At 52.7% G+C, this 69,892-nt stretch overlaps 2 protein-coding genes across 8 annotated transcripts; both read right to left on the reverse strand.

The window, feature by feature from the left end:
* Positions 1 to 9,218: 9,218 nt before the first annotated feature.
* Positions 9,219 to 33,488, reverse strand: TMEM201 (transmembrane protein 201). 6 transcript variants are annotated; one of them, XM_081145768.1, is made up of 12 exons: positions 33,248 to 33,488; positions 26,476 to 26,596; positions 25,632 to 25,826; positions 24,206 to 24,382; positions 21,838 to 22,190; positions 20,941 to 21,144; positions 15,480 to 15,712; positions 13,865 to 13,936; positions 12,982 to 13,281; positions 12,131 to 12,268; positions 9,822 to 11,070; positions 9,219 to 9,728 (listed from the first exon to the last, which is right to left on the reverse strand). In XM_081145768.1, exons 1-11 carry the CDS (start codon positions 33,358 to 33,360, stop codon positions 10,973 to 10,975), a joined length of 2,004 nt encoding a protein of 667 aa, XP_081001894.1. In that variant the 5' UTR covers positions 33,361 to 33,488; the 3' UTR covers positions 9,219 to 9,728; positions 9,822 to 10,972. The 6 variants fall into 6 exon arrangements, with proteins under 6 accessions (XP_081001894.1, XP_081001895.1, XP_081001891.1 ...); XM_081145769.1 differs by having other exon boundaries at positions 9,219 to 9,736; XM_081145765.1 differs by having other exon boundaries at positions 9,816 to 11,070.
* A 1,806-nt stretch (positions 33,489 to 35,294) lies between these two features.
* Positions 35,295 to 57,811, reverse strand: SLC25A33 (solute carrier family 25 member 33). 2 transcript variants are annotated; one of them, XM_081143985.1, is made up of 7 exons: positions 57,529 to 57,811; positions 47,481 to 47,660; positions 43,059 to 43,136; positions 42,281 to 42,381; positions 40,606 to 40,672; positions 38,147 to 38,427; positions 35,295 to 36,951 (listed from the first exon to the last, which is right to left on the reverse strand). In XM_081143985.1, exons 1-7 carry the CDS (start codon positions 57,582 to 57,584, stop codon positions 36,749 to 36,751), a joined length of 966 nt encoding a protein of 321 aa, XP_081000111.1. In that variant the 5' UTR covers positions 57,585 to 57,811; the 3' UTR covers positions 35,295 to 36,748. The 2 variants fall into 2 exon arrangements, with proteins under 2 accessions (XP_081000111.1, XP_081000112.1); XM_081143986.1 differs by lacking the exons at positions 40,606 to 40,672; positions 42,281 to 42,381 and having other exon boundaries at positions 57,529 to 57,763.
* Between the last annotated feature and the right edge of the window lie 12,081 nt (positions 57,812 to 69,892).

Genomic DNA, 69,892 nt, shown 5'->3' on the forward strand with positions numbered 1-69,892 from the left:
GCTTGCCTGCCATGCGGCAAAGGGGGAGGCATTTGCGGTTGACTTGGTGGTATCAAGGTTTAAGCAAGAACCAGGGGGATGGAGCTACCTGGGAAAAGCCAAAGGAGTTACGCAAGGGCGTGTGCCGGGCAGGAAGGGACAGAGCGGGTTATAGTGGGTGCTGTTGTTTTCCAGGCTAAGCTGTCCACTGGCCCCCTTTCCTGGTAACGCTCCCGCCTGTGGCCGTGAGGACACTCAGGACACAGACCTGGCCGCTGGTCACAGCTGACTGAGCCGGAACGGAGGCCCCGATGCAAGACAGGACGGTCAGCTCCTTCCCAGTAAGGGGACTTGGGGCCTGGAAATAGTTCAAGAGGGTGCAAGGATCCAGGATACAGCTGCTTGGCAGGTGAGCTGGGCTGCACCTCTGGGTCCCACAGGCACACCCTGTACTCTTGCTATAGGGGCCCCATTCCTGCCTGAGCTACCAGGGCTGACTTCCCATCCTCAGACCCACTTGTACACGGGACCGGAGACCTAGACTGGGTACGGGGTAAGGCTGTGGCTTGAGAACAAGGCGGACATTTGATTATCAAGGGAGCCGAGCCAGCTAGCCCCCCAGGGTTCCTCCCACCACTTCCCCACCCCACCCTCCACGCTGCAGCATGAGCCCCGACTTGCAGCTCCAGACACCCCAGGCTCGCTCTCTGACTCTGGGCCTTTGTTTATGCTGTTCCTTTGCCTGGAGTGCCCTTCCCAGCTCTTCCTTCTGCCCCCCCCCCCCACTTTATTTGCCTGAATACCCCTCAGCACAGATATTATCCTCCTGGCTCCCTTGTGAGAGGGGTCTTTACTCCAGGCTGTGCCACCCCCCCCACTCCGCGCGACCAGGACTGTCCCTGTGCCCGGCTGCCCTGGGAGCAGGGACGCTGCAGGATCTGGGCTGGCTGCCTGGCCCGGAGCTCTGTGTAGGCTCCCAGAGTGTTACAAGCGAGTCTGTAGAAATGCGGAATGAGTGAATGAATGAATGAATGAATAAATAGCATAGTTATGGCCGGACAAGTGCACTTTGCCCAGGGAAGGGTCAGAGGTCTATAGCCAAGGGAGAAGACGGACAGAGGTCCTGGGCCCAGCCGGTGTGGGAACAGCGCCTTCACTTCCTTCCAGGAGGAGACTGACACCCAGCCACTCAGGGATGCTGGGAGGCTGGACTCCCCTTTCAGAGGGGCCCCCCCCACCGCTCGCATCACCAGATAGGAGCCTGGCTCAGTCCATCCCTAAGTCCCACCCCAAGTCTAGGAAAAAAATACTGTTTCCAGACTGAGGATGGGAACAAGGACCCGTCTCTCCCCCCGTCAGTCAGGCAGCCTCCCAGCCTCCCCCCAGCCTCCCCTCCACCAGCCCCCCAGCCTCCTAGCCTCCCCCACCAGCCTCTCCACTAGCAGCATCTCCTGCTCCGAGCTGGAGACCACAGGGCCCAGAGCCTGGCAGCTGGTCCAACACACTCCTCTCCAAGCTTCCTGATGCCCCCGGGTTCCCTGACCCCCAGGTTCCCTTCCCAGGCAGCCCCCGCCTTCACCTCACCACCCCCAGCTCTCGGTGATGAAAGCAAGCGCCTGGTGCAAAATTCTGGTGCAAAATTCGTTGGGGAGAAAAACAGGAAGTGGCCCTGACAGCCTGCCTGCCGAGGCTGCCGGGCAGCAGACGGTGGCAGCCTTACAGGAAAGTGGTGAGGGGGCAGCCCCAGCCCGAGCTGCGGGGGCGTCGGGGGCGGCCGGGGAGAGTCCAGCATGGGACCCTTTGGCCATGTGGGCTTTATTTTTAAACCAAACATCACACCTGCATCCTGCATTTTACATCTTCTCTCACCTTCTCACAGCAACGCCTCGAGGTTAGAACCCTGGCCCATTGTACAGATGAGCAAATAGACGCCGCAAGTTAGTGACTAGGCTGAGGCCACACAGCCTTTCCCACGGCGGGGCCGGGGCTCCTCCACTGGGTCGTGGCTCCTCGATTCTTTCTCAGGCTTTGATTTCTATTTGTGGTGTGTTTTTGTTCTGGGCCTGTGAGCGCACAGTGGGTGAGGGTGGCGGGAGGGGAGTGCTGTTTCTGGCTCCTTCATCTCTGCACATCTGAGCCGGCGGGGAGAGGGGAGAGGGGAGAGGGTGGCAGCTGAGGGCCTATCCCCTGAGGCTCCTGGAATCAGTGACCTGGAAGGACCACGTGCCTGGCCCCTTTGTTAGAGAAGTGGAGAGGGGGACCAGGGAGGGGGGATGCCGGCCCCCAATACAAGTCAGGCATTTACAACCTCACCTGGCTGACGGGCCAAAGGCCTCAGAACTTCAGGGTAAGTTCAGGACCCTCCTTCCCTCTCAGGCCTGGAACTCGGGGTAACCTCAACCCCATAGCCTCGTGCCCGAGAGGCATCCTAGAATGAGAACCCAAGACGAGGTAGGGCTCCAGGTGCCCTGACCACAGTGAGGCACCTGGCCACTCCCTGCAGGCCCGAGCCCTCACCTGGACCCAGCTCCCCCCACCCGTGCCCCTTGCCCCAGGACCCATCATAACGCAAAACCAGGGCTCCTGGTGATTCTCCTTACAGGGGTCCACCCGAGCCTCTCCCTGCCAGGCTCCGGGAGACCTGAGGCCTTTTGTGGGGCAGGAGGAAGGGGTGTCACCTTTATTGTCCAGGTTTCTCTCAGGCCTTGACCTCCCCCTGTGCTCCAGCTCCCCTTAGCCACCCACATCAACTTCCTGACCAGACCTCTTGACCTCGTGACCTCTGGGCATCCCCCCAACTTTCCACGGAGCTCTCCCAGGCCCGCCAGTCCTGACCACCCTCTCGGAAGGCAGCTGCCCGCACGGTCCCCGAGGCTGAGACCGCGGTGTTATGCTGTGGCCTTCCTCACCCACCATCCTCCGGCCACGACAGGGCACCTTTCCTAGAAACCTCTGGGAACCGTCAGACCACAGCAGAGGCCACGTGTGGACAGGACAGGAGGCGCCGGCTGCCTCACTGGTCCCTCTGCGGCTCTCAGTGGCAAGTGGACTCTGCCTCCACGCTCTCTGGTGGGCGCTGGGCTGCAGAACCAGAAACAAGAGGCGTCCCTCCTCCCTCTGCCCTGAGTAGCACCCAGGGGCCAGCAGGACGCGATGGGGGGCCTGGCCTTCTTCTGTGGAGGGGACTCAGCCTCTGGTCCCAGCCACTCCTATGAAATCAAACTGTAAATATGAGTTGATACAGGTAAAGTGCTTAGAACAAGGCCTGACCCCTAGTGAGGGCTCAGGATGTGTTTATCATCATCATCTAACTGAACGCTTACAACAACCCTGTGATGGCAGTAATAGGCGCCCATTTCACAGGTGAGAAAACTGAGGCAGAGAGAGGCGGAGCCTCATGCTTAGTTTACACAGCATTGGTGGCTGCACAGGGATTTGAACCTGTCTGTTGGAAGCTTGTGCTGTCCATGATTTTCACACACACACCGTACTGGACACACACATACCCCCCCACCCCCCCTGTACTGGATACACACACACACACACACACACACACACACACCCTGTACTGGACACACACACACACACACACACACACACACACACACACACCCTGTACTGGACACACACACACACACACACACACACACACACACACACACACACACACACACACACACACACACCCCCCCGTACTGGATACACACACACACACACACATACACAGCCCCACACCCCCTGTACTGGATACACACACACACACTGCACCGGAGAGGCGGCACCCCGACAAAGAGGCGGAGTCCGGAGGGGCGGAGCCTTTCCTCTTCCCGGCCCCCCTTTCCCCCCCCCCCCCCCGCTGGGCTCCCTCAACCCCAACTTCAGGGGCCTCCTAGTTTGGCTCCAGGGAGGCACGGGCGCCACCTGGTGGCGACGGGTGTAAACGGCGCTACTGTCCAAGCCGCGCGCCGGGCGCTCAGAGCGCGCTCCCTGCCGCCCGCTCGGCCAAGATGCGCGGTGATTCCGCCGCACCAGGGACGCGCGGAGCCCGAACGCACTTTCCGTCCTGCCAGCTTCCTCCCGGGGTGGGGAAACGAGCGTACACCCTGGTGTAGCTGCGCTTGGGCTGCTGGCGACTTGGGGCAGGTATTGCAGCAAGCTCCTTTTGCTGAGAATATGTTGTACGTCCCCCCAAATTCCCATTCCTTTCATTCCTGCGCGCAAGGGGAATTCCCCGCTTAGCGCCCCTCCGCCTCTTCCCGCAGGTGAGCCCCGCGGGGCGCCTCCCTCGGGCTCGTCCCCAGGCTCCCCTCCCGCGGCACCTGCCTCCAGCCCAGCGTCCCGCCCACCTTCCTGCCCGAGTGAAAGTGGTTCCTCTTCGCCTGCGGCCAAAGCGGGAACCCGCCTCACGGTTCACTTCTCTCTTCGGGCGACCGCGCAGGTGCTGCCAGGCCTCACTGTCTGGGCGCCGCCAAGGGGGGCGCGGGGAGGCGACGGGTGTCACGCATTCATTCAGCAGGTGCTGTCAAACGCCACAAATCCCTGAGGCTGCAGCAGCGGCCCAAATCCCTGCCTCCAGAATAGTCTAGTGGGGGGCGGGGTGGGGGGCACATGATACAGAAATAAACAAGAAACAAGCAAGTCCATTCATCAGGCCGCGCACGGCGCTCGGCGCTGCGAGGGGAGCGGGCTGGACGCGCGGGCCCCAGACCCCCGGGGCCGCCTCACCTTCCTTGCGCTCCACCCCGCGTCCTGTGGCTCTGCCCGCACCCCGCCTCTACAGGCCCCGGGCAAGGCTGCCCCCTCGCCCCCCCCTCTGATACCGCCCACGGCTCCCTCCTTACCTGGCTCCGGGTGCAGGACCCACACCTGGCCGCCCGGGCAGCCGCTGCCCCCCCCCCCGGACTGAGGAGTTAAGGGAGGAGGCGAAGGGCGGGGAAGCGGAGCGGGGGAGGCGGCGGGGCCTCAACGCGGTGTTTCCAGGTTCGAGCCCTCGGAAAAGCCGGGAGAGCTGTTCAGCGGACGCCACAGGCCCCGAAGGTATCTTCAGGTGGGAGGCCACGGCCCGGCGGAAAGCGGGGGGCGGCGAGGGAGGGGCCCGGAGGGGGCGCGGGGGCCGGAGGGGGCGCGGGGCGGCCTCGGGGCGGGCGGGCCGAGCGGAGCGCGGGAGCCGGCGACGTCCCTCCCGAGGTTTGTGTTACCCGCCTGATAATTAGGGCGCAAGCTCGTCGGCCCAGAGGCGGGAGGCGCTGTGGCGGTTCCCGGGGCCCCCGGGAGAGGCGCTGCTCCGCGGCGGAGGCCCCCGGGCGTTCGGCGGCCGCGCAGCCCGAGGGAGGCGGGGGGCCGAGCTGTGTTCCCTGCCCGCGCCCCTCCCCTCCCCTCCCTCTCCCCTCTCTCCTCCCTCTCTCCTCCCTCTCTCCGCCCCGCCCCTCCCCTCCCCGTCCCCTCACCCCTCCCTTTCCTCCCCTCCCTCCTCCCCTCCCTTCCCCTCCCCTCCCCTGCCCCTCCCCTCCCCGCCCCTCCCTTCCCCTCCTCTCCCCTCCCCTCCCCTCCCCTCCCTCTCCCCTCCCCTCCCCTCCCTCTCCCTCCCCTCCCCTCCCCTCCCCTCCCCTCCCCGCCCCTCCCTTCCCCTCCTCTCCCCTCCCCTCCCCTCCCCTCCCCTCCCCTCCCTCTCCCCTCCCCTCCCCTCCCTCTCCCTCCCCTCCCCTCCCCTCCCTTCCCCTCCCTCTCCCCTCCCCTCCCCTCCCCTCCCCTCCCCTCCCCTCCCCTCCTCTCCCCTCCCCTCCCCTTCCCTTGCTGGGATCGCAGGGAGCTCCAGTGGCCCAGCTCCGGGCCCAGGCCATCCGGGGGCAGCAAGCGGCCGCTGCAGATGTTGGACGCCAGCACCTCTGCACTAGCCACAGGTTGACTCTTACAGCAGCCCTAAGAGGTTAGAAAACAGGTCTGGTTTTTTCCCAGGGGAAACTGAGTCTCAGCGGAGTCATTAATCCATCCAGGGGGAGCGGGTCAGTAACTCCCTTGTAGAGACAGAATTCCACCCAGTCCTGCCCAGTCCAAGTTCACACGCTTTCCACCGGGCAGCTCGCTTTTCTCGGCCCCGAGTCCCTTTACCTGGTAACAGACCTGAGCACCACACCCTAATTACATACATTCTAATAATTCTGTGTGTGTGTGTGTGTGTGTGTGTGTGTACGCGCGCGCGCAAGCGGGGGGGGGGAGGGGATAAGTTTAATAAAATGTGCTTAAAAGCAGCTTCAGGTTGCTTACTGTATACGCAGCCCAGAAGGGAAAAAAGGGACCTGCTAACTTGGTCTCTTCCTACCCGCCCGGTTGTGCCAGGGGTCACTTGGGGACATTAATACAGGCCCTTTTGTAAAGTCAGCAGCAGGGAATGCAGTGGATAGTTGGGCAGGTTTGAGTGAAGGGGCCAAATGACATATTGAAGCCAACTCCCCCCTTTACTGTTTATAAGGTCAAAATAGAGAACCCTTGTCCCCATGGCAGATGACAATGCATTTGGAAGCTGCAAGTTCATGACAAGCTGTGTTTCTGAAAAATAAAAAAAATCTCCAGACAAAATCCCAGCTCAGCAGACCTCTCAGCAGCTGCTGGGAAGGCTCAAGCCATAGAAAGCCCTGCCCCGGATGGCTGCTCTATACCAGACTTTGCCATAAAGTCCACTTGGGGAAACCACGCGCTTTACCGCAGCCCGGTGATTCTTCCTGCGCCAGGTCACAGCCAGGGCGAAGGCCCTGCGGCAGCTCCCGGGGATGTCCTGGCAGCGAGGCCTGCAGGCCAGGGCTGTGCAGCCTGGAGCTGTGCTAACTCGTATCATCCAGATGAGTAATTTGGAAAAACCCACTAGTATTAGAAGGAAGAGTTAAATTCACTTAGAGAAATTATTTCTCTAAAAGGCACTGAGCCCTGGCTGGGTGGCTAAGTTGGTTGGAGCGTCGTCCCAATACCAAAAGGTTGTGGGTTTGACCCCCCGGTCAGGGCACATAGGAGGGGCAACCAATGTTTCTCACATTGATGTTTTTCTCTCCCTCCCTCTCTTTAAAAATCAATAAAAACATATCCTCAGGTGAGGATTTAAAGAATTTTTTAAAAAAAGGCACTGAGTGGCCCCAGCAGCATGCCCACCTGTCACACAGGCTGCCAGATTCTGGCCAAGACGCCGCAGGTCCTGCCTCTCATTGCGCGGAGGGGCCCAGGTGGCACTGGGCTAGCTGGTAAGGTGGGTGGTATGCTAGCAGTGGCCCTCAAGCCTTTTTTTTTTTTTTTTTTTTTAATGTATCTTTATTGATTTCAGAGAGAGGAAAGGAGAGGGAGAGATAGAAACATCAATGAGGAGAGAGTCATTGATCGGCTAGCCTACAACCCAGGCATGTGCCCTGACCGGGAATCGAACCCTGATTGCCTGGATCCTAGGTCAATGCGCAACCGCTGAGCCACTCCTGGCCGGGCAGGCCTTTTTCTTTTTTAATCAATAGACCTTTTTCTGACCTGGAGACCGGGTGAAAACCATCTCTTTACAAATGCCTAGAGCTTGGACCTTCTGACTGTCCTCTCCCTGCCCTCCCCCTTCCCATAAGCTGTCTGGTAACCAGGGGCAGGTATCCCAAGCAGATCAGCTCAGGATTTTTTTTTAAAAGCTAGGTAATTTTCTGTACCTTCCTAGAATGTAAGCAGGTAGTACATATAGAAAGCTTCAGATTCTTGATAAACCTTTGATGGGAGATTCAACTCTCAAGAATTACCCTAAAAGCCTTCAATGCGGAACACGTGGCTACCTACAAAGATGTCGCTGCTGCCCCAACGGTGAGCGCAGGACTGACAGTTCTAGGGGTTCAGCAGTGAGCGAAGGTGGCCTTTACGAGGGATGAGAGAATGTAGGGACATGGAAATAGGCTCATGATCAAGTGACAAGATGTGTGTACAGAAAGGTCCCATGTTTGTAAAAACCAACCAAAAAAACCATGTACCTACATACATAGAAGACGCCAATATTTTAGTTGTAGGACTATGGGGCATTTTCTTTTTTGCTCACTTGCCAGACAATATAGACACACCTAAGAAGGAAAAAAAAAAATCCCTCCCAGAAACTACACGTGGGGATTAGGAGTTTCCCAGGGCCCCCCAACCTGGGTCCCTCTTCACAGCGCAGGGCCAGGTGGGAGCCCTGGACAAGGAGACGGGCGCTAGACTTTGCCAGGCACCCACTTTGCAGTCATTGGAAGAGGGCTTCCAAGAAGTAGGCTTGATGTCATGGCCTCAGGGGACATCACAAGGACCTGAGGTCAGTGAACTCAAGGTGTTTGTGGCACCATCTGCAGGCAGCTTGGCCCTGTGGCCCCAGAGGGCCAGCTTCTGGGTGGTGACTAGCCCTGCCCCTTATAGTCTAACTCAGGGTCTGGCTTAGATGACCTGCCGCCAGGCCCCAAGGAGCAGCCACCCACCACCCCTCTTCCCCATGGGTGTTGGGCTCACGTTTACTGGGGCTCCTCCTGCCTCATGCTGTGGTTTAATCACCCCCACCTCAAGCCTGGAGGAAGGTCCTGTTACTTCAGTTAAACCAAAGCCCAGAGAAATGCAGACCCATGCTCACCAGGCAGCCACGGCACGGAACTTGTGACACTGGAGAGGCCGCCCTTGCCCAGCCCAGTGAGGAACTGGTGCAGCATCTCCAAGGGCTTTCTCAGTGCCCACCCTGCGCCTGCCTGCGGGGACAGCTACTTCAGCCCAGCCACAAGGCCTGGAGGGCCACCTCCTTGCCCAGGCTGGGCTGGGGGTCTGCCACGGATGGGCTGGTGCCGAGCCCAGCTGCTGGATCACCAGGCCATTCGAGTGGGCTCAGGAGAAAACAAGGCCTCTGACCGTGGATGACCCTTGTCCCTGCAGCCCGAGGGCGAGGCCAGGGGTGCTGGCTGGGCCAGGATTTTCTGGAGACAGCTGAGCACTTCCTGCCTGAGCCCTTCCCACGGGCCCAGCTGAGCAGAGGCCAGACAGACTGGAGCAGAGTTCAAAGACTGGTGTCTTTTTTGGTTTTCTTTTGTAAAGAAAAATAAGGTGGTGGTTCTTGTCTGAAAGAAAATGTTAAGTAAACCCCTCCCTGCCCAGCCTCTCCCCTGCCTCTGTGGGTGCTCGGACCCTGGTCCTGGGAGAAAGGGCCAGGCCTGGGGGGCGGTGTGGGCTCTGTGTTGGGGCTGCCTCAGAGCCAGAAAGGAAGCACATTTGAGAATGGAGTTTGGCTTTATTAGACAAAAAATAAAATTAAAAAGTTGACACACATGCCCACTGTACAAATGGGGCCCAGAGACACCATCTCCGAGTTGGAACCATCTCAGGAAGTTGGACGCAGCTCCTGGTGTGGCCCCCAGCGCCCATTCCCCGTGCTCCGGGGAGGACCGGGCAGGAAACAGCTCTCGAGACAGGAGCGGGGAGGGAGAGAAGTCAGAGCAACCTCCTTCCCCGCCTGGTAAAAAAAACTACTAAAAAAGCACCCAAAGCTTAAAAAAACTAGCCCTCCCTGGCCGGGAGGGTTGGGGACATCCTGCTTACCAGCAAAATGCCTCACCTGGCAGAAATGTGTAGAAAAATAAAATTAAACTTTATCCCTGAATGACAGAGTGAAGACCCTTCCTCCTGCCCTCATGACCCCCACCCCCAGTCAGTCTCAGAATTCATCGAGGCAGCCACCCCTCCCCAGGTGGCACAAATGTGCGCACTGTCACACACACACACACACACTGCTCCACATCTCTGTCCAAAGCCCAGGGCAGCAGGGACTGGGCACAAATGTGTGCACTGTCCCCCCCACCCCACACACATGCACGCACGCACACACTGTCACACACACACACTGCTCCACATTTCTGTCCAAGGCCCAGGGCAGCAGGGACCGGGGGTCTGACATCCACAGGTACACACAGTCTTTCAGCATCGTGAGGGTCCCTGTGCCACACTGAGGTCCCTCCTTCCCCCTTTAGGGGCAGGACAGGACCCCAGCACCAGGGCAAGGGTGGGGGCAAACCTGCAGCAGCAGCTGGAAGGGCAACGGCAGGGACAGAGGGGAGCTGGGGAGGAAAGAAAGCCAGTCAAGGTGGCCTGAAGGCAAGAGGTCACACTTGGCCCGTGGTGACAGCAGAGTGAGAGGGAGGACAGTGTGGTCTCAGCAGCTGAAAGGAGCCAGGTTCACAGGGGGTGGGGTCCAGTCTCATCTGTGACCTGCAGGCCACCCTGGGCAGTCCCATGGCACAACCAGGGTGAGAGTTGAGCAAGGCCCCGGTGGGCAGCACATGTGGAGCCCTGGGTAGTGTTCTCAGGGTAACAGGGCTGTTGCCTGAGGTCGCCAGAGGTAATAAAACAGGGGCACTTGGGCAGAAGGGTGTCTGGGGGCGAGATGTATACACCAGTCCTGAAGGCCCAGCTGGGCCTCTGAGACCCCTGCCCACCAGGAGAGCCAGAAGCAGACCTGGCCCAGGGCCAGCAGGAAGGGGTAAGGTGGGCAGAGGATGCTCGTCCTCAAGGGGGCCTGCCCAAGGAAACGTTTCCCCTGGGCAGGGTCAAGGGCGGGTGACACAGGGACCATCCCTTCCACCTCCCCGGGGAGCCTGAGGCACCCGGTGGGACAGGGGAGTACAGTACTGAGGTGATCGTGGCCCAAGGCGTGTGGTCAGGGACAGCCAGCTCCTGCTGCGGTCACAGTGGTGGGCGTCCCTGCAGGCGGGGCTGGGCCATGCGGCCCCTGGGGGAACCCCTGGCTTCGGGGCAGCACCAAACACAACTGATGTCAGCAAGATGAGCGGGAGGAGCGTGACCTCGAAGACCTGCTCAGCCCCGCAGTCTGCTGGGTGAGGAGGGGAAGGCGGTCCGAGGACAGGACTCAGTCCAGCAGGCCGAGGGCCCTGGAGAGAGGGCGCAGGCGGCAGGGGCAGCAGCAGGCACCTGGGCACGCCCTCCGGGGCTCCCCGTGCCGGGAGGCTACGGCAGCAGCTCAGCGCAGGCTCTGGTACAGGTAGGCGGAGGTGAAGAGCGCGTTGGCGGTCAAGCTCACGGCCAGGAGGCCCTGGACCAGGGAGGGGACGAAACGACCTTCGAGAGAGTAGAGACCCAGTCAAAGGCACAAATGTCAGAAGATGAACCCAGGGTGGAGGTCTCTGTGCAGCTGAAGGCCCCGGCCCACCAGAGATGCTGCGGAGCCCTGGGGCCCCATCCCAGCTCTTCCCGTGCCCAGAGGCCTCCCCACCTGGAAAGACACTCCAGCCCGGGGTCACCTGGTCAAGTCCTGGTCCCTAAAGGCGCCTCCTTTCTGAGCCCGTGCCACCCGACAGGCACTGGCTAGGGTGCCCTGTGCTTGCACCTTGGTGATGGGAGTAGGGATGCGACATCACTTTACAGATGGGGAACAGGGCTTTAGGGGTACAAGAACCCTGCCCAGGTTCAGAGGTAAGCAGCCAACGGGTTCCCCACCTGTTTGGGCTCTGGGGATGACCTCAGTGCTGCCAGGTCACACCCTAGACCCCACCTGTTTTGGAGGCAGCACCTAATCTTTCCAGGAAACCTACCTCTGTCCGTCTTCAACACACGTGCCCCCCCCCCACCCGCTCCCCAGGGGAAAGTACCAGGTGCTGACAGCTGAACGCCCACCAGGGGCCCAGCGCCTTACACAGAACCAGGATTTGATCTCACAGCCGCCCCGCAGCCCACAACCGAGTGCCCAGCGCAGGCCTGCAGCCCCTGTGCTGGCCCCCAGCGGGCTCAGGCTCCTTGGCCAGCGCCCTCCCAGGGAACCGTCTGCGAAGGTGAGGCCTAGGCCTAACAGAGCAGCCACGGGCCACATGTGGCAATGGAGGCTTGCAATGTGGCTGGGCAGCTGAGGAATTAAACGTTTATTACTAAATTTTAACTTTCTTAAAATTTACATAGCACCTGTGGCCAGAGGCTGCTGTGACAGAGCAGATTGGGACCCAATCGGGGTGGGAATGGTCTGCTGCGCGCAGGCTGCACCCAGAGGGCGCTGGGCGGGTTACCTAACCGTCCTCCGCCACTAGAGGGCCCCCTTGAGGGGTCTTTCGGTACAGAGAGAACAGGTGATGCAGACCCCAGGCCCCCAGGCTGCCACCCTCCTCCCGCGATAACCCGGGGTGCAGACCTCTCCAGGCGGCGGCCTCCTCGGAGCAGCCCCGGGTGGTGGTGTCCACCACACAGGTGGATGACTGCGACGAGTCGTCCTCCTTCTTGATGGAGCGGCTGCTGCAGGCGCTGCGTCTCTCCGGCACTAACCTCACGTCTGCAGAGAAGGGGTGTCTCAGCGGGTGCTCACAGTTCACTCCCAGGGACAGGACAGTCCTTGTCCTTCCCAACCTGCTGGCCCCACCTTGGGCAGTGGGAGGCCAGATCCCCATTCAGATCCCAGCTGCTGCCAGGAAGGGAGCTGGGTTTAGATCAGGAGCAGCAAACGCCAAAGCCAGCAGCTGCGGCCACAGCTGAGACTGGACAGGGGACCTCAGCCTGCCTTCTACAGTCTGGCCAGTATTCAGACCAAGTGTGGCCAAGTCTTCTGACATCATAAGAGACCCAAGAAATCCATACATTCATGTGAAAATTCTAGATTTTCAAGGCCGTGGCCTAATTAAAAAATTTTTTAAATGCTTTATCAACCAACATTATTTGAGCAAAACAAAAATAGTGTTACCAGACGCAGCCTGGCAGGGCATAATACGTTTCTGATCCATCCCAAGAACAGACAACCCTCAAGGTCAATTGCAAAACAAGAAAATAACATCAGCCAAGATATGGCAGTGTCCTAGAGGATTCAAGGTCATGAGGAGCCAGGCCAGGGGCTACTGGAGCTTGGGAGAGTGGCGGCACACACAAAGATAAGATCAAGGACAGGCCCTGTGCAGCCTCCTGATGGGTGTCCCCACCCCTGCACTGACCCCAGAGGCGCTCCCACCCCTGCTGGGCTCTCCTGCCTCCAGGGAGGCGGTCAGAGGGTCATACCCACAGTGTGCTTTGTGTCCTGTGCCAGTTGCCTCTGTGGGACCTGGGGTGGCTCAATGTTGAAGTGGCTGCCGTTGTGGGGCAAGTGTTCGTCTGAGCTGCTGGGGGTGCTGGGGGCCTCTCCAGGGGGTGATGGGAACAGCAGCAGCTTCTGCCCCTTCAGGTTGAGCCGGGCAGGGCTGATGAGGGGCCTCCGGTGGCGCAGAGAGCCAGAGCTGGAGGCCACCGAGCCGGCCACGGAAGGCGCCGGGGAAGGGAATGGAGAGGAGGGGCAGCTCCCCGACAGCAGAGAGAAGTAATCTGGAGGCGGGAGGATGAAAGTACAATGCCGGTAACGCATGAACGTCTGGATTGTCACAGTAAGCCTGCCACGGCTACTCTGTTCCTGTCAACCCAGGAAGGAAGGCAAGGCTGTGCAGAGGGAGCAGCCAGTACCGCCAGGCACCTGAGGGAGGGGAGAGGACCTCAGGACCTCAGCAATGTCCCCTCTGCCTCCTGATTTCTATCCAAGGCTCTGGTCCCTCCCTCAGCTGAGAGCAAGGCTGGGACAGAAACCAACTTAAGACTTAAGGTCAGCTCACCTAAGCCCTGCTGATGCAGAACCCCAAGTGTGCCACCTCCACCAGTGGTCACTGATAAGGACGACAGCATTGTATCTAATCCTAGAAACTATCATGCCCATTTCACAGATGAGGAAACTGAGGGACAGGGCAATGAGTCACTTGCTGCACAGCTGGGAGGTGTAAGGCTGGGATCTGAACACAGGCCCTGTCTGATCCCCGAGCTCATGCTTAACCTCTGCTGCCCCCTCCCCCCCATGCTCTGGAAACCTCTCCCACATGCTCCCCACCGGAGGCAGCTTCCCCGCCGTCACTTCTCTTACCTGAGACAGGAACCTCCACAGATCGAGACATCTGAGACGGTGGGCGGCTCCCACTGAACAGATACCCTGAGTCTAGGGGGGAAAGAAGGGAGACACAGGTCAGGCCTGCAGACGACAGGTGCCCACCCCGCCATCCCCCATGGCCTGCTCTGCTGAATCCCATTGGTCATGAAATTGGTCATTTACATCCCTGCCTTTCACCCTGGGGGCTGATTAACCTGAGTCATTTCATTTTTTAAAGAATAAACCAAGAAGCAGAGTGCCCAGCGCCTAGCAGTCTGCAACACTCCCTCCCTCCACGATGGTCATCAAGAGGCTCCAGCAGGGTCTGCACCCACCGTGGGCCCAAACCCGCCGCATGCCCACCCTGAAGCCCTGAGCCCCCCTGGCTCCTGGTGGGCAGCTCCAGACAAGTCTTTTGGGGAAGGGCCAGGTGCTGGGCCTCCCAGGTCCCCATGTCCAGGGCATTCTATGGTCCCCCTGCTCCAGCTGCTGCTCAGGAGGAGCACAGGAGCCCCAGGGCCTGAGCTGGGCCAGGTCTCAGCTGTGACCCGAGTGCGGGGACTCAGGAACTCTGCTCATCAATGGTTTCCTGGCAGGAGCACAGGCAGCAGCCCCTCTCCCATCAGCCTGCCACATCTGCTTCACAGAAACGTCCAGAGTCGAGGTCCCCTACTGGGTGCAGTCCCACCCCAAAGGCCTCAAACTCCATCCACCACTCAGTCCAAACACTGTGCCCTGAGCGCTGTCCCTCCTGCAGTGTGACCCACCCTCTACCTACACGGTCCCCGGCCTGCACACAACAGGGCTGGAAGCCGAAGCCAGGTTCAACCCCACACCCTAGCAGCTGCAGGACCCCGGGCAAGTCGCAGAAGGAAACTGAGGTTCAGAGGGGTGTCTGACTGAGCAGGAAGCCCCACCTGGCAGAGCTGCTGAGGGGCTGAAATGAGACAGTGACCGCACGTTAGCAAGCCCTGTGCAACTGAAGCGCCCACATTCTTAGAGGTTGGGGTACTCCTCCAGGGCTCCCCCAAGGGTGAGGCAAACCCAGCCTGCGCCAGGCAGCTTCCCCAGGGTTGAGGGTTATCACAGAACATGAGGAGAGCTGAGAAGGCAAAACTGGGTTGAATTTCCCATCGCTTTCCAGGAAGATCCAGCGGGGACAGGTGAAGAATGACAGTCTCTCATGACAAGGACCACGTCTCGGTCATGCCAGAGTCCACGTGCAGCAAGCGCTCAGCAGATGCGACTGACCGGAACTGAATCCTGCCCTCTGGACCACACGAAGGCCAGGGGCAAAATTCTCAGGCCCCAGGTCGAAAAACAACAGCGGAAAAAATAAGGGCAAGGATGGTGGTGAAAGAACACCCCAAAGGACGCGAACATTTCCCGAGCACCCGCAGGATGCCACTGCCCTCGTGCTTAACCCTCACAGCCACCGTGAGATGGGTTCTACTGCTAGTCTTATTTTTCTTGAGGGAAACTGAGTCCCTTGGCGAAGGGCAGCTACTTTGTGGACGCAGCAGGGTTTGAACCCAGTTCCTCCAGCTTGCACACAGCTGGCGTCCCTGTGCCCAGCTGCCCCCAGGCCCGCTGATGCCCGAGCGCCCCTTACCTGCTCGGGTCAGAGAGGGTATGGTTCCCAGCGAGAGCGCCCGGCTGAGGCGGCCTGGCAGCGAGGAGGGCGAGGCCCGTCGGGGCGACCGGAACAGCTGCTGATTGGTGAGGGGCAGGAAGCCCGGCGAGGCGGAGAGGAAGAGAGATGGCGAAGAGCCCGCGCTGCTCGGGCAGGGGACACCCAGGCTGGGGCACGTGGGGAAAAGGCCGGCAGAGTCTCCGGGGAGGTACCTGCAAGAGCCCGCGGGCAAGGCGGAGAGGAGGGTCAGCCTGGAGGGCTCCGGGGGCGGCCTCCGCCTAGCTGTCCCCTCTCCCTCGGTACAGGTGGGGCCTGAGTCAGGGTCCCAGAGGCGGCGTGCGTTAGTTGAAGCGGGAAGCAGTCTGACCACATTCACACCATTAGGATCAGGTGGCTGGGAGGTGCCAGCATGACCCACCCCTCTCCGCATGCCCCCTCAGATCCCCTCAGCGTCACAGCAAACTAGTTCCACTACAAGTCTCGGTATTAAAGTGACACTGTCACCCTTGCCAACCTCACGCCAACCCTTCACCTTGAAGCAAAAGTGCCCAGCCCCGTGCCAGGCTCTCAGTAAAGGCCAGTGGCCTTGGGCTTCTGCTTGTCCTTCCTGCTTGTGCCCAGAGCCTCCTGACAGTGGCTGAGCTCAGGGGGCCCTGCTCCCTGGAGTCCGCCTGCTGCTCTCCGGCCTCAGACATGGGACACTAATCTAAAGCCCCTTGTAGAGCAGAGAGGGGCGGCCAGGCTTAGGATCCCCAGGAAGAGACACAGGACAAAAGCCAAACTTGAACTTGGAAAAGACCGATCCATAAGCGACCGCAAGGCTGCCGAAAAGACAGGTGACAGTGTCTCTTTAAGTCGAGAATGGTACAAATCACACAACAGGACCCGGTGGCCCCAAGCCAGAATGTCAACCATGCTTCTGATTAAGGCAACCGATTACAGAGGGGGAAGGACAGCAACAGTTAATACATTAGTCTGCCCACTGTCTGGATGGAGTCTCGGGAGGCCCAGCCTTACCTCGGTCCCAAGGGACAAAGGAGACCATGGACAATGTGCCGACGGACTGGCAGGCTGGCTCAGGCCCTGCAGCAGAGCCAGGCGGCTAAGGGACCCACCTGGGCCATCACAACCGAACGCACGGGGCCCCATTAGCCAAGCTGCACTCCGCTGAGTTCCTCGCTATTTTCACCCCTCCCTTTCAACAAGCTTTGAGGAAAGCACAGGGTCAGTGTTGCCCTCCTAGAGATCACGTGACATCTTTAAGGCCTTCCAAAGGGCCAGCAAGCCACTTGGACTTCACAACCAAAGGCAGGCCTGTGTTTGGGGAACGTGGGGAAATCAAGGCAGGAGCTCATCAAGCCAAGCTGCAGAGGTTTGGTTGGCCTGACTGGCCCCAGGCTGCACATGCCTGCACTCCACCTGCTGACCTGTCCCGAAGCCCCCAAGACACCTGGGGAATGCTTCCCCCCTAAACAAAAGGTACAATTTTGTACCCTCGTTTTAGAATCGCGAAACCATTCGCAGGGGGGGGAGGGGGGAGCTTTGGGCACCCTGGGACCTTAGGCCAACTTGCTCTGATCATGCATAACGCTGTTCCCTGCTGGGGCCCGCGCCTCCTAGAGACCCAGGTCTGTCCTGTCGAGCTGCAGCCGAGGCCCTTCCAGCAGATGGCAGCAGGACTCTGTGGTGGGGCTTCCTGTGCCACGCCCACCAGGCAGCCCTCCTGGGGCCACCCCAGCAAGCAGCAAGTAGAGGAGAGGGTCCGAGCCAGGCTGCAGGTTTCAGAAGTGGCCAGCTGGCCCAGGATAAGCTAGGTCTTGCCAGCACTTTCCCCAGTCGTGCTCACACCTGCGGCCACCCCGTGCTGAAAACCTGTCTTGCATCATCTGGCACAGGGGCTGTCGTGTCTCTGATGCCACTAAAAACGTTGGCATTGAGGGGGAAACGGTTCTTCTTCGGTCTGACCCCTCTCGCTGTGACAGCCAGTGACATCACTCAACTAGCAGATCCTTATAAGGTGCCAAGTGTGAGCTCTTGTCACTGCTGCAGAGACCAGTTTCCTGGGAGCCTCCTGTTCGGGGGCCCATCTCCGCGGGCTCCTGAGCTTCCAATGAACCGACCCTTCCTTTGGCCAGGTGCCCAGACTGCCCTGCGGTCCAGATTCATGTCTCAATAGGCACCCAGCCCGAATCCCAGCCTGTACGTCACCGGAACAAAGGGTCTGAGGAAGGGATAGGTGCTTGTACCACGTCCCATCTGACACTGAGAGGGGCGTTTGGCCTTCTTCAACCCAATCCCAGTCCAACCCAGGAGTGGAAGGAGCAAGGATGTTTTAAACAGCAGTTATTGAGAAGGGAAAATCCCACCCAGCAGGGCACATGACAGCTGGGAGCTGGGTCGCTAGATGCCCACACTGCTAGCTCCCAAACCTGACTCCTTGGGCATGCCTGTACCCCAAAATTCCCACCCCGGCACAGAAGCCAAAGAAAGAACGTGAAAGAAAAAACAAAAAAGACGCGGTACCTGACGCCCACCGGTCAGAGCAGGGCCCCGGAGGCATTTATTTAAAATACAGCATCAAACACACAACGTCTATGGCCAGGAGCTGCGGTTACAGTGATTAGAGGGTCACTAGACAATCATCTGCAGTTCTACTACACGACCAGAGATAAGAGACACAGCGAGAGTCATAGACAGAAGGGACACAGGTCCTCCCCAGGCCAGGGCTTCAAGGCAGTTTGCTTCTGGGCAACTGTTACTGGAAGAGCATGCTCAGCCCGGGATGGGGACCCCAGACCAGAGGGAGAAGATAGCCATGTGACGTCCCTCACATCCTGGGGACAGAGGTCCCTGGCAGGGGTGACACATTCCCAGTTAATAAACCACGATCCCAGTGGTGCCTGCACTCCCTCGGCTTTTACCAGTAACATCAGAAGGTGCTAGAATATGCTCCAAGTAATGAAACTTTAAGGGATAGACGGGTAATTCAAAAAGTCACACAAAACCCTAAAAAGGCCAGGAAGCCTTCCTCTGATGAGGCTCATTTCATGAGGGTATCTTCCCATCCCCACCAGGGGTAAGGACAGACATCTGCTCAGCAGGGGCTCCTGGCCAGCTAGAGAGCTGGTTCTGATTATAAATAATTTAACTTAAATACACACATACACACAGATGTCCTGTTCCTACTCAACGCCAAGAAAAGCAGTAATTAGCAACAGGCTGTCAGCTGCCTTGAGAACAGAAGACCCCAGAGACAAGGGCACGCGCAGCCCGCTGACCCCCGGCTCTGCACCTGGGAACGCTGCCCCTCGCCCTCAGGCAGGCTGGCCGGGGGGACAGGCAGACAGACTAGGTGCTGGCTCAGTCACCCCACTCGTCCTCCACTTCCCTTCCACGCAGAGTAAGCAGGCAGGGGCTTGTCTGAGGCCACACAGCTAATGGGGGGCAGCTCCTGACGCTCCAGGCTCTTCACACATGGATACGGAGCAGGGCATGGGATCGGTAGGGTGGGGTGGCCTCTTAGGACGCCATGAACATGAAGATTAGTGACAGTGGGGCTCAGGTGCAACTCTTGTGCTCCCTGGGACCTCACCTGGGGTCTGGCCAGGGCCTGTCCCACATTCCCCGCAGGCTCAGTCAGTGCCCCCTTGCTGAGTGTGGCCCTGATACACGTGTCATCTGGCCTTGCGGAGTAGAGGGAGGAGGCTTGAGGGTGTGTGATCCACTCTATGGTCACAGAGAGTACAAAACACAAGGTAAGGGACAGCCTTGGTCCACTCTCTTGCCCTGACCCTGAGGCAGCACTCATTTCTAGAGCAGGTCCACACCGAGGTCGGCACTCACGGGTCCTGGAAAGGGGTCTATCGCTCATTTCACAGATGGTAAACTGAGGCTGGGAACAGCAGGGACCTGCAGGACCACAAAGCTAGTGAGCAGCAGGTCTGTGCCACGCACCAGCTCCTTCCCCTGGAGCACCGACTCTGGGAGGAGGCAGCCCTTCATGGGGCTCTGGGTCAGCATTGGCCGTCCCCTTCCAGGGAGTGCCGCTGAGGCCCCTGTGGGCTTCATGGTGTCCTCTAGGGGCAGAACAGTAGTGACTGACACACCAGAGTGACAAGGTGACAAAAGATCTGGTGTCTTCATGGACCTGCATGTCTCTTGGGCCGCTTACCCTGTGCTAACCTTGGGCAACTAGATCTTTTCCCAGGCATCATATGAAGGGGTGAGTAGAGAACTGGGGGCATCCCACACATCAGGGCAGTGGCAGGGCCAATGAAAGCTATTCAGGCCCCGCACTGCTGGCCAATCAGGGCAGCCTTGGCTCAGGAAGCCTGAACCCCAGTCCCTGCAGGGGCACGTGGAGGACCCAGCCATGAGGGCTGGGGTCCTGACTTTACAGGGCAGAGCTGGGGGCTTCCAGGAGAGTGGGCAGGGCGTGTGTGCCCTGGTTCTGTCTGACCCAGAGTCATGTCAAATAAATAGATGAATATAGGACGCTTCAGAGCCCCGCAACCTGGGCCAACTCCCACCGCGGCCTAGCTGTTAAGAAACCTGCTGACCACAGCAGAAAGCAGGATCTTCTACTGTTCACCTTGAGAAGAGCCTTGCCCTACACACTCATGGTCAAGGGCAGCCTAGGCCTAAGAACTGCACCCTCCACTCCCAGGGAAGGAGGCTAAGGGGTAACGGGGTTCTCAGGAAGCTCTTGGAGTGGGAATGGAGCAGTGGATCTAGGGGGACAGCCCAGGCTCCCTCTGGTCCCACCAGCTTCCAGAAGGACTGGCAGGCACAGGGCAGGACAAAAGGGACAGACCAGAGAAGTGATGTGGGGGTGAGGTGCAGGGCTCTTCTGGGCCCCGCTCAGCAGCACCTGCCCGTATCAAGTTACCCAAGTGGTCAGGCCATGCGGCAAGGGCCCAGCCTGCAGCCAGCTGTCACCAGCCCGTGCCAGGAGCTCAGAGACAGGGCTTGTGAAAGGGGATGCAGACAGCAGGCCCACAGCCCTCATCCCATGGTGTCAAGAGCCAGAAAAAGGGCCATGGCCAGGATGGGGATGCCTGGAGCTGCCAGGAGGAAGCTACAGGTCAAAGGCAGGCTGTGTGGGTGCCACCCATGTTCTGGCCTTGGGGCAATGGGGGGGGGGGGGGGGGTGTGTCTTTGGCCAGAGGTGGTGGCAGTGGTGAGCAGCTGAAGGGCACTCGGGAGCGTCTTAGGTTGGGGGACGACTTATTGGTGTGGAAAGGAAAGGGGGGGGCAGGCCCGACTCCTAGGGAAGAGGAGGGGCTGGGCCAGGACTGGGGGCTCTAGGCTGGGCAGGAGTGAGAGTGAGGCAGGGAAGAAAGATGCAAGACAGAGAAGCGCCCTGCACCGGGCTGGGGGCAGTGCTCTGAAGCTGTCTGTCCGTCTGTCCTCCCCCCGCAATCACTGCTGCTTCTCTGACCTTCGGGGCCGGAACCTCCGTGGGCCCGTCGCCTTCCTCGTGGCCACGGCTGCCGTGAAGCCCACCAGGCAGCACAGGGACATAGTGCTGAACTTGAGTGTGTCCAGCCAGCTGGGTGTGGCAGCCTGCAGGTACTGCTCGGCCAGGTGCAGCCCCAGCAGCAGGGCCCACAGACCGGTGGCGAAGGCATCAATCCTCCGGAGCCTGAGGGAGAAGCAGGGGGCGGGGGTTGTGTGAGGGCCCGTCTCGAGGGGACAAGTCCCGTCATCAACTGCCACTTCCTGCCTCCTTCATCCACCCAATCCTGCTCAGAGGACAGAATCTACAGCCAAGAGGAGCAAGTGGGCCTCTCAATCCGCCTCCAACACGTACACCCTGCACAACTCTGAGCAGGTTAGTGTTTCTCCTGAGCTCAGTGTTCTAGCCTGAAAAATGGGGCTAAGAACCCTCCTCCCCCAAGTCACTGAGATGACGTGGACACCATTTGGATCAGGGTACGTAGCTGCACAGGGAGGAAAGTCAAGGGCCATGAGAACCCACTAGGCTCTCCAACAGCCCATAAGGTGGCTGGTTAACAGAAGTTTGAGGTGGAGAGAAAAGAGGCAATTTGTGATTTGGCCTTGGAGGTCCCAGCACGCAGCAGTGAGTAGGGGGGTCTGCTCTGAGTGCCACTGCCCCCTCTAAGGCAAGTCATTTGCTTTATCTCACCCACCGGACTCCCAGCTGCTGGGAAAAGGGATGCATTGTGTTTCAGTTACAGCTACATGTGGAACTCAGTCCAGGGCTGTGCATCCAGTAGGCCCTCCTGGTGCCGGCCCTAGCACTCCCCCTGCCCCCCCAGCCCTGCCTGAAGTAATCACAGTGACCCAGGGTAGACCCGCCAGGCCCCACACGCACCTGATGCGGCCAGCCAGCAGCATGGCCAACAGGCAGGTTAGCAGGCCCAGCACCACGACACCCGTCTGGTGGCTCCGCCCAAAGGCCCAGGCCTCCTGAAGCTTCTCTGCCACATGCTCCGGTAGTAGGCCCAGCAGCTGCTGCCAGCCCTCAGCCCCAGGGGCAGTGCCATTGTCAGGAGCAGCTGAGCCGTTGCCACCAGGGGGCAAAGCTGGGGGCAGGTTGAGCCCTGGGGCAAAGGGGTCACTGGTGCCATACAGCGTGGTGGCCAGCAGGAAGATACAGGCCAGGAAAGCGAGGGTGCGGAGCACGATGACCTGAACTGGGGCCTTCACCGCGGATGAGCAGAAGCTCTGAGGGAGGGAGAGACTGGTCAGTGAGATGGCAAGAGTCACTGACAGCCATTGCCAGTGCCCACTCTGTGCTTGGGGGTCTGGCCAGGGCCCCAGAGCACTCGCTTAAGAACCTACCTGGGTCCTCATAATCAGAGATGCTGTCTACAGTGCCTGAAAACCTCAGGCATTCTCAGCTCTCTCTAGGCTTATTGCTGAGAACCACTGAACTGTCCCATTGCTGAGTCTTCACCCCACTGGGAAAGTTACTGTGGGGGAGGGGTCTACCACACCTTCCCCCCCCCCTTCTTAATATTTTTATTGATTTTTAGAAAGGGAGGACAGAGAGAGAAACATCTACATGAGAGTGGAACATGGATGGATCAGCTGCCTCCCACATGCCCCCACTGGGGAGAGCCCACAACCCGGGCACATGCCCTGACTGGGAATCGAACTGGCAGCCTTTTGGTGCACAGATGATGCCCAACCCACTGTCCCACACCAGCCAGGGCTGCCATGTACTTTAAAGAAACCTTTTTGATATTATGGTGACCTTACTCTTTCAAGTAAATTTTCAATGACTTTGCCGAATGCACTGTAAATTTATACTGTGATTTCAACTGAAATTATAGTAAAAAATGTATACACACTTTAACAGCTGGTAACTTACTTAATTTTCACTCCTTTTCAGGTTTAACTGATTTGAAATAATGGGTGAAGCCAGACTAAGCTTTGAACAAAGAAAATTTATCCTAAAGTGGTACTAGATTTTTTTTTTGTGAGGATTCATAAAAGATAAAAGTTTACGGTACAAAACCGGCAATAGTCGACAAATTGAGGGCATGCAAATGTGGAACAAAATGATTCTTGGTGTTTGCGATTTCATTGCTTCACGTTACCAACAAGGCCTGGACCAGAACCGTCATCAGTTTGAAAACAGGCATTGACAAAACAATGATTCATTTCTGTAGATTCTTTTAAATTTTGAAAATGAACTGTATGCTTAAATAAACGCTGACTTTATAATCATTCAAAGTGCATATATATATTTGGGGACCTTCTATATAAGAAAATTTAGCCAAAGTTAAAAAATATGGCAATAGGTTGTTCAACCTAGGAACACGGTGGTGAGGAACCCCCAGGCCTGAGCGTCTTGCTGTGGAAACATGGGTTTGTGGGCAGGCGGTGTGGCTGTGTGGGCAGGGGCCCTGTTATAGACTGGAAACCACATGCCAATTGGACACAGGGCACATCTGGGGACCCGAGGGGGTGGGTAGAAATTTCTTTGGGGGATAGTTTTACATCTTAATCTACTTGCTACTACATCAGATTTTAAAAACCAGTACATTCCACTAACTGAATACTGTGATAAAAAGTTAATGAGTTTTTGCCCAGCTGGTGTGGCCCACTCCGTGGTTGAGTGTCAACCTAGGAACCAAGAGGTCACAGTTCAATTCCCATTCAGGGCACATGCCTGGGTTGCGGGCTTGATCCCGGCTAGGGGGCGTGCAGGAGGCAGCCGATCAATGAATCAGTCTCACATATACATTTCTATCTCCCTCTCCCTTCCCCTCTCTCTCAAAGTCAATAAAAACATATTTTAAAAAATTAGTAAGTTTTAGCCAAATGGTCCTGGGTTCAAATCTCAGTGCCCCCACACATCAGGTGTGGGGCCCACTGAGCACCAAACCTCCCCATCTGGTGTCCATGGCTGTGAGTGGGAGTGGAAGAGCATAAGGCCGCAGCCACCACACGGCGCCGAGGGCAGCGAGTGCAGGTGCGGGAAGTGCTCAGGCGCAGCAGGGCAACTCAAGACCTCCGAGGGCGCAAGTGACAAGTAGACTCCAATACCGAGCCACTCTTCTCAGAACACCCACTCCAGCTGCTGGCCCAAAGGGGCTTGGGGACAGGGTAGAAACGCGATCCCACGGGAGGTTGTTTCCCAGGGAGAAGGGTCTCAGCTCTGCAGAGCTGCCCTCCAGTCAGTGGGGCCCAGTCCTCCGTGGTACCCCAAGTGCCCCGGCGCCCCCTCAGACCTGCGCGTGGCTCTGGTCGGCCTCCCGGCGCTTGAACTGGCGGCTGAGCAGCAGGGCGCGCAGCTGGCGGTTCTGGTGCTTGATGTAGTGCTCCACGGCCGCCTGGCACGGCCTGCACAGCTTGTAGATCTGCTCCAGGTGGTGCCGGTACACCTCGACCTCCTCGTCGTACCTGCCCTGTGGGGCAGGAGGCGGGGGCTCGGGCCTTGGGTCGACCAAGGCTGCCGGGCTAGCAGGGGACCTGGGCTCACTTACAAGAGGGCTGACCATGGGCAAGTTGTCCCCACTCTGATCCTCCTCCCTCTGCTGCCCAACAGGACACACAGTACACTGAGTACGGTGATGAAGGGCTGGCCCAGGGCACAGCAGGGACCCAATAGGTGACTCTGGACAAGTTCTATTGCTCCAGAGGATGCCCCTGGAGGCCATCCCTCAACGTGGTCTCTGCTTCAGGCCCTGCTTCTGGACTCAAGCTCCAGGAAGGCAGTGAGCCACGGGAGAAGGTGGCTCTGGGCTGATGCTACCTGGACTTGAGCAGATGGACACCCCAGAGGCAGGGCCTCTCCTCCTGCAAACCCTGCATCTAGAAAGCACTGGCTGGGCTCAGTGGGAGCTACAGGGTCCTTGGGGCTTCAGAATAGCCTGGAAGACCACATCCAACCCCTCCCCTCCTCCTAAGGATGCAGCAACGCTCCTCTCCCTCCGTTTCCAGGGCGCCTGAACATCTCAGTCTGCAGGGGCCGGCAGGGTTACCAGTTTGACTTTATCTTGCTGGGACCAAACTCACCAAAAAGCTTCCCTGGTTGCCAAGTCACATATGCCTCCTTCTTTCTGCAGATCCCCCACCTCCCCCCGCCTGGCTTCCCTGTTTCCCTCCCACCCACCCACCCACCCACCCAGGCTGGGCCTTGGGAAAGCCAGCGTCTCTGGGCCTCAGCTCCTGAGTCACGACCACCGGTATGGGGGTGGAAAGACAGGACTAGCTAGATGACAAGGCTGCTGGGCTCCACAGCAGGCCCGGGGGAGGTGAACTCCTAACAGCCAGCCTCTCAGCAGCGCCCAGTTCCCTCCCCTCCACCAACTCCACAGCAAAGTGCCTGGAAAGCCAGTGGGCAAGCCTGACTCAGAGGGACAGGCAGGATGGATCTGACAGGGCTCCAGCTGGAACTACCTGCCCCTGCCCAGGGACAAACCCCTCTGGACTGGCAGGCACTAGGTTTCCACGATGTTTCCAGGCTTGGAGCCAACAGAGCAGGAACCAGGAGACGGGGGGAGAACAGAAGTGTGCTGAGAGGAGATGAGAGAACGCACCCGAATGTGAGGCCAGCATGGGTCAGGGTGGGGAGGGGCACTGTCTGAAGAGCCCTGGGCATGCCTCCCCTAGGCTGCTCTGAAGCACCCCAGCCCTCCTCGCCCCCTGCCCTACCTCATCCCGAGGCGAGAAGGCGGCCAGCTGCTTGATCTTGGTGGTCTGATGGTGGCTGCACCTCCTGCACAGCAGCACCTGGCTGCTCACCCATTGCTGCGGCTGCGAGGGGGTGCGGGGGCTGGGCACGCTGCTCACCACGTGGTTCAGGTGCTCCAGGTACTGGGCAGGGATTGGCTTGTTGTAGTCACCATTCTGGGGAAGGAGGGACAGAGTCAGTGGGGGAGCCCTGACCCAACGGGTTAAGTCTCCATAGTGGCTTGGGCTCGATGTGAGGGCAGAGACCAGAGGCCCGGGGCAGCGACACCCCAGAAAGTGAGAGCAGACCTCAAATGTTCCCAATGTTTCCTTCTTCTCATGCAGCAAACAGCAGAAGTTTTTCTTCCACATGAATTTCACAAGGAAGACTGACAGGCAAGCTGCCAAGAACGCAGCCCCCAGGGGAACGCAGCCTGGAAACTGGTGTAGTGCAGGGGCCCGCAAACGGCCCGCCTGTGTCTGTGAACTGAGTCTTCCTAGACCATAGCTGCCTGTACTCGCTTGTATACTGTGTGCGGTGGCTGGGCAGAGTTGAGCCGTGGGGACAGAGACAGTGTGGTCTTCAAAGCCTAAAGTCCTCCCCGGCCCTTTACCGAGAGCCCACTGACCCCTGGTCTGGTGCAGAGCAGAGTAGGCGTGAGCCAGAGGATCTGGGGCTGAACCCGAATCTGCTAACTTCAGTGGTGTGACCCTGGACAAGTCACCTGGGTTCCCTGGGCCTGTCTGCTCATCCTCAGAGGACAGGTGTAGGGCCAGGGCTGTGGGGAGGGGAGGGGCTGGACAAAGGCCTGGGGTCCCGGCGCACCTCCTGGAAGCCATTGTACTGCTCGCAGTGGGGGCAGTCCCAGCAGTTGCGGTTCCCGTAGGGCACCACCGTGTCCTGGTCGCAGAACCAGCAGTTGACTGTGGTGTGCGTCGGCTTCGCCCTGTGCACAGGGAAGAGGAGAATCAGAGGAAGGCCTCTGCCCCTTACGCAGGATGGAGACCCCGGGGCGGGGCGGAGGCAGCAGCAGGCAGGGCGAGAATCTTCAGTGGATGTTCTGCATCCACCAGGAGGGCCAGCAAGGCAGCCACACGGGCTTGGGCTTCTCCTCGGTCCTCCAGGCAAAGCCCCTGCACCCCAGGTCTTCTGACACTCACCAGACCCCTGAGCTCCAGCATGCCCATGAGGGGACCCAGGGCCACCCGCCCCTGGTATCCTGGGGCTCAGGCTGGTCAGGCCACAGGGCTGACAGTGATCAGGTCCAGGCCCGACACCCTCCCTGTGAGGCCTGTTCCCAGACTGTGGAAATGGTGCTCCTAAAGCCTCCAGATGGAAGGAGCCTCCTGTGCTTCACAGAAGGAAAACACCCAGGAATGGGGGCCAAGGAGGCGAAGGGGCAGGGACTAGACAGCCGCTCGGCCTGGGGCCAACCCTCCCTGTTGGAGGGAACAGAGAGGGCAGGCCACAGGGGCCTTCCCAGCCACACATGTGGTGACAGGTGGGGTCTGCAGGATAATCCCAGCTCAGACACCAGGCGATATGTGTTCTGGGCCCCTCTAGCCACTTCACTGGCGATGGGTGTGGCAGGCGGTTGTGCAGCAACTGCCCAGCAAACCTCTCCAGTCCTAGGAATCTAGAGACAATGCAGGTGATGGGAGGCAGCTGCTTGAGTCCTGGGGTCCTGGCCAGGCCACCGCCAGTTCTGGGGGTGCTGCCTAGACTGTGCTGCCATCGACAGTCACACCACACACAAGATCCTGCTGTCCACAGGATGGCACAGCACCCAGCTCTGCCCACTTTTAGATGTGAGCCCCCAGGAGCTCCTCCTCTCTCTCGGCCCTCTGTCCATCCTTTCTTCCTGCCTGCCTACCTAGGGTCATGTTTGCAAAGTGCGTGATCACAGCACCCAGGGTATCTGTGCATTACAAGGATCCAATGATGTAAGACACATAAAGGTGCTTTGTCACGTAGAGGGCCAGTGCTGTGACTATCCTTCCCCGTGGGAGCAGAGCTCCTACTCCAGACACTGCAGCTGCCCCCTGCTCCGCCCCTCCAACAACCATGGCAGGTTCTGAGGGTTCTCCAAGCCTCAGTCTTAATCACCTGTTAACTGGGGACAAGAAGATCTCCCTCACAAGGGACTGTGGCTGAGAAGTGCTTAACAGTGCCTGGTCAAAATGCCCCACAAATGGTAGTTACATGTGGTAGGCGGAGAGGAGAGGAAACTCAGGGAAGTGCCCCCTCCCCCCATAAACCCCTCAACCCATTTCTCCCCGAAGCTAGAGACGGACAGAGGTGGAACCCCGGATCACCCCTGTAGCCACAGCCCTACATCCCTTGCCCCAGCTCAGGCCAAAGCCCTCACAACAGACATGGGACAGTTATGTCACAACTTGTCAACAGAGGGTAGGCCTGGAAGAGCAGCACTGTGGTCACAGGTGTGGCCTTTGGGGAAAGTCATTCTGCCTCCAGAAACCTCCACTTGTCTTGTTCATCTGGTCAGTGGAGATAATGATAACCCCTGCCCCCAAAAGGCCGCAAGCAGCTAAGATCAAACAGCGCCGAGGGCATCTGGCAGGCGGCCCCCGCTCAGCACTGACAGCCTCGCTGGGCTTCACGCAGAGCCTGGAAGGAGGCACAGCCCGCTGGAGGTGTGGGCGCGCTGAGATGCCAGCGCCTGGTGCTCCTGGCAATGAAGCGCTGGGCTTTCTGTTAGTCAGTACGTGGCATACAGGCTTCTTTCTAACTGCACGGGGCATGTCCCAGTGGGTGACGATGCAGGCAGTGACCTCTCTCACCTGCCCCCTGCGACCCTCCAGTTCTTTCACCCCAGAACCCCACCACGCCACACCCGGCCTCTGGACTGAAGCAAAGCAGAGGAGCTGGCAGCCCATGAATAGAGAGAGGCGGGCAAGGGGACAAAGACGCAGCCAGGGCGCCCTGGTGGGTGAGCAGGAGCCGCTGCCTCCGCCGGGAGCAAGCCCGAAGCCCCTCCCACCCCGGGAGTCATCATTTCCACTCTGAACTCAGCCCGGTTGCTAGGGAAGTGAGCCTGGCCTGGGAGCCGGTGGCAGGAAGGGGAGGATGATTAGCCCTGGTCCCTAGGGCTGGCGGCTCTGGCTCCTGTCACTCTCAGCCCTTGGTAATCCCTGCCCAGGGTGTGTGTGGGGGAGGGTCCTCTCTCAGGGCCAGAACAGAGGTCACCCATGTGGCGGGGGGGGGCGTGCACAGGTTAGGGAGTCATCTCCCACAGCTCCTCTGGGTGAAGCCCTGCAAGGGTCCCTAGGCCCGTGAGTGGCAGATGGACTAGCAAAGCGACAGGGAGCTGGGCTGAATCTCAGCCCCCACATATACCAGTGTTGGGCCTCACATGCATTAAGACACATCTGCGAATGTGAACTGTGTCCGGGCTACACTGGACAGCCAGTTTGCACGGCTTCCATGCTGGCCCTGCGGTTCTGGCATCTGGGCTACACCCACCTCCACCCAGCCTGATGTAGGAATATTTGGGTCCATCTATCCGAGCCAGCTTACCCCAGCCCCTGCTCTTGCTCAGGGAAATGCCCCCCAGCTCCCTTCATAAACCCCTAACCCCCTTCTCCCCCCCAAGCCTCTGGGACCCACCACTCTTAGTGGAGGTCTGATGTGACAAGACAAAATGTTCCTGCTCGCCTCAGGAGGCGGCTTTGGTTCCAGCAGGTGGGCAGACAGGAGGCCTGGAAGGTGCTCGCCCAGCTCCCAGCTCCCACTACACTATCCTTGTCCTGAGCTCTTGGCTCTGCTGGGGCCAGGGGAGGCCTGAAGCAGCCGAGAACAGGGGTCCCTCGGGAGGAGCCGGGCAGCAGCATGCTCTGGACCCAGTCCTCCACAAGCCTGAACACACGGGGAGGAAGATGACCACGTGCCCTTAACGACAGTATCACCCCATCAACCCCGAACACAGGTATTTTGTTAAACAAAGCTCGAGTTCTGACATCCCGCCATTCCCTACAGATGGGTGTGTGTTCTAGAAGTGAGGCCACCGCTGGGGGCTGCAGCTCCAGGTCCTTGGCCCAGGGCCCTGCCAGGGGTTGGGCACCTGCTGAGGGCCCAGCGCTGTGCCACATGGAGGACACTGGACGGTGCTCAGTCCCTGTCTGAGAAGCTGAGAGTCTGGGGGAGGAGAGTGTGTCAACTAGTTTCCACCAGGCCCTGGAAGTGCCCTGTCTCCCTCCAAAAGGGGCCTGGCACACAGCCTGAGACCCTGGGCACTGTGTGCTGGCTTGGCGGGGTCTGGAGAGTGGTCTCAGTGAGTCAGACCTGGTTCCCTTAGGGGCAAGAGGTCAACCTCTGGCAGGATGGGGCCCTTGCTGGACTGCTAGTTGGCTCCTCACTCGCTCCCCTGTGCCTCCAGGGGACAACAGATAAGACATGTTGTCCTACCCAAAAGGGAGAATCTGAGGTGCCTCCTGGGCTGCAACGACAGCAGCATCAATACGCCAACCAGGACCCAAGAGGCCTCCAGGAAGAGCAAGCCTAAGTCCACAGCAGCCCTGCCACACCAAGACAGAAAGCCCCAACCCGCCCCTCTGGGGGCCGACCTGGCCTGGAGCAGGTGGACCCTCCTTCACCTTGTGTTTACAGAGAGGCAGAAATGAGCAAGCTCTTCACAAGAATGAGGACCTCATGGGGCAGCTGGTGACAGATGCCACAGCAGAGAGGCCAACAAGGGGAGCATCTGCTATCACCCTAAAGGAAAGGTTTGCTGGCCAGCAGAGCAAAAGGAACAGATGGCATTTAAACAGACAGGGCTGCTAGGCAGAGGGGGGACCACCCAGGGTGCAACCAGGGAGCAGCGTTCCCTCAACCAGAGAATGCAGCACCAGGAGCATGGAGAGCGGTGGGCGGGAAATGGGGACTCTGGGTACCAGGACAAGTCTTTGCTACTTAACCCGAAAGCTGCATCCCCTTAGTCTCCCAACAAGACGAAGTGGACAATCCAATCAACACCTCTGGGTGCTGTGGGTGGTCCCTGAGGTCCGGAGCCTGGATGTGCTGGCAGAGAGGATGGAGCCTGGAAGCAATGCCGAGCAGCAGGGCCTGGGGGAGGGATGGGCTCAGGAACCCAGCATGGCCACCTGGACCCAGGGCATGCAGGCTGAGGGAGGTGTAATTTGGGCTTCCCCCAGGTCAGTGCCGGTGCAGACATCCGCAGGCTCCCACGGGTGCCGAGAACAGCCGAAAGCTCAAGCCTTGGCTAGGAGCTACAGCTGGGATGGGGTGGGATCTGCTGTTTAAGAGCTGGGTGCTGAAGGGCAGGAAGCCCAACCTTCCAAGCCTTCATTTCCTTAGGTGTGGAAAGGGGGGCACCAGGTTTCATCAGGTGGGGGCCTGTAGGGGAAGGCGCAGGGGCTTCCCCGAGTCATCAGCACAGTAGCGGGGTCAAGAGGACTCCACAGGTGGGGAAGCCAGGTGGGCCCTGCCTGAAGCTCTGGGTGCACTGCAGGCCTTGGGGGAGGGGGCCTCTTCCTGAGGCTCCTTGGCCAGTGTTCCCTCCACATCTGTGCTGAGCCCGCAAACACCCACGAGGACAAACCACTTTCCAAAAACAATTCTCCTCACCTGTCCTCTAGAGGGTCACTTGAAGCCCATACTTCGGTGGTCAAAGCCACCGTTCCTCTCTGTCACCGGGCTTCTCATCCCTGGAGGGAGAACGGCTCAGTCTCTGGGGAGCTGGTCTTCTATCTGAATTGCAACAGTAGCCAGTATATGACCCCATCAAAAGCCAGTGCTCTACGAGCATCTCAGAGCATCCTGGGAAAGGCTGGTCCTTCTCAGCCCAACAGGTCCCAAGGCCACCCCATAGCACCCCTCGTGCCACTGGAGTGAAAACCTTCCAGGACCCTCCCAGCTCATCCTCGCCCAGCTCTGCTCCAAGGTCCCAGACCCTGGCCTCAGGGAGAGGGAAAGCTGTGGCTGGCAGCCTGAGAACAGCTGAAGCACAAGACACTGGAGCATGCGACACAGTTCAAATGCAGCCACACTACATACAAATGAGGCCTGGCAAAGCTGGGGACAGTGCCCCAGCCCAGGATCTGATCCTTGCAGGAACATTTCCCCATCCCGGTTAAATGAGAGGCAGCGGCATCCAGGGGACAAATCGGCTTTGGAACCTGAGCAAGGCACCTTGTACCTCTGCACCCGTCTCCTCATGTATAAAATGACTGTGGTTTGAATCAGCTAGTCCCACAAGCCCTCCTAGCTTCCAGAAATCAGGCAGGAACTGGGACACTAGAGATGTGGGTTATCAGGGACCCCTTGAGTCGGGGCTCCTTCAATCCTACAGCTGCCCTCCCCAGGAGGCTGCGCCCCCTCAGCTGGCCAGTCTGGCTCATCCTGCAGACACAGCTGATGTTCCTCCTACCCTTTCCTCCTGTGACTCAGTCACCCTCACTTCTTTTCCTCTTGGGTGAGAAGCGGTGTGTGGTGGTGGTTGAGGAAGAACAGCCCCACTGTCCAGGTTCAAATCCCAGCTCTGCCGCTTGCTGCCAAGTGACCGTGGGCAAGTGCCTTCCCTTCTTCCACCTTTTAGCGCACCGTAGGCTAAAATCTGAGCTTCACACATCCCTCGCTGAAGCTACAAACCCACTCACTGTGTCCCCAGAATGTACTCTCAGCCCCACTTCTCCCTGCCGCCTGGGAAGGTGGATCAGATGGGGAGGCAGTTTGGCTGCCGCAGTCCCTGCTGAAGCAAGAGCTTTTAGCCTTGACCACGAAGGTTCATGAAGACAGGTTGGCTGGGGGGGGGGGCATAATCTCTTGAGCCTGGGCCAGGGCTGGGGGCGGCCCTGAACCAGCTCAGCAGCAGCCCCAGCCCATCTGAAACACCTCTGAAGTGTGCCAGGCTCTCTCCTCTCTTGGGGACAGCACAGCCCAGGAGTTGGGGACGCAGGCTCCAGGGTCAGACCACTTCAGATGATACCCTGACTCTTCTCATCAGTGAGAGTTTACTTAGCTCTCCTGTCCCTCAGCTCCTCCCGGGGACGCAGAGGTGGCGACTCTGCAGTGGGCTAAGGTGGGATCAGAACACCTCCTGAGACCACGGAGCAGCCAGAAAGTGCCGCCTGCGGTCACGCCGCCCAGCGCGCCCTCGAGGCCCAGGGAGCGGGGCCGCGGCCGAAAGCAGTCGCAGCGCAGTGCGATCCCCGCTGGACCTCACGCAGGGTTTGGGGGCCCGGGGTGGCGGGGTGGGCGGGGACCGGAGGCCGCCGGTTCGGCGGCTCAGCCCGCGCAGGTCTCCGCGGGGAGGGAAGTTTGCAGCCCACGTGCTGGCTGCTCTCGCCCGCCCCGCTTTCCTGGAGCCCCCCCCACTCCCAGCGGCTTCCGGGGGACTTCAAACCCGGTCTTCTTTCGGGGGCGGGGGCGTGCAGCGCGGGTCTCAGCACGTGGGCGCACAGGCCCGGCCCCCGTCGCAATGGCGCGGCCTCGCCGGGCACCGGCCGGGCGGCGCTGTGCGGCCCCGGAACCCGGCGGGAGCGCGGGCGGGCGGGCCGCGGGGGAGCGCGGCGGCGGCGGCAGGGGCGGGGGCCGCGGGCGCGGGGCCGCGCGCACTCACCTCCGCGCGATCCGGTAGAGCAGCACGCCGGCCGCGGCGCACGCCGTGACCCCCAGGCCGCCGGCCAGGCCTGCCGTGGGGCAGCGGGCCAGCAGCGCGCTCACTCCCTCCATGGCGTCCCGCGCGGCCGGCCGGCGGGCGGCGGGCGGCGGGCAGCGGGCGGCGGCGCGGGGAAGGGCCGCGAGCGGATCGCGGGGTGGCGGCGGCGGCGGCGCGCACCTCCTCGCGCCGTGACCTTCGTCGCTTTGTAGCCGGCGCGGGCCCGCCCCCTGACTCGGCGCGCTCCCGCCGCGCAGCCAATCGCGGAGTGGGGCGAGCCCGGTGGGCGGGGCGCTGGGGCGGGCGGTGGCGCCGGCGGCCGCGGCCCGGCCGCGCCCTCTTGCGGCCGGAGGTGGGAGGCGGCGCGCAACCCTGACCCGCGCGCTCCGTTCCCGCGCTCGTCAGGCCCCTCCCGCAAAGCCCGCCAACCTTAGCATCGAGGGCTGCTTGGAATTAGTCTTCGCTCCCGCTGGTCCTGTTTTCCCAACGCTTTAGCCAAACTAGACCTATGCACGCAATGCTGGTTTGCTGCAAGTTGCAGCTCCTTAAGCCACTTCCACCAAGCCACTCCAGTGGTCAAAAATAATTTATAGAAACATTATTTATAGAGATGAGATTAAATAAATCATAGGACAGTCCTATGTCTGAACATGAACGTAATGCAACGATTAGAATGTCAGAGCTATAGGTAGGTATTGGCCTGGAGGGATGATACACTGTTCAGGAAAAGCAACATGCATATTAACTTTGATATCTGAAGTTTAAATAAACCCCTATACTGTGTATTCTTGTAGGAGGCAGAAGACAGTTAAATGAACTGCAAAGTTACCTCCAGGAGGTGGGATTAGTGGGGAAGATACATTTTATGTGTTCTAGTATTATGGATTTTGGCTAAATTACTAACTAAAAAGAAGAGAGAAAATATTTGTATTTAATTACACAATGTATTTCAGTATTCCCACTTTTCCATGTTTTGGGGGCTCACCATTCGAGTTCTCATTGTCGTAGCAGTGGTGGATTGACAGGTTTCCTGTGGCCAATCTGTCCCACACCCTAGTAGAGTGCATCTACAACAAGCTGCCTGCAGAGAGGGAAGGGAGCCCACCCAAAACCTGGGAGTGATTAGAGTCTGCACTGGAAGCTCCTTATTCTTGGAAGTGGGTGTCAGAGCAAAGGCCTTTCGTTTGCAGTCTTGCTGCTTTCACCAGTCTGGAGCACCCAGAGGAATGAACAGCAGTGAAGCTGCCCTCTAAACATGTGACATTCTGTTTAAGTACCGTCCTTTTTCCAAGGAAGATCCAGCATCTACACAGTACCCCACTCACAGGAAGGACTGTCAGGGCACTACTGGTTCCAGTGCAGCTCTTTGGGGACCCAATCCTTAGGTGAACTGAATGCAGTGCTGGGCTGGAACTTGGCTTCAGTTAGAACACTCCGCAGGTTCAGATGCCTCCGCTACTTTTCATTCATCTACTGGAGAAGCAGTACAGACCTACTACTGGTCAGCTTATTACTCACCATCTCCGAGACCTCAAACAAGTCATGTAAACCTCTGAGCCTCTTATTTGTAAAATGTGATGATAATACCTGCCTCACATGGTTGTCAGAATTAACTTAAAAGAGAAAACACACAACACTTTGCACAGTGCTTGGCACACACTGGGTAAGCAATGAGGGTTTTTATATATATTATATTACTTAAAAACAATAAAATCCCAATGACTAAGCTTGTGGAGAACAGAGAAATTAATCATGGGATTTCCCCATTAACAGCTCAACCAGTGGCATTTCCCACTTAAAAATCCAACAAGCCCCTTCACACAGGAAGCATCACTTTTTCCGGCCTGTTCTCATCCCGCCTTTGGGGCCCATATTTCTTGCATTTCAGCGCCCTGGTGCAGGAGAAGCAAGCAGAGAACTAACTTGTACTAGGTCAACATCAAATTTATTAATTCAAGAAGAAAGTGTAAGTGGATATTATTTTGAAATAATTCTCTTACCCAATTAGTGAACATTAAACAACCGAATTTTTAATCTTCATATTAGATAAAACCTTGAGGAAAAATTCAGGTCTTAATATGACTATTAAAACAAAGACATTGATAAGTGCCACTATCAAACAGCCGTTACAATGAGTTTCTGGATAGAAATCTCTCGACTGTCCTGCATTTTGGAAGCACTGAAGCATGACCGATGTCATTTATCTTGACTTCTACATAAGTTGTTGAAAGTTGAAGCAAATTACACTAGAGAGCTCACCACCACCAACCAACTTCCTTTATGACTCAAGGGAAACAAAATTAAACTCAATTTAAAAACAGTTAGAAACCATCCTCCTCGCCTCCCTACCAGAGTATGTGCAACTCAGTTGGAAACTCCAAGAACTGGTTATTTAGAGTCATCTTTCTGACATTCACACCGAAAGGGAGCCCAATGCACAATATGCGCCAGGTCCAGTGAGAGAGCTAATGGGAGGCCATCCATCGTACCTGCCTTCTGTCTTGGCTTTCTGTCCCTTACTAAATTTCCTTTTAAGATGGGAGGGCGAGTTTACAATTTTCATAATTTCTCATTTCTAGGATTTAAAAATTTTTTTGAACTAGGGTATTTAAATACCACCACCACTTCTAGTCAGAGTAAAAGTGAGCCTTCCAAGGAGCCGGCAATCAGCCTGCGTCACGCGCCTCTTTCCCAGCAGTAGGGGCCGAGAGCAGGATCAGGCCCCAGAGCGGGCGCATCGCTCACCGCATCCCATGTTCACAGCCAGCCGCACTGTAACACGCCTACAAAGCACGCAGGCTCGACTAGGCTTAACTTCTGGAGATACATGCAAGAGCGAGGCCACTGGGAAACGGTTCTTTAAAACTCTCGCCTTTGGTTCCAACTGGGGATAAAGGACAGCTTCAGGAAAATGTGTATAGCTTAAAAGAACCAATGTCAGAACGCTGTACGACTGTTGTTTTTAGCTCAGCAGCCTGAAAGCTTGGAGTATCAATCTGCAGGAGACTTGGAAATGCACAAAGGAGACCACCCAACAGGGATCCTCCTACCTGCCCCGCGCAAGGTCTGACGCTCAGATCAGGAAACAAGTGCACTTGGACTTCAGAGTTCCCCGTGTTTCTAAAGCTCGTTTCCCTGAGCCCTATAGTTCACAGTACAGTGGACATCAAAGAGGACAAAAGCCAAATTTATACTTAAATTAAATAGCATGATTTAATTTAGTTGCTGCTTAGTCCTGAATCCTCTTAAGTTAAAAAAAATTATAATTAACTATTAACGTTAATGAATTTAAACCTTCCAGAATACATGAATCCAAAAGGAAATGTCCAACAGGTGACACGAGCCACGTCTTTTATGGCCTTTCCTGTGTCAGTCTCGAGCATTCTAAACATCAATGGAAAAGAAATTCTCTACTGAGTTTTTCAGTTTTATTCTTCTAGATCACAATTTTCTGGCCTTAGGTTACTGAGGACGGTCTTCCAACAGGTACACAATCAGCTCGTAGGTGGACAACACGATGGCTGTGTTCGGTATCTGCCGGATGAGCTGGGCAAAGAGTCCTCTGTAAAAGGCAAGGTAGCCTTCCTCCCGGAAGACCAGCCGAGCGGTCTGGACAAAAGACTTGTACTTGGTGCCTTCCTCCCGGAGCCGCGTCCTTATGACTTCTGTAGAGAGAAACACATACTTTATGTGACAAATAAGTTGCATTTCCAGGCAATATGAGGAGAGACTTCAAAGCACACAGCTTTATAATTGTCAGTGTATACCTCTGCCTATTTGCCACCTAAAATAAAAAACCATGTTAAGATCTCAATAGATGCCCTGGTCGGGTATCTCCGTTGGTTAGAGCACCGTCCCGATATGTGAAGGTTGTGAGTTCGATCCCTAATCAGGGCACATATAGGAAGCAACCAATGAGTGCATAAACAAACTGAACAACAAATTGATGCTTCTTTCCCTCTCTAAAAAATATTAAAAAAAAAAAGCTTAGCTTGAATGGGAATTAATTTTATAGTTTATGGTTTTCTACTCACATTAAGCAAACACTGTAATTTCACAGAAGGTGAAATGTGTATTTAGTAATACCTTCCACAAGACTCTTTTCATGCCCTCCCCACCTTCCTCCTCCCAGCATCCTCCACTCTGTCCAGCTTACACGCGGCCTCCTTCCTTTTCAAACCTTGGCGCACTTGGCCCCCCTCACCTAGGCCCACGCTTCTGCCTGCCTACGATGAGGGGGCCAGCCTGACCGCTTCCCCATGAGCCCTGAGGCCCCTGAGGGCTCTGGCTCACCCAGGGGACTCATCTACCTGTTACTGAGTTCACCATGTGCATTTGTCATAGCTGACAGTACAGTAGGCTTCTGAAAAAACCTGTTTTTTGTGGCACAGTAAACAAAGTTATCTTTTAATAGTAGGTCAGAAGGACATGAGGCCTATAATTCTTTAAAAAATAAACCCCAAAGTAGCTTTACTCAGCATTCCATTCAAACTGGAAGCTGAGAGATTTTTTTTTTAGAGTTTGGCTCCTCTGTCATTTTTTTTTAAAATCGAGAGATTTTTAAATAAAATCCAGATTTTTGGCTTCTTGAAAGCATCAGAAGTTCTACAACACAAGGCCCACATTTTGCACAGCAAGTTTTGGGTACAGCAGCTGGGGCTGAGTGACACCAAGTTCCTGCCACTCACACAGCCAGCTTGTGCGCGCATACACATGGGGGAGGCCAGATGCACCTGGGCTGGTTCCATCACTACCTGCCGGCGCCTGCATTTCAACTGGCTCCAGGGGTCTCTATGTACACTGACAAATGACACAACCTGACAGCTGTTTCACTGCTCTGGGAGAGAAAGCAGCACATACCGTGTGGATAGGCGATACAGGAGGCACATCCCTTTGACACAGCAGCAGCTGCCATGAGTCCAAAAAAATTTGTGGAATTCTTCTCAGTCCCATTTGTAGAGGGGGCTAATGGAGCGTCTTTCAGATACTTCTTCAAACTTTCATAAATAGCAAAACAGATGACAGTTTCTGAGATTCCCGCATACGAGGCAGTTAATCCCCGATAGAAGCCGCGAATGCCTTCCGTCCGGTAAACGTGGCGTGCACATTGGAGCGTGTTCATCTGTTTGCAGCCACGCACCCTGGTAACGGAGACCAACGACAGGCCGTCAGAACATATGAGTGAGTGGGCACCAAAAAGACGATCGCTGGACAGGAAGGAAATCAGTGGGTGACACATGTCCTCCCTGCACTGTGGGGGCTGCCTGCGCCTGGCGCACTGCGAGCCCAGGTCCACAAGCTGGGCCACCTGACCGGCCCACAGAGAGTGTGTGGCCTGTACAAGAGTCACATTCACAGCCTCTGGCATGATTTTGGAAAGAGCTACATGGAGAAAGACATTCATCACACAGAAAATATAATCAAAACCATCCAAACACCTAAAACAGGCAGAGATAAGTAAACTACGGCACGAGTGCCAGACTGAAACTGCTGTGAAGGCAGTAAGACACGGGAAGTGCTGGAAGCGGAAGGGGGACAGGCTGATGTGTAAAGAGTAGTTAGTTACGATACAAAGGTGTTCTAAGAAAATACTGAAGGAAAACCACCAACCTTCAACAAGGGGGTGAGTGAAAGGATGCCCTTTCTCATCGCTTGTCTCTGACTCCATCACTGCTAAATTTATAAAATCACAAACGTTACAGACTACACAACTTAGCAAAAACCTCAGGCTGGGTGCTCCTCCTGGTGACGCAGTGTTCATGAACTGCCTGGACACAAACTGAATCCCAGGACCTGACAGATTTGCCTTGGTCACAGTCAGAGACCCTTCCTGCTCCCATCTGTCTGGACGGGCCTTCTCCACTGTGTTTCCCCCAGGCCATTCTCTACACCCGAGCTGGGGTGACCTTTTCTAACACAAATCCAAACAGGCCACTCCCTGCTTACCACCCTCTATGCAGCCTGAGAAATACATTTTGGGCCAGATAATTCTGTTGTGGGGGCTGTCCTCTGCACTATAGGACCCTGGCCTCTACCCACCACATGTCAGCAGTATCCCACCTAAGCTGTGACAACTAAATATATCTCCAGACATTGCCAAATGTCCCCTGGGGGCAAAGTGCCCCAGGCTGCCAAAAATTTCTCTTAATGACTCTCCACTGCCCTCCAAATAAAGCCCAGGTCCAACTCCAAATTCCTTCCCCAGGTTTTTAAGGATGTTTATCCAACCTTATCTTTCCATAGTTCCCTCCTGCTCCAGAACATTCGCATGTGGTACACTCTGACCACACTTCCCTTCTTCTAGTTCCCCAAAATTAACGATGCTTTTCTGCTTCCAGATGTTCTGTGCACACAGTTCTCTCTGCCTGCAGCCCTCTTTACTGCCGGCTGTTTCTCAGATGGCAAGGTGGACGCTGCAGCTACAGGAGGCCCCTGGCTGCCCTTCTCTGTCCATCCTGCCTAGACTGCATTAGGGACCCTACAGGGTCCTGCAGTACTTAGGACCCTTAATCCATCAGACTGTGATTTTCTTTTCTGTAAAGCTGAGTTTATGGAAGGCAGGGCCTGTGTCTTATTCCCTGTCTCCCCGGTGACTAGTGTACAGGAAGCGTGCAAAAACGCTCACTGTTGAGGGACATGTTAACAGAGCTGACCTGAAGAAAGCTTTACAATCTCCTGAGCACAGATCACTACCAGGTAGATTTAAAAGGATGCACACGGAGGCTCTCAGCCGACTCATGCACTTATCCACCGCTAAGGTTACGAGGACACTGTGCACACCTGGAATTGGAAGTGGCTACTTAAGATTTCCAGGAGAGGATGCTGATTAGAAGCTGGAAAGACAGGTTGGTGTTAGCACAACCAAGCAGGGCCAACTACCAAAGAATCCGCAGCCTGTGGAAGAGTTTTAGGGCAGAAACCCACGCACTGAGGGCCTTGGGGTTCAAATGGCCCCGAGGGGCCTGATGGCATCTGCTGCTCTGCCCTCACTGCCATCTTCCCACTTGAAAGAGAAGCACCTGGGGAGAGCCCACAGCGCTGCAGCTGGCGTGGGGTTGGCCCAGAGCAGAGACCCCCGACTGTCTGTGAAGGTCGGCACTGCAGACCAGGGGCCACAGTGAGCGAACCTCCAACCATTTCTGTTGGCCCTTGTCCCCCACAATGCTTGACAGCACGAATCTTCAAACTAAAGAAGCTGCTACATAGGCTCACATTCAAAAAGAACAAGGAGTCCGTCTGTACACTGCATTCAAAAGACAGGAATGGGGGGGACATCCCCAAGAAGTCTTCTATCGAGGAAGCAACACTTAATAACTTACTTCCGTTCTAGCTGCATCCGGGTTTTAACCATCCATATAGGATTCATTAAGGAATTTGTGACAAAAGCTGGAAGAAAAAAACAAGAGACAGTGTCATCACTGAACACAACCAATGCTGATTAAAGTTGTCTATTCCATCTGATAAATGTTGAAATCAGGCTTTCAATGCTTTAATAGTAAAAATGGATAGTAGGAAGCAGCTACAGTTCTGTACTGCAGACAGAAGCTCCAGTCCCCTAAAATGTAACTTCTCTTGGTATGTTGGACCTAAAAAAAATCTCTCGTTTCTAGAGCCGTCTAGTGTTTCCCAGCCTCTAGGTGGTGCTGTTGGTATTTCTGTCAATGTGATTCCTAAGGTAAATATGAAACCATTCTAAAACTCAATTTGTAAGTGTCAGGTCCACAAATAATTTGTTTTTAAAAGTTGCTGTCCTAATCCAAAAGGTTACCTTATATCAAACTTAAAATAGTAGAAACTAAATCTCCATTTAAGTGAATCCAAACATAGGCATTTTAATACCTGACTAATCATTTCAGGAAACTGAAGTTTTAACACTGATCTGCTTACAGGAACCATTTGGTAGTAAGTTTTCCCATCTTAACACTAATCATTCCAGACCAGCCAGAACAAGGCAGAGTCACGGCATCAGCCCCCCACAGTGACCCTCTTCAAATGCCTCTCCCCTCCCTAGTCCTAAGCACATCAGTCAGATACCAGGAACCTAGAGAGAGATTAAAACTGCCTCCAGGTCCTCTTTAGGTAGCAAGGGTTCTTCTAAGTGAACTTTGCAGAAGCTGCACATCTGATGACCAGTATTTAAGTCACAGCTAACCCACTATCGGCCTCAGAAGTGGACACTACACTTGCTCCTCAGGGCTCCATACTCAGCACACACACCTTTCTTGTTTAACATTATTTTCTACTGGGGTCCAGAAATTACCTATAGCTATTCAGATGTGTTACTAGTACTTTTATTTGTCGTAAGAGACAGAAGTTGTGCATACACTTTACAGCCTGGCAGAAGGCGGAAATTTTTCACAAACTGCCAATGTAATACCTTTCTAGTTAAACAGACATAAACCTTATCTATAAAAAGACAAAGCCTTCTCTCAGCAATCTACAAGTCCATGCTGAGTTTTTGGGTTCTTCTGCCAAATATTTCCTGGGGGGAAAATCCTGTTATAAATTTCCCACAGTAAGTGGGATGACTCCCTGAAAAGACGCTCTCTGATCTGTCACCGCCCCCTAAAAACCCACCAGCCCCCAACCCTCATTATAGAACCTAGTGGTAAGGACAAAAGTGCCAAATGTACACAGGGTGTGCTGGACACCATGAGTGTCATGAAAAGAAAAAAAAAAAAGGTCAAATTTTAGAATAATGAAATAGCCATGAAAACCACATGAAAATTCCTTGAAAACAAGCACTGCACCAACAACTAGCATGCATGGAACACGTACATTCTGAGGAAGAATACAAAGCTTTAGTGGTTAAAGAAACAGGAACCAAGTGAAAAACTGATCCTAAATACTCATATTTTATCAGCTCTAACATAAAGCATTAGAAAAATGATTTTAGATGCAAAAGAAGCAGAGAGCAAATTTCTAATCCCGTAAAAGGCACAACACATGCTTTCGGAAGGTGAGACGCTTCTCTCCACCACGGGGGTAACGTACCTGCAGAGCCAGCTGAGAAAATGTGCACAGTATTGCTATTAGGCACAAAAATGCCATTGAACTGCTCTTTGGCTTTGGAGTAACATGCAAAGTACACAGCCCTGTTAGAACAAAGAGAGAACGCTATAAAGACACCGGCACGGCACTGTAAATGTACGTCCCTCTGCAACCTCTGAAAAATTCAGGAAAATAATACGGGCAAGAAGTTAACATGTAACCAAAAGCTTGACCTCATCTGTGCTAAACCCAGACCCACTGCAGGCTCCCTGAGGAAGGTGCTGCTCATCTCTCTAAAAAGTATTCAGTAGTGATGGGAAGAGCCCAAAAGAACTGAGGAAAATAAGATTTTGGTAATATACATACAAAGTCCACTGTAGTCTTCGTTCTGGATAAATGCCAATCCGTTAGGCACCAACATATACTGTAACTCTTAAAATCTGAAGTATTTCTAAAATATACCACACGTGTCCTGCCTTACACTAAAATTAGTATGTGTAACCCGGGGGTGGGGGGCAATGCTGCTGAACACATACCACACTTACTTAGAGAAGATCCCAGGGGTGAGAGCAGACTAGTTTTCAATGTAATAAAATAACTAGAATCGCTTTCTCACAGATGCACTAAAGACACACCAACGGCTATCACTATTTCTGTCAGATGTATTCAGGCAAATCCTGCACAGAAGAAACTGGCCATCTAGCAGTATGGCTCTCCTGTGAAAAAGGCCTCGGTACATTACACAGGTATACAGGGACCCGGCTGAAAATTTAAAGCTTACCTTGATGGTGCAACTCCAACCAAATTTGGACCCAAGCCTCTAAACAGTGACTTTGGTCCCTCCTTCTCCAAGATCGACCTGAATAAAAAATAAAAATTTTAAAAAAGGTGGTATCTTTCAAATCCTTAGGCAAGGCTTATGCAAAACAGGCTGTGAGTGAGCCTCCCCTTTAGCCAAGAATAGGTTGTTTGCAAGCCCCAGGCTTTATCTGATTAAATCACAATACAGAATCGGGAAGGCTGAAGAATGCAGCCACATTAACACAGTGAAAAACTGCTTCAGAAGCATCAGTCTCACATGTTTGCGAGAAGCCTCTTTCCTGTTCACACAGGAGCAAGACCTCCAGGGTTTATACACGGAAATCCTGTAGGGACAACAAGCACTGAGAAAGGGTCTGACACAGGGACATGATTCTAGCCCAAAAGTTATGGGAACAAGGGCTTGGGGCAAAGACAATTCTTGGGTCTCTCTAAATCTAAGCAGCCAGATGAAGGTCATAGAGTTCCAGTGAATTTTCACACTGGCCCAAAACAAGTAATTCGGCCCTTAACAGAGGATGAGAATTCGGTGTTTCCAACTTTAAATACTTTGCTTCTGTTCTTTCTTACAACAGGACTGATAAGAAGCCAAGTTCTCCAAACAAAATCTTTTCTTAAACACCACCTTGAAGTGACCTGCACCTTACAGTATGTAAAAGATTTTCAAATGGTCAGTCTATTCAAAATGTTTCAAGTTTAGATTCTATCTGTCCCCCTCAGTGTACACTGTGCGGCCAGCCCAGAGATCATTTAGACACAATTCCAGGACTATCTGGCTCCAGAAAGCCTGGGCCTCTCATCTATAATGCAGGAGGAACACTCATCCTCAAGGGACTCGGGCCTCTTCGGAACTGCACAAGGACTGTGTCCCCGATGACGCATATTAACAGTGGGCAAGAAGTCAAATCTGTTACATAATTCAAACTTCTAACCTTGCTGGCTGTGTACAAAACTCTTCTGGAACAATCAAGTGCCTACTATAAATGGTACACTTCAGCCTCAAAATAAAGCATGTTAGGATCCAGACTCATTTTCCCACAGTTGTAGAAACATTCATTTAGGAAAGAAATGCAAAAAGAAAACAAGGGCCTTATTTGGAGCGTTTCATCTTCACTAGTTTTAGATCACGATCCAAGACAAAGATCTCATCTGAACACACCAGTTTTATTTATATAACATAACCAGATCACTAATATATTACTTTTCAGATTAAAAAGGCATCTGAGTAAAAATTACCTGAGTAAAGAATATGAGGAGCTCTGATTTAAATTTTAAAAAAAGATTAAGCATAAGACTTTTTAAGACAGATACCTGGAATAAACTGATAAATTCTTCCCCTTTGGCAAATTTAACAGTGAGAGCCTTTTTAAGTAACCTCACTCAAAATATAAAGGCTTTTGGTGCTGCAATGGAGAAAACGTACTCTGTAACAGGTTAACCTGTGACGCCAGCAAATGCCAATTTCCATTTTGAAAAAGAAACTTCCTGTAAACAAGTTCTGTTGCCTGTTAAGCCTTTTAAAGTAGTGATTCCTGAAAGAGTAAGACCAATACTAAGCAACTGAACCATCATCTCTGCCCTTGCTAGGGATCGTTATTGGAAGAATTAGAAAGCAATCTAGTAATAACCCAGGGAGAGAAGAGAGGTGGCTTTAACCAGGGTGATGGCAGAGTGCAAAGCGGTCACCTTTTTTTATATACACACACACACATTTCTCAGAGAGGGAGAGGGAGAGATAGAAACATCAATGATAAGAAACAGTCCCTGATCAGCTGTGTCCTGCATGCCTCCAATTGAGGATCAATCCTGCATCCCAGGCATGTGCCCTGACCGGGAATCGAACCGTGACGTCCTGGTTCATGGGTCGATGCTCAACCACTGAGTCACGCTGGACAGGGAAAGCAGTCACCTTCTGCCAGCCCACCCTCAGATAATGCTGCTCCTGTCAGCAGTGTCTATATGGGAGTGTAACAGACCATTATCAGAACTTAATAGCAGGAAGACATGCATTTCCCCTGAAGAGTTAGTGTGCTTTCTTTAGAAGAGAACTGTGTAACATGATAGTCTCCTTTCTGCCTTGACTTCCAAGAAACTCAGTTGTAAATTTTACATTTAAAAAGTACAGGAAGTGCATATTTACATGAGGGGTGCAGGGGGGATGTGGAGCTCTTTATATGCAGTATCTTACTGATGTGCCAAAATTAATTCATTAATTCTATTTGTACTGAATGCTTACTATGTGACAGGCAGCATTCTAGGTGGTTGGGGACACCTCGGTGATAAAAAAAAAAATCAAGTCCCTGCCTCTGAGGAATTTCCATTCTAGTGGAGGCAGGGAGAAAATAAACAATATGAACAAGTAAGCTACACTCTATGTTGGACTGAGGTGAGTACCGGGGATAAAAATAAGGCGGGATGGAGCACGAGGGCAGGCTCAGTTTTAAATAGCACGGTCACTGCAAAGCCTTCCTGCAAAGGTGATAACTAGGAGCCAGCCATGCGGATAACGTCCAGTACCCGGGCCCTAAGGCAGAATGCGGCAATGTTCCTGGCTTTTTAAAGGGGCAGCTGAAGGGGTGTGGGAGGGGAAACATCAGAGAAGCAATGGGAGGAGTGACAGCTGTGTGGAGACTGGCAGGCTGCACAGACAGGAGAAAGCAGTCCCCAAGGGATCTAAGTGAGCATCAGACAGAGGACGGGGAGGGGAGCAGGTCTCAGGCCAGACCAGTGAGGAGCGTGTGCTTGCTCACTCTTGTGCTCTCTCTCTCTCTCTCTCTCTCGCTCTCTCTCTCTCAAGATTTATTGGAGCTAGAGAGACATCAGAGATGTAGAACATGCAACCTCAAAAACCTGAACTACAAAAACAGTCTCATTCACCCACGGGCTTGGCCCACTGACACCCACAACTTTTGGGTAACAGTGTCCCAGTTACAGCAAATCTGTAAACCCACTAGTCATGAGTTATCTGCAAGCACATAAGAGGAAGTTCATGTAGGATGTTAGTCAAGTTGGCAAATTACCTGTCTGTTTCATTATGTCCAAAGCACTTCATGTTCCTCAGAAGGTGTCACTTGAGACACTGCCACTGCCCACACATATAAAAAGGCAAACCAGGATGGGGACATTTCACAGCCATGTCTTCTTGAGGATATGGGGCTGTCTTGCTCTTTCCTGAGATCAGAGTGGGCCTCCCAGCTGTGTCCCGTCCCTGTCTCCTGGGCCCGTCCCTGACCTGCTGCCTCTGCCTCTGCTCCTTCTCAGCGTTTAAGGTGAAAAGTGGGAATCTGGGGTGTTGGGTGCCAGCCTCTTTCTCTGGCTGGGCTTCCGATTCTCCCACATGGGACCTCGCCCTCAGCAGCCGGTCTCGCGTTCAGTTTTGCTCAATAACTAAGCTTGGATGCAACCTCGTCCACGTTTGGCACTGATGCCTGGGTGACTGGTAAGCAGGCTTTACAAACAAAACATACCCAAAAATAAAGTGAGTGCTTTCCAACTCATTCTGCCTTATTGAAATGTGACTGAACTCTGTCCAAAGTGGTATGTGGTGCGGTTGTTCAGACAGAGCGTTTCTACTTTATGGACTCTGTTCCTAACATTTCTCAGCTAAGCAACTACACTGGTAAACGGCAATGTCTTTCTTGAACACACCCCATTCCAGTGGTCAGTTTCAGAGATTTGAATATCAGGTGTATTTCAATTCAACTATCGTTACAGAACATCTCTTAAAGCACAGGGCCCCAGGTAAAATTCAGAGATTGTCAAGGGCTCTTCTGAATTTCTGATTCTGCCTTAAGCATAGGTACCAATAAGTCAAATTCAACTTATGAATATTTAGCTACTTCATAAGCAAATGAGACATTTTTAATGCAATAAGAATAATAAATTAGGCAGGTAGCCTAGGTATGAAACAAAATATTTTAAAACCACTTTACTAAATATATATTGAGACTTTTCTATAAATGTATAATTATTTCCAAGTGGTAAAAAATTAAAATAGTTTCCAGATTACTTCCTCTTAAAATACTCAAAACCCTTCTTGTGAGATTTAAAAATTGTAATTTCATTTTACTACCCCATTGCTTCCTGCTAGCCCTCAAAAGCGTATGAGCAAGAACACTTTGATGCAACAATTTGAACAAGGTTTTCTGGTTTGCTTTGTTAGGTTTGCTCTAACTGTCCTTGGATGATGACCACATGCAAAGTAGGCGCCCTGCCGCCAACGGAGCAAGGTCAGAGTTCAAAGGTATTGGTACAGTAACCTAATTCTTAGGTTTGGACAGAGGCTGTGCAAACAGAACATCCTATCTGATGTGCTTAATACACATCCTGTATTGATAGTGGGGGCAGGGGTGTGGCCAGAGTCCAGAATGGGGACTGAACTTACTTCAGAACCTGTAAAAGTCCAGGTGTCACTGACGTTGGTCTCACCACTCCAGCTCCACTAATGGTCCCCAGATGGACCTGAGGATAATAGACTGTCCGAAGAGTTAATTTTGAAGACTGCAACCTTGTCTTAATGACTTCGAGTGGACAAGTGAAAATAGCACCAACTGTGCCCCCGCACCTGTGGAAAAAGAAATCACAACAGGATCAGAGACGCCATACCATTCTCTACACAAGCGAAATGTGAAACTGATCTTTTCTTTATTAAAAAAAGAGGACCCATGTTCATTTCCTAATTAAAACACATGGGGAGGTAAAAAATTAAGAGTTCAAATCCCAGCAGTTAAAGAGCTAACCATTGTTAACACGTTAGCACATCCTTTAGGGCTTTTCATGACCGGCTTTTTAATCTCACTTTATTTCCTGTTACCTAGATATTGTGAGTGTCAGTATATACACCACTTACATCCTTTGTAATAGCTGCATACTATTCCTCTGTATTGATGTATAATATTTTATCCAATCTCCTACTGTTAGACACTCATGTCATTTCCAATTCCACTACCCCATTGCAATGAATATTCTGGAAAATGCATCTTTTCACAGTCAAACAGTTATTTAGGTAATGCTATTTGAACAACATTTAGCCCAGCCGATGTGGCTCAGCGGTTGAGCATCGACCTAGGATCCAGGAGATCACAGTGTGATTCCTGGTCAGGGCACATGCCCGGGTTTTGGACTCGATCCCCAGTCGGGGGTGTGCAGGAGGCAGCCGATCAATGACTCTCATCACTGATGCTTCTCTCTCTCCCTCCCTCTCCCTTCCTCTCTCTGAAATCAATAAAGATATAAAAAAGAGAAAAGACAATCAACATTTGCTACAACAGACTTTTATTAAAATCTAATTAACTTGGACTCCACTGAAAGTTAAACTAAAGCTGACTTTTCCTTTTTTTTTTTTAAATATATCTTTATTGATTTCAGAGAGAGGAAAGGAGAGGGAGAGAGGGAGATAGAAACATCAATGATGAGAGAGTCATTGATCAGCTGCAGCCCACAACACGAGCATGTGCCCTGACCAGGAATCGAACCCCGATCTCCTGGATCTCAGGTCGATGCTCAACCGCTGAGCCACGCCCGGCCGGGCCTGACTTTTCCTTTTTAATCCTCACCCAAGGATATATTTTTTCCATTGCTTTTCAGAGAGTGGAGGGACAGAGAGAGAGAAACACCGATGTGAGAGGCACATCAATTGGCTGCCTCCTGCATGAGGCCTGTGACCAGGCCTGGGGATCGAGCCCACAACCAAGGTACGTGCCCTTGGCCACAATCGAACCTGAGACCCTTCAGTCCGCGGCCAATGCTCTAACCACTGAGCCGCACAAGCCAGCGCAAAGCTTACTTTTAATAACAAAGTCCTTGTGTTCCCCCTTGAGGTCAGAACTAGTCGATTCATCCTGTGTTTTCATTAATCATACTCTCTCTCTGAATCGGGGCTCTCCTTTACAATTTTTTCATATCAAAATATTACCTGAATTAAAAATTTATGTAGTTTTCTTCTAAACAACTCACTTATCCTAAAATATCTCCTTCCATCTTTTCTTAAACAATAATACCTATGACGCTGCGTGCTTGATGGGCTGGCGATAATTAACCATGTCATGTACCATCAAAAGCCATCCCAAACCACCAGTGACACGGGTCCTTCTCTTTGGAAAAGATGAAGGCCCAGGACATGTCTCGTTCCCATCTGTAGGCCCAGCATCAGGACTCCCAAGTTCACAGTATTTGCTAAGCAAAGGAATGATTAAATTGAAGTTTCAAGAAGAGTGTCTTGTAAGGGATCTAAATGTTTGAAGACAGCACTTTCTGTCCGCCTATGATCACAGTGACTGTCTCAGGAGCACCTAGCTAGGGCACAGTAGTGCCTGGCGCACAACAGGTGGCTTGCTAGAAATGACAGCACCAGCATCTCTGAGGGAAAATGAGAGGAGGTAGGGAGGACAGTCCGGGCTCACAGAGCACTTCCTCCTCCAGCGGACGCAGGTGCTGGGAATCTGGAGGCACCTGGGCCTAGCACTTCCCAGTGAGGACGGCAGTCAAGGCCCTGCGCAGCACTTACGACCAGGAGCCTGCAGGCCCACAGAGAAGTCAATCCTGGTCACAAGAGCTGGGGGCCATCGGCTGAAATGCTAGCACGCCTACCACTGAGGGGATGATCGTCTAGTGCCAGGCACCCAGTCCTCCAACAGTCCCCCAAGGCAGGAACTGTTATTTAGCCTCAAGTCACCCTAAAGAATCTAAATGTCAGAAAAGAGAATAAAACATACAGATTTCAGGGGTGGGGAGGGGAGGAGAGAAAAATAGCCATTCTGCACTATCTAGGTAAGCCCACTTTAAAGTCATGGTGACATATGCCTAAATTAAGCTGTTTACCTACAGTGTTTTCTGAACTGTGGGCCAAAGCCCATCAACCACAAAAGCAAGGCAGGGATGGGGAGAACGGGGTGTGGGGGCGCCGGGAAGGCCTCAGTGAGTGAACCAGCCGGCATTTACCCCTCAGGGGCTGTGGGGTGGGAGTGCCCTCACTATACAGATGGGAACCTGGGTCTCAATGACATGATGCACTTTCTCAGTCACAAAGCAGCTCAGAGTCTAAGCTGAAACCCAAATCCAGACCCGCTATGTCAACAGCCTGTGTTCGTCCCACTGTGCTCAGGTGTCCTCTTCGGGAGCATTATGGGAAGAGGGATTGCAGACAGCTTTGCTCGCTGATTTACACTACTTTCACTCATACTCAAAATGGAAAACCGTTAACCAGACAGGTAGAACTTTAAAACTCTAAAGTGTCCTTTTGTATCAAGAAAAATTGTGAGCCTAACTGAATGCTATTCTGTGTAATTGGCTCTAAGCACTAGAATGTATCTAAAGAAAATCAGATATAATGGGGAGTGTTTAAAAAAAGAGGTTAAAGAAATAACTTCCTAACCATGTCTAGTCACACAAAATAATCACTCTTATCTATCACTATAACCATGTGCTTTAAAAGTATAATATTTTAAAACACTGGAAAAGTTATACGCTACAGAGTAAGATAAAGAAATAGCTGAAACCTACTTATGTTCAATAACATGAGTCCATGTCACTAAAAAACAAACAAAAAACCAGCTCCCTGGGAAATTCTTTCATCAGAAAGTCAACAAGTTGGAATATGGCACAGGTCAACCACCTTTGCTTTGTCCCCAAGTCAGCTGCGCTCCTTATTTGGCCAACTGTCATCCAAATCTATGCCACTGATCAAAGGATGACCTCCAGGACAGTGTGCTTGCCTAACCAGGCTAGTGTCCCACTATCAACGAGTCGAGTCGGTGGACTCTTTGAGGATGCAGCCATGCTCACTACCAGTCACTGTCACCTGCTGCACACTCTGCCCCTCGCAGAGGGGTGGTGGTGGTGACACAGTGGTCATTAGGAAACAGACTAATTCTGATGAGGTACCAATATTTCAGACCACTAATTTCAGACCACTAATATCCAAAGTGGGGGACATGCTTTAAGAGGTGTGTACAATGAACCAGACAGAGGGAGAAAACAGTACAAAGAGAAATGGAATTTCATTACATTGATCACTATCATCTCTACCATTTAAGTTCTATTTTGTGCATGCCTTCTAATAGAGTAATATAAATATACATGGGAATATGCACAAACATTTTAATCGTAGGGCTGTATGATCAAAGTTTGACGACCACTGTTCTAGACCAGTGGTTCTCAACAGGGACAATGTGCCCCCCCCCGCCCCGTGACATCTGGCAATGTCTGGAGACATTTTTGGTTGTTGACATTGAGGGAGGGGGTATTAGCATCTAGTGGGCAGCAATTTACAGGAGAGCCCTACTCCACCCCAACCAAATAATCATCTGGCCGAGGTTGAGAGAGCAATAAAATAGACAATATATTTGAAGGCAGTATAACCGATGTGGAGGCCACTGCTGCTTGTCTCCCAACATCTATCTCCTCTTCCTGTCATAACAAGAGCCCAGATTTCTTAAGCAGTTTGGATGGGATTGAATCCATTTCTAGGTTTAGCCCCGACTCAATCAACCACATAGCCAGGTGTTCTGCAATGGGCACAATTCAGTCCAAGCAGCACAATTCCCCAGGGAGCAAAGACCAGTTTAGAGATGGGTACATGTCCAGGTTGGTCCAATCAGAGCTCAGCTCCAGCCAGACTTGTTCAATGGTGGAGAAACACGAGGAGCTGCTGTAAGCCATGGTGTGCTCGTGCAAGAAGCAACTCTGGAGTCAAGCAGGTATTTCTAGAAGTCATCAGGGTTCCACAGTGACACTGCTGAGCTAATTAGGTAAGTCCTTACCTAAGTCTAGCTTTCTCTAGAATTCAGATGTATGTGCCAATCATCAAGCCAACTAGAACTGAATTTTTTATTATTTACAACTAAAAGCCTTCTAAATGAGCCTGGTCAAAAAAAACCTTACACAAGCTTCTCAAGAAAGCCCTTAAAGGGTTTTAATCTCATCAGTACTCTTCCAAAAAGCAGTCAGGACTCCAGTTTCCAGTAGGCTAGGTTTCTAACAGCTATGTGGCAACTCCCTGAAAGTTAATTTAATTCGCCCCTAGGCAACAGTGCTCTAGTCACTGAGGAAATTCTCTGGGATAGTCCATTCAGCAAAACCATCCAAAGAGTTTGAACAGAGCAGTGGAAAGACCACGAGGAGCAGCTGTTACTTGTCTCAGAGCAGTCACAACAGATGGTGACTCTCTGAAACCTATCTGCCTAATTTTTTTTTTTTTAAATATATCTTTATTGATTTCAGAGAGAGGAAAGGAGAGGGGGAGGGAGAGATAGAAACATCAATGATGAGTCATTGATCAGCTGCCTCCTGCATGCCCCCGAATGGGGATTGATCCCGCAACCCAGGCATGTGCCCGGACAGGAATCGAACCCGGATCACCTGGATCCCAGGTGGACGCTCAACCGCTGAGCCACACCCTGCGGGGCTATCTGCCTAATTTTCTAAAAAATCTATCACCTGGATTTTCCTGTGCCTTTTCCCTCTTTTACTACTTGTTCCTTTTTCTATAAAAACATCCCTCCCCCCATTCTCTCTGTCTTCCTGCCCAGAACTAAAGTCTTGTGTTTATTACATAAAGATATATTTAGCCTGGCCGGGCTGGCTCAGCGGTTGAGCGCTGACCTAGGATCCAGGCGATCAGGGTTCGATTCCTGGTCAGGGTACATGCCCGGGTTGTGGGCTTGATCAATGACTCTCTCATCATTGATGTTTCTCTCTCTCTCTCTCCCTCTCCTTTCCTCTCTCTGAAATCAATAAAGATATATTTAAATACATATATATATTTAACTGTTTATCTTTTTACCCACATAGGCCCGGCTTGGTCCCTCCCTCCCCCTGTGAATTAGGCTCCTCTCCTCCACTTTATAGCATAACAAACAAGGCTAGACTATTACTACACACACACACACACACACACACACACACACACACACACACACACACACACACAGTATATCTTCATGGGATCAGAGACATAAAATTTTTAAATTATGCACACAAATTTTTACCTTTTAACTCTGGGTTTCAAGTAACAAGTACTATTTTGAAAACTCAATTTTCAACAAGAGTCTCTGTTTTCTACATATACACTGGCTCATTTTAGGCACTATAGCCAAGGCCAATATGCTCTTTATTATAATCGCCACCCAAATGATAGGAAACTGGTATCCAGACCCACAGCTTTTACATAACTATGATACGGATTCTACCAACAAAGGATACTGCCAGACCCAATTACCCAAATCTCTGGAGGTTGTAATTTTCCCTTTCATCTGCTATCTCTGTGGTCACTCCTTGAAAAACACTAGTTCCTCTTTACATAGAAATTTCTGGCATAAGGCTTAGAAGATTTTGATTATACAAATTCTGTATTCATTCAGTCAAAGCCAAATGCATAGTTTTTGATGCAGTAATTATGCTTTAGATGCTATTTCCTGTCTTCTTTCTCATTTAGAAAGAAAATTTAAAATAGCACTGGGAATGTATAAAAAACTCTATACTACTTTCGGAACCTGAAGAGAACCAGTATCTTTCACAAATACACAAATCCAAAATAATGTTACCTTGCCCTGGCCAGGTAGTTCAAGTGATTAGAGCATGGTCCAGACATGCCAAGGTTGCGGGTTTGATCCTCAGTAAGGGCACATAAAAAAATCAACCAATGAATGCATAAATAAGTGGAAGAACAAATCGATGTTTCTCCCTCTCTCTTTCTCCCTTCCTCTCTCTCTCAAATCAATAATAATAAATAAAAAGTTACCTATGCCAATATCATTTCAGGAAATCTTAATATAGAACCATGTTTACAGTTCACAAATAATCAAAGTACTGCTTCTCTTAATTTGGGATAATTTAACAAGCCACATCAGCATATACTCCCAGGCATGACCCACAATACCTTTTATTCACTTGGTTAATCATTAAACAGTTGTTGATTAAGCATCCGTAACATGTGGGGTCCTGTACTTGGGATGTACCAGTGAAGAAAACAGACATGGCTGTTGTCCTCAGGAAGCTTAAATTCTAGCAGGAATCTTTCATCCAAACACCATACAGTTTTTAATAGTGTTTGTTATATATATGAAATACACTGGATGAAATCAATTTATAATCTTAGTATACTTATGTAAGCCATATGTAAAATATTATGTGCATGTTCTATCTGTCTTACTCTCATTAAGATAGATTTTAAAGATTATGTAAGTATGTTTGATGACAAAAGAAAAAAATCAAGCTATAAAAATAAGACCTAAAGCATATAATCCAGACCATTAACCTCTCTCTAAATCTAATGACAGCTTAAGTCTATTTCAGGTGCCGAGTACATCTAAATCACACCTCGGGATGTTACTGCTTGCTCAGCAGAGGAAGGACATCACTAACATTACATGGACAACAAGAGTGCCCACGTGATTGGACAGGGAACATTTAAGAGATTTTTCTCAACAGACATAAGGCCTAGACAGCAAAGGGCCCTTTCAGAGGATTTCAGTGTTTCTCTTAATGAGATGTTAAGTTTAAACAGTAGAAAACGAATGATAGGTTTTGTTATGTAATAAAAATAAAATTTGTATGAGTACATTTTGTGTTCTGATAATACTCCCCAGATTCAGAGATAGGAGGAAAGAAAGCAGAAAACAGCAAAATCCCTAAAGATACTAAAAGTCAACAGCAAATGAGTGAGGTTCCCTCATGCAGAAGTCACCCACGCAAAGATATGGTTTATGAACGTGCTGGTAGGTAACCAAAGCCTTAAAAATGTGTTTTGACTCAGCAATTGTACTTTTAAAGGTTTACCTGAAGGAAATAATCAGAGAACTACACATATATACATAAGGATATCCAGCTATTTATATTGGCAAAAAAAAAACCCCAACCAAACATCAATGAGAGATCAGAAATTATGTAATCAGAATAAGTTAGTAGTCCTGTCATAAATTACTGTAATGTCCTCACTGAACTCTAGTCACGGGCTTGGAAACGGTTTGCCTTCTTTACTATAACCACTGAACAGTAAAGCTCCATCCACTAAAGGTACCCGCAGAAACTCGCTGCCATTAAAATGCAATATATTATGAGGAAGAAAGCAATTTTTAAATCATGAGCCTATTTTAAAATTAACTATGGGGCTACATTTGGTATGCACATAGGCACAGAACTTTCTTCTAAAGTGCTTATTTCCAGGTGTTGGTTTGTGGGTGGGCTTTCTTCCAGTTCTCTTCTTTCTTAAAGGGCAACACTATATTCAAAAGATGATTTACAGCTTAATGTAGGACTATTTTCACCTTTGCAAAAACCCCAAGAAACTGTCTTTTTTAAAAAGAATTAAATCTGAAAGACTATTGGGTTGTTTTGCATTTAGTTTTTATTTTCTAGGTTCTAAAATCAATTTTTAACCATTCATAGGCCTGCAATACCTGATACAATCTTTATTCAATATCATTAATTAATAACATTAAACTTGTTAGATGTTAGTTTCCAATGGCTATTCAATAAGCAGGAGAAATGTGACATTTAAAGAGCAGAGGCTGACTTATTTTCAAAGGAAGTGAACTTAGTTCTTTGGAAAGATGCCAGCTTAACAACATGGAAACTGGTCACTTAGAGCAAAGCAGCAGGTCATCCACTGGTCCAGGCGGGAGCACGGGCTGACTGATTTTAACCGTGTGATACACCCACCCATTCAACAATTAGCTCCTATAATGCCCTTCCCTAAAAGAAATGGAGGTAATATACTTTAGGCTAGTGGGAAGGAATCAAAATCCATCTAGTTACTCTGAAAGCTTCCTTCTGGAAGATTTATTTTCTTTCTTGAATATCTGCAGCAAGTAACCCTGAAGTACGGCTAATGAAGGAACTGAAACCTGTTAAATTCAGAGCTTCAGGCACTACCCTAATGAACTCGCTACATTTTAATCAGTTTTCCTCCATCACAAGGCTGGTGTTCCTGCAGGAGAATGGGCAGCCAGAGGGCACCGTGAAGGGCGTGCAGGGAGACTCACCCAGACAGGGCAATCAGTCTATTACGCAGCGGGCCTCACGGAGTCTGCTCCAGAGCCCACAGCTCGCCCAGTAGGAAACACAAAGAAATTTTTAAAAGACCACCTCACTATAAAAAAAAGTTAATAAATCAAAATCACCGAGTACAGCATCCTTAGAAAAAATTATCCTTTTTGGCTTTAATAATACGAACAACTTGTTTACAATTCCCCAGAATGACAAATTAATACATCGTCATAATTTAGGAATTGCCCCCCCTCCTTCAAACATCAGCGAGGAGATGAATGCTTTGGTTGGAAAAACAAAGAAACTGCCGGAGCACCTACAGGAAGAAGTACACAGAGCTCAGAACCTTCTCAGCACAGTCATTTTCACAGGTTAAGCTCTCAACCATGACTCAAGGGACACATCTAGGCCGCAGTCTAAGCTGCAACTAAAAGACTCAAGTCAACATGACAATCCAAAAATAAAAATCAAAATCTGATTTTTATACGTTCCTACACTTAAGAACTGCTGTGCCAGGCCTGTGAGGTCCTCCAATTAGACTCCAGATACCTTGGAAGACTCCAAAGGGGCCCAAGCTACCGGCTGTATCGAAAAAAGAAAAAAAAAAAATTTACTAACACTCGAAAAACATGTTAACGTCTATCTTTCAGAAGAAACAAACAAATCGGCTCCCTTCCTAACCCCGTAACCATCCAACCTCCGTAAAAATGCAGGGCGGGCCTCCGGCTGAAAAAATAGCAGCTGCAGCAGGGTGATGATGATGATCACCATCATCAAAAGAACGCGCACGCAGCTCTCGAAACACAAACATCTTACCTTGGACGCGTCTACCGGCAGGAAAGAAGCGTTTCGACACGCCTTCCGGACCTTAACTTTCGCCCGGGGTCCCCCAATAGCTCGCCCACAGGTGGCCGGCCTGCATCGCGGTTCGCCAGCACTTCCCAGGCCCCTCCTGGCCGCCGACGCCCGCAGCCCCCTCGGCTGTCTGAGCTCTGAGCTCGGCCCTGCGCTACCCCGAGGAGCTCCGGGGGCCACCCCAGGCCCTGGGGGGAGAATCCAGGCCGGGGGGCGGGGGGGGGACGACTCGCGAGGGCGGCGTCGCCAGGGCGGCTGGGCCACAGTGACCAGGCAGGGCCGCCCTCCGGGGACACTCGTCACACCAGCCAGTAATTGTTTTAAAAGGACTCACAGCTGGAGACGCCACGGAGAGGGGGATGGGCGTGGGAGGGAGGCAGGCTCGGTGGGGGGTAAAAGCCACCCTCGGGGGATGCGGACCCCGGAGGGGAAAAGGCCGACGCCTCCGGGGCCTCATCACCGCCCGACGCCGGGACTTCCTCCTCAGGGAGCCGGCGCTTCGGCCTGGGGAGGGTCCGTAACCGGTCAGGGCGCCGCACCGAGGGCGCGGGGGACGGGCCGAGAGAGCCGCGGGGTCGGGCCGGGACGCTCACCCGCCGGCGAAGAGGTGGAGCAGCGTGTTCTCCTTCTGCTGAGTGCCGGTCGCCATGGCCGCGCCGGCGCCGCTGGCGCGAGGCGGCTCGAAGGATGCGCGAGGTGGCCCGCTCCGCTTGCCCCGCTGCTCTCAGGCGGCCGCCGGCGCCGTCGCCATGCACGCGCGCCCCCCTCCGACCGAGCCCTGGGTCCGCGCCCTCCGCGGCGTGGCCGCCGGCCCCTCACCCGGCCTCTGCGGCAGGAGCCCGGCGTCCGCTGGAACCCACCGCGCGGCCGTCACGTGGCGGGGGCCGGGCCAGACGTCACGCGGCGGCGCGCGCTGAGGCGTTGAACGGCGGGGGTGTGGGCCCGGATCTGCGCTCCCATTGGCCGACCAGAGGGTGTGGGCGGGGCGACTGCACGGCCCGGGGGCGGGGTTCCGTCCCCAGCCCGAGACTGGACGGGGCCAGCCTGGGCCCGAGCAGCGGAGCGAGAACCGGGCGTAGCAGCCTGGTGCCTGCTCGCAGGCGGAGAGGCTGGGCTGGGCAATGCGGAGAGACCCTGGCCTTTTTTACTTTTTCAGTCTGTATTTTACTTTGTGATATTTATGATGTGCAAAATGTATGTAAATTATATAGGACACCTCACAGCTCTGCACTCACCACCCAGTTTAGAGAAATAACAAAATCAAAGAGCCTAACACCCCCCCCCCCCCCCCCCCCCGTGTACCCTTAGTATCGTTTTGCATGTTTTTTCTTTTTCTAGAAATAGCATTACCTGCTGCGATATGCTTTTCGGCCTATCTTTTCTGATCATCTCCAGCCAAGACTTCTATATTCAACCTTCCAAGCTTCTCTATCCAAGCTGCTTCTCTGCTTGTATGTCCTTGGGTGGCTGTCAGACTCAGCCTGGCATCTCCTTACCTCCAGGTCTGACGCTCAGGCCTTCCCTGGCTGCCCTTGCTGCATGTCAATCACATGACTCCGTTTAATTTCTGCAGTTACTTTGTTGATCAATTTGTTTAAGTTGTTCTGCCCCTGGAGTGTAAGCTTCAGGAGTGCAGGGACCTTGTTGCATTTGTTCATGGTTGTTCTAGACAAGGTATCTGTGTCTAATAAAGCCCAAGGAATCCAGTGAATAAATGTCCCTAACCGAACTCATCATTCTCATTCTTCTCCTGCCTCCAACCCGTCTGCCTCTTTTATTTCCTGTCCTGGAAATATGATGACACCATCATCTGCACAGCCACCAAGGCCAGCATCTTTCCTGTTGCCTTGAACTCTTCCCTCTCTCTTTCCCTCTCTCCTTTCAACTCTCTACCCCTCTCCCAACAGTCCCGCACTCACCTGGCGCTTCTATCTCCGGAAATTCTCCCAAAGCCACCCCCCTTCTCTGTGTTCCTTCCCTGGCTGCTGCTGTTTCAAGCCAAAGCAGTACCTTGATCAGACCAAGCTGTTGGACCTTGGGTGTGTAAACACACAGAGAGCTTAAGTGGAAGGGGAATTGTGTGCAAACACAGGAGCTGGGGATTTGATGGCTGGGACTCTAATTTAAAAACAACTCTGGGGGCAGTCATCCGAAATACAAATACAGTGAGTACTCTATATTAAAAGCATTACCCCCAGGTCTAGAAAGGGGGGAGTCATACTAGCACTCCACATATGGGGCAAAAAGGGAAGGAAGGGAGGAAGGAAGAAAGGAAGGGAGGGAGGGAGGGAGGGAGGGAGGGAGGGAGGGAGGGAGGGAGGGAGGGAGGGAGGGAGGGAGGGAAAGTTTCTGACACATCCTGGATCTCCCACATCCCTTGCTTTAGTTGCTTAGGAAGTCCGAGTGGGTCTTAGCTGAAGATATACGACCAGAAGAAGGAAGGAGAAAGGAATGCGACCCCGTCAGCCAGGAGGGAGCCGTTCCCACCTGGGTGAAACTCTAAACCCGAGGAGATGCCGCCATCCTTGCAGCATAGCCCTCCGTCGCGGCTGCTCTGTCACGGGTTTGAGATGGGGACCCCGGCTGCTCACGCCAAGGAGCACCAGCCTCCTGCCTTCTCTCCCCGAGGACTGTCAGTCTCGGGCTGGGCTAGACGCAGAAGGCCTCCTTGTTAACAGGCACGCTGCCTTCAGGTGAGAGTTTCTGCACGGTCTCTCCCGTGTACTGTCTCGCTGGATACTCACAATGTTTGGCAGCCCTGTTGTTTTTCATTCCCTTTTCAGGGATAAGCGGGATAGATTGGCTCAGGGTCACACAGCTAGTTAGCGGCTGATGCAACCATTTTTCGTGCCTCCATGCTAGGAAGCGCCCTTCTGCTGCTGGTCAGAGAGAGGGAGCTATCCGATGCATGCATTCATTCATTCATTCATTCATTCACTCAGCACATATTTATTGAGCTTTTACTCTGTTCAAGGCGGTGTTCTAGGCTCCAGGGAGTACAGCAGGGATTAAAATGGATAAAAATCCTTAGCGAAACAGTAGCAAGCAAATCCAACAATAAAAAGGGATAATACATTATGATCAAATGAGATATGTCCCAGGAATTTTAGGTTGGTTTAAAACTCTAAAATCGATCAATAGAATTCAGCATCTGTTGTGTATTGGTTTAATATTATTTCAATTCCACTTGTTTATGACAAAGAAAAAAGGTGCTTCTGATATAAGAATGAAAAGTCATGCCAGGATGTCATCATTTTACATCTGTTGTCATAGATAAGCAGTCTGCTGAGGGGCCTTCCTGGGGGTTTATCCATAAGACCTGGTGGAGAAGCACCTATGGCAAGGGGACATTTAGACTATAAATACTGAGAGTTTGTGAGGACTATCTGAGAGTTTCGGTGTGGACAGAGGGACTCCTCCATAAGATAAAAACTTCCTGAAGACCCTTGTGGCATCTGTCCTGTCTTGGTGAGGTATTCCTGGAAGACAGTGATGATAAATATCTCCGCTCCCTGGGAAAGAGATCAGTCCTGCCACCAAAACTGGCTTCTTGGTTCCCTAGCAAGATGCCCTAGCAACGGAGGACTTATACTTTTGAGCTGGCAGCAGGAAATCAGGTCTTCAGTTGGTTGCCATTGCTTCCAGTGCCCTCTTGCATAAAAAGATACACCTCAGTTGAAATCTAGACTCTATTCATTTGCCTCCCCTTGCCGGGAAAAATAGCGTGATTGATCTGCCATTTGTTTGGAGTATGTCATTTTTTTATTTGGCTTATGAGGAGATATTACCCTGTATGCTATTGGCTTGTGAAATTATTATAATTCTCACAGCAGACCTGTGCTACATAAATTGCTGGCAAAGACAAAACTCAGTTTCTAAATCATACTTTTGCTGTCTCCCAAAACAAAAACAGAAACGAAGCAGCATATTAACAGAATAAAAGAGAAAAACCAGATGATCATGTCAATAGATGCAGAAAAATCATTTGACAAAACTCAATCTCCATCTTTTAAAAAAGTTCCCAGCAAATAGAATAAAAAGAAATTCTACTACCTGATACAGGGGGGTCTACAACTAACTCATGGTTAACATCATACTTAATGATAAGAGACGCCTGCCTGCTCCCCTAAGACAGGCAACAAGAAAAAAAATCTGTTGTTATTCAACATGGTGCTAGAGGTACCAGTCAGTGCAATAAGACATGAGAAAGAAAAGCCAAAGCCCTGGCCAGGTAGCTCAGATTCGATCCCTGGTCAGGACATGTACAAGAAATAACCAATGAATGCATAAATAAGTGGAACAACAAATCAATGTTTCTCTCTCTCTCTCTTTTTTCTCCCTTCCCCCCTCTCTCAAAACTTCTTAGGGTGATGAACATGTTCTGCATCCTCATCAGTGTTACAGGAGAGCCACCAGAATCAGAAGGGGCTCTCCCCTCCTTGGCTCTTGTCATGCGTGAGAGAAAGAATTCAGATGAGTGACAGAAAACAATGTTGAAGCAAAGCAAGCAAGTTTATTAAGGGAGCAAATTTATTAAGAATACACATGGCATAAAGCACAAGCAGGCAACTTAGCTAGTCTGAGTGCCCTGTCTGGTGGGGGATCAAGAATTTTATACTTTTTCCCACCTATAGGTTTCCAGGTTCCCCTGTCGGATATCTTAGGCAACAGCCTAGATTTCAAGGTCCCCCTTTTACATTGTTGCTTTTCCCAGAATTTATGAAAAAGTCTGGCGATTTTATCTTGGCATGTCCCAAGACTGCTGACTTCTTTGTTCAGTGGGTGAGATAAACTCCCCCTTTTTTCCCCCCTCCCTTGATTCACCTCCTTCTGCCCTAGCAGTGATCTATCCTGCCTAACAATCAGGATATACATAGATTAGCCACAACTCACTAAAAGTTACACTTAAGAGGGTACATTTTATTGTATGTGGATTATATCTCAACAAAGTTGATTAGAAAGAAAAAAAGCAAGACAGACTCCATGTATAGATATATGTACAACATATCAATTTTAGAAATGAGTCAGGGCTTGGACAGATAGTTATTCTCAGAGATCCTCTTGGTGTTGCTGAGTCACAGACCAAGGGAAAACTCCCGGTTTGATGGGGTAGGGAGGAGAGGCTGCTTTGTTTTTTTTGTAACCATTCAAATTTTTCCTCCAATGTTAATTATTTCTTTATTATAATGACAAGGCAGATGATGGTTTTTCATATGGCCATTACATTCATGCTAGGGATAACAATGCTTCTTCGATTATAAATGCTGCTTGATCATTTAAAACAGGTTATTTACTATGCTTGGAATATTTGGGCATGCTTAATAAGTGTAACCATTCAAATTTTAAAGGACTCAAAGGTTTCTGCAGAGCTGTTGCAGGTTTCTGCCAGCTTTTTTTCTTTGACTGTTGATTGTCAAACCTCTAATTGCTTCTTGAAAGCTGTTTTTCTGCAAAACCTGTCGGAAAAGCATCCCAACCCAACCCCCAGAGGCTGGGGTTTCATATCTTTGCAGGAAATTGTACGGAGCAGTTCAGTTTTGAGAGAGCCTGAGGCTGGAGCAGTGCTGGTTTCTCTCCTTGAGGCTCCTCTTAGAGTGAGAGGACACACAAGGCCTTTGTCTGCTTGGGGGCTGGAGGCCCGCAGGGCAGGTGGTGCCCTTGGTAGCAAAGGACAAATGCCCAGCTGCTTTCTCTCCTTTGCTTTCTCCTTAACAGATCCAACCAGAGCCAAGTTTCAGCTACAGCCTTTTTTTTTTTTTAATAGAAGTTTTATTGGAGAAAATTAGAACCCCCAGGTACACAGGGAAAAGAGCACAAAAATTCAACTGGTACAGAACAACTGAAAAGTCACAAGGATCCAATGTCATTTGCAATTACCTTTCAATTTCTTAAACAGCTCCCCTCAGGAAAAGCAGAACACTTTATTTGGGTTTTTAAAAATCAGAACTGCTTTAATGCTTTTTGCAGCAGCGTATCTCCTCGACTATTGGGGCCTTTAGGAAGAATACGTGGGTCTTAGCGGAGACTTGGTTCTTGTGTTTGCTACTGGTTGTTTGCCCGAGTTAAGACCTGTCAACCACTATTTAAGCAAAGTTGCCTGTGTCTCTCTAATTGCGTCAACATGCAAGTCGTTGTCCAACAATACACTGTATTTCGAGCCTTCCCAATTTCTTTTTGAACAGCCATTGCCTATACTTTCTCAGCTGCTCTGGCGCTGGCTCCTCTGGTGTTTCCTTATATGAGCTTATCTGACAAGGAAATATTATCTTGTTTGTCCTTTCTGCATACTTGGCCGTCTACTTCTAACTCATGCCTCATGGTCTCTGAGATATGTAGACTGTTCCACAAAATCAGGTAGTTGCTCGTAAGAAATTTTTATACAGAACCGGTCCCGTTCAGAGGAGGCTCTGGGTGTCACCTTCGTCATCTTGAAAGCTGGTCCCTTTTCTGAGGCTACTAAGTTTCTGAAAACTTGATGCTGTTTCAGCTGAAAAATTGACAAGAGCAGCTACCGTCTTAACGAGGCTCTGCAAGCGGAGCCTTCTCCTGAGTGCAAGGCCTGCGTGGTCCGACTCTGCAGGGTTAATGCTGCCGGCCAGGCTGGAACCTGTTTTCCCAGTCTTTGTCAGGCCATTGTCCCTGCCCTCGTTTCCCTGACTGTTTTTAGAAGGAAAGCACCTTTGGTAAAATGTCAATTCAAGAGGCCCAGACTTGTGTTTCCAACATATTTTGAATAATCCTTGGGATTTGAGGGACATTCAGTATTAACCAATGATACTTGTGGCTGGACTATCTGACCGCCCAGGGTGGACGATGCCCTTTTCCATGTCTCCTCCCCTCTCATGCTCCCTTTTGTCCCACCTCCTGAGAGGCAGTAGAGCATAGAGTTCTGTTGCCAAACTGCCAAGTTGCTTAATCTCCCAGTGCCTCAGTTTCCCCACCTGTACAACCAGGCTACTTATGGTACATACTTCAGAGTGAAGATTGATAATAATAAATCTGCTAACACTTAATATGCGCCAGGCACTGTTCTAAGTCCTTCTAGGACTCTTCAGTTGGACCTGCGATTGTGTCCCCATTTAGGATACCATGGAGAGGGCAAGCAGCTGGCCTCGCTGGTAAGAGGCGGAGCTGGGATTTGAACAAAGGGAATGCCTTGGCAGAGGGCATGTGCTTCACCACCCAGCTGCACAGTCTGGGTAGGACAGTTAATGGGCACAGGGCCTTGCCCATGGCCAGTACTGAACACACAGTCGTTTTTTTACCAGGATTCTCACTAGTATCTACTAGAATCCATTGAAATGGACTAGAGCTCTTGTTTCCAGCACGGAAAAGTGGAGTGGGCTGGAAAGAAAGGTTATGGACATGAGTAATCCTCAAAGAAGGGGGACTGTCATTTATTGAGCACCTGCTGAATGCCACTTTTGTGTGGTGGATGCTATAAACACAATTCTGAATCCAAAGCCCCGGGTGTGCTTCACAAGTCAGAGCTTTTCTGATGATGTTAGAGATATCAGATGGTGCACATACCTTTTTATTTTATATTTTATTTTATTACTTTATTTTATTTTATTATTGTTAATCTTCACCTGAGGATACTTTTTCCATTGCTTTTTAGGGAGTGTGGAAGGGAGGGATGGAGGGGGAGGGAGAGAAAGAGAGAGAGAAACATCAATGTGAGAGAGACATCGATAGGTTCCCTCCTACATGTGCCCCAAACAGAGCCAGTGGTCAAACCTGCAACAGAGGTACATGCCCTTGACCAAGAATCAAACCCACGACCCTTCCGTTGGAGGGCCGATGCTCTAACCACTGAGAGCACTGGCCAGGGCCCATACCACAACCTTTCAGACGACACCCTGGCCAGGGCAGCGCTCCGTCATCAAGCACGTAACTGTTCTGAATAGTCACGCTGCCTGGGATTTAAAAACACCCTCTAAATAGCCTCACGGTCAGCCAAGGTCAAGGTTTGCCACCAAGTGAGATACAGCCAGGTCTGGTTCTCCGCCAGTTTTCGGGGCTTTTGGATTTAGAATTGTGGGTGAGAGATCGCCGAGTGGCGTTTCATTTCCTTCCGCCGTCAACCCTGCAAGGCGGGCCTTCTCTGCCCCCGTGGCCAGGTTTAGCACTTTGCCTGAGGTCACAGAGCCATGGCAGTCACAATGAGAAGAGCATGCACCATAGCCAGGTCCAGGGCTGTCTCACTTAACCCTCCCAACAAGCCATGCCTCTTATTCCCATTCTACAGATGAGCAAACTGAGCTTCGGAGAGACTCAGCGAGCTCCCCCTGCCTGCAGGATGAGCGCACTTTACCACCGCGCCGGGGCAGAAGCTAATCACACCCACCCCAGGGCCGGGCCACATGGGTTCAAATTCCAGAACCCTAGGCAAGTCACTTAACCTCTCGAACTTCTGTTTCCTCAGCTGTAAAAAGGAGACGGGCCAGTGGTGCCCTCCTCCCAGGGCTGTGTCTCGACCAGAGCAACTGCCAGTAAATAATGCATCTGATTGTCACGCTTTTGGCTTCCCAGCCCCTCAGTAGGGCTTTAAGCCACATTGGTGGGGGGTGGCTGGCAGTTGGCAAGGCTCCTGGGCAAGAGACCTTGAGAAGTGGGGTCTGGGTTCTTGTCCACGAAGTATGATTCTGAACTGGGGAGATGCCCACTGTTCCTCTCAGGCTGGTGCCCAACGCTGGCGCTCTGAGCTTGAGCATCAACACGGATGTGCCCACCCCAAAGGGAGAGGCAGTGATGTCTGGACCCGCAGCAGCTTCCAACCCCTGAGGGGGTGGGGCAGAGCAGGAGAGAGACACCGGGCAGACACCATATTCCATTCATCCATTCATTCATTCATTCATGCAATCGATACTGATCTGCCCCCTACTCTGTTGCAAACCTGGGCATGGCACAGGGCATCCAGAGCTGGTGAACTCTATAGGGCCCTGCATACCTGGAGCTTCATCAGTCTTGTGCGGAAGAAAATACAACAAGCTCTAAAAGAGAAGGGAGCCAGGATGGGGAGGAGAGTGCGGCGGGAGGCCCTGGGCTCGTCTGGGGAGGCTCAGGAGAACGAAGTGCCCCGAGGAGTCACCTTGGCCAAGCTGAGTGGGCAGCTTCACCCCAGTTGCATCAGCCAGGATTTTGAGAAGGGACAGCTCTCTGGCTCCCTGTAAGACAACATGAGAGCTGGTAAACACGCAGGGCTGTCTGTGAGAGCAGCTTCAGGCTGGGATGGGTCACTTTCCAGTGGGCTATTTTCTGGGCCCACTCTCCCAGGGAGGCAGAACCGGGGCCCCCTTGAAAGGACATTAAAGAATTTATTAGCTTCTGGAAATCAGCCCGGGTTCCCCTCCCTCCCCGAGGAGCTGGCTCAGGTTGCAGGCCTGGCATTGCCACAGCCTAAGTAGGGCAGAGAGCCCAGGCTGCTGCTCTGGGCCCCGGGGAAAGGGGAGGGGGCAGGTGTGAGAAAGGGAAACAGGATCCAAGCTGATGTTTATAGAGACTGTGCTTGTATTAACTCATTCGACTGTCCCAACAACCCCGCAAGGTGAAGACTATTTTAACCATCCCCGTTTTACAGATGAGGACACTGAGGGGCCGAGGCTTTGAGCCGTGTGGTTTGGCCCCAGAGTCTGTGGTCCAGCCCCTCCCAGGATTGGATTAGAGGCTCTAAACAGAAGGTGTCCTCAGACTTCCTCCCTCTGACTTTCAAGTTCAGCTGCCCTGAAAGCCATCTTCCTGCTGGTCACCTCTCTGTGCTGATTTGTAAATCTGTCACCGGCGAGGGGGAAGGAAGGCAGGGGTGGGGAAGAGAGACAGGCGGGGTTCTCCTCTTCAGAGGGCTTCGCCTGCCGTGGCCATCGCCCTCAAAGCCCGTGATAGCTGAGCACCTCACTGTGTGCGCTACCGCTTGCAGGCTGTGTGACTCTGAGTGAGTTACCTGCCGTCTCTGAACCTAACTTGCCTCTTTTAGGAAAAGATTGCTCAGAATCTCCCCAACACCCTTCCCTCAGAGTTAGAAGTGGCCCTGTCTGCTTCCTTGGGACTCTGCCTCCGGGCTTCTCCCACTAAACTGTGGGTTTCCCCGGGACAAGGGCACGTCTAGTTCCCAACACCAGCTCTTGAGGGCACTGGGGAATGTAGTTTGGTTGTTGATAAATAAAGGAGATCATGTGACCCACAGTAATTTCACAGATGGGGAAACGGAGACGCGGAGACTGGAGAAGTTGCATTGTGCTGAGCTATACAGCTAGTCCGCGACAGAGATAAGAGGGCACCTGAGCCCGGCCAGGCGTGGCTCAGCAGTTGAGCATCGACCAAGGATCCAGGCGATCCGGGTTCGATTCCCGGTCAGGGCACATGCCCAGGTTGTGGGCTCGATCAATGACTCTCTCATCATTGATGTTTCTATCTCTCTCTCTCCCTCTCCTTTCCTCTCTCTGAAATCAATAAAGGTATATTTAAAAAAAAAAAAAGAGGGCACCTGAGTCTTATCCTTCCCGATTCCATGCTCCTTCTGTGGCATCCTGATGCCCACCCCTGAAAGACAAAGTGGCGTAATGTAGTCCCTACCGCTGAAGGACTGCCAAGCTTCCCAGCCCTGTGACTGGGGGCCTTTTTCTCTCTCTAGGTGACCTCATCTAGTCCCAAACGTTAAAGGCCATCTTTATGGCATCCGTATGACCCCCAGTTTCCATCTGCAGCTTCACCCCTTCCCTGAGATATGTTCGGGAACGTCCACCTGCTTGACACTTCTGATGGGTGTTGGACGGCAGGTGGAATTTGGCCTTGAAAAGCACATCCATTGATATTCATCGCACCCTCCCCATATCTGCTGTCCCCCAGACCACCTCGTCTTTCCCACTGGACAGTGACTGTTGAAGGACATTGCCACCCACAGGTTGATTTCTAGGCCTAGAACCAGTTCAGGGCTTACTGGCATCATTGAATCCTGAGAAGTCTGATAAAAATTTTTCATTTCACAACTTCTATCTGAATTCTTCCTGGTGTGGACCCTAGGGACTCGGGTAAGGACAAGAAGCGGTCCCCACCTCTCATGGAGCTCAAGTTTCAGCAGGGGAGACCACCAATAAAGAAAGACACAAATAAATGTATATGCAGTCGTTTCCTCGTGTCCGATGCCATGAAGGGAATCAGTGGGGTGCTGTGGTGGTTAATTGCTTTAAATATCTAACATTCCCTTTGGAGAGGGTGGTCAGGGATGGCCTCTCTGCAGAAGTAGCATTAGGCCAGATGTGGAGAATGCAGAGGAGCTAGACCTGTAAGACCCTGGGAGAGTGTCCCAAACAGCAGGTACAGCAGGTGCAAAGGCCCTGAGGCAGGATCATGTGAGAAACTGGAAGGAGGAGGCCAGTGGGGCTGGGGCCTGGTGAACACTGGCAGGAGAGATACCAGGGGATGGAGAAGCAGGTTGGCGCCAGGCCAGGTGGGCTGTGTGTGGGTAGACACTGTCAAGGAAAGGTCCGAGATGTCCTAAATTAAATCGGAGCAGGCTAGATTAGAGGGTGGGAGAACGAGACGAGAAAGATCATCAGTTAGCAGACTCCAACCGAAAGCGACCGAAGGCCGCCCGCACTCCTGACTGCATGTGGAAACTGGGTGAGCTTCCAGCCTGCTGTGTAGACGGAACAGCCCACCAGCGGCCGCCGCACCTGTCCCAGAACTGGCCCCGCTTCTTCCCCCCTCCCGATAATCTAGAGCCGCTGCACGTCCTTTCAAAACAACCTGCATCTCTTCCCCTGAACATAATGTAGAGAAGAGCCGGTCAGCCCCAGGCAGGAGGACAGGTCTGTTCTCTCCACCGTCGCTGCTGGTGGTGTAGACTGCGTGCCCTGGACCTGGCCCTTTTCTGGTCAGCATACGGCTCAGGAAACCCTTTCTTTTAAGAACAGAGTTCGGTCGCATTGAATACATTTACGCGTCTGTACAAGCGTCACCACTGTCCATCTGCAGGACTTTTTCACCCTCCCAAGCGGAAAGTCGATCCCCATTAAACACGAACCCTCCATTCTCCCTCCCTGGTAACCACCCTTCCACCTTCTCTCTCTACGAACTTGACTCCTCCAAGGACCTCATATAATAGAATCACGCGGTTTGTCTTTTTGTCACTGGCTTATTTCCCTTAGCGCAGTGTCCTCAGGCTTCATCCAGGCTGCAGCATGTCTCGGAATTTCCTTCCTCTTTAAGGCTAAATGACCTCCCATTGTGTGCACACCCCCTATTTAGCTTACCCATCCCTCTGTTGATGGTCACATGGGTTGCTTTCGCCTTTTGGCTCTTGGAAATAAGGCTGTTATTTACACAACAAAAATCTGTTCAAGATGCTGCTTTCGGTTCTTTTGAGGGTGTGCACGGAAGTGGAATTGCTGGATCATATGTTTTTATTCTATTTTTAATTCTTTGAAGAACGGCTACACTTTTCCATAAAAGCGCGAGGAATCTCCAGGGGTCAGTAGAGAGGGAGTCAGGGCTGCCCTCCAGCTGTTCGCTGAACTCTGCACCCCAGGTGTTGGGAGTGAGATGGTTGAGGGGATAGGGGTGCCGTCGGTCCCTGGCCATGTGTGACCCATTAAGTTAACTAGTCCTGGGTGGCAGTGCTGGGAGAAGGGGTCTAGCAGAAGCCCCATACCCTCAACAACAGCTTCGCAGGGTCCCTGTCCTAAGGTGCCCAGCTGGAGGTGAGCTCAAGTCCACCTCTTCAAAGCCGTCTGCCCCTGGCGATATTTCCAGATTCTTCTGCCACCGGTCAGACACTCCCCGCCTCCAGGCCTTTGTACGTGCTGTGCTCTGCCATTTACCTCGTAAGTCACCTCCCTGAGCCGGAGCCCTGGCTGCTGTCCCTCTCCAATCCGAGCTGACCCAGCCCCCTCCCTCCGAACCCTTCCTCGGGGCCCTTCAGCTGGATGTCCCAACGCAGCTTTTGTTTATGTGTCTTTC

This window comes from Miniopterus schreibersii (assembly GCF_964146895.1).
Source record: "Miniopterus schreibersii genome assembly, chromosome: 8".
Classification (NCBI taxonomy): Eukaryota; Metazoa; Chordata; class Mammalia; order Chiroptera; family Miniopteridae; genus Miniopterus; species Miniopterus schreibersii.

Excerpts from the sequence above, each read along its gene's own strand:
- TMEM201 (XM_081145768.1), bottom strand. The coding sequence starts at position 33,360 with ATGGAGGGAGTGAGCGCGCTGCTGGCCCGCTGCCCCACGGCAGGCCTG. Across the intron at positions 25,827-26,475 it reads AGTACAATGGCTTCCAGGAG|AATGGTGACTACAACAAGCC; the intron begins GTGCGCCGGGAC and ends CTCCTTCCCCAG. Across the intron at positions 13,937-15,479 it reads ACCCTCTCTGACCCGAGCAG|ACTCAGGGTATCTGTTCAGT; the intron begins GTAAGGGGCGCT and ends TTTCCCCCCTAG.
- SLC25A33 (XM_081143985.1), bottom strand. The coding sequence starts at position 57,584 with ATGGCGACCGGCACTCAGCAGAAGGAGAACACGCTGCTCCACCTCTTC. Across the intron at positions 38,428-40,605 it reads CGGATGCAGCTAGAACGGAA|GGTGCGTGGCTGCAAACAGA; the intron begins GTAAGTTATTAA and ends CTCCGTTACCAG. Across the intron at positions 36,952-38,146 it reads CTGTATCGCCTATCCACACG|AAGTCATAAGGACGCGGCTC; the intron begins GTATGTGCTGCT and ends TTCTCTCTACAG.